Raw genomic sequence first — 72,089 nt, forward strand, 5'->3', positions numbered from 1 at the left:
AGACAGAAAAGAGGAATGCATGGATCAGAGAACAAACACAAATTAGACAATATTGACTCTTTAGGGAAGTAAAGTGAGAATGGACAGGACACTAAAAGGGATGCTGTCCGAAGGACGAGACTGCAGACAGAATGGCAGCAAAAGGAATAAACATTGCAGACAGAACGACCACTGCAGAGATCAATTCACGATATCAGCTTCAGGAGTGCGTTAGATTGGTGCATCAAAGCACCGTGTGGGGATGGCAAGTTTGGAGAGGCCTGCATTCAGCATTGGACTGACAACGATTAATGGCACTTACGATGATGAGGGTGGTCAATACCAAAAACACGTTTATTATTGAGCAATTTAACTACGATGGTAAAAATTATGGTTTCCTGTGCTGCAGTCTTAGGATGGTGTCGAATGCATAATAAATATACCATATATTCCTCCACAAGGGCTGTCGGATAACCCTATAAAACAATGTCATCTGCTCTTAGGTTTTTTCGGTAAAGTCACGTAGATAAAAAAAAATAATAAAAGTAAAATAAAATAAAATTCACGACGTTTCGGAAGCAACACAAGCCTCCGTCTTCAGGTGGAACCGTCACAGCCACGACAGCTGTATCAAGTAAATGAGAGATCACAAGAAATACTACCCCGTATATATAATGGTTGAGGGGGGAAGGGCCAGGAACGGCACACTTTTTTTTTATTTGTTTTATTTTACTTTTATTAATTAAATTTTTTTACCTACGTGACTTTACCGAAAAAACCTAAGCGTATGAATCCTTGCAGTCACGAAAGCTTCAAATCTAGAATTAATGTCATCTGCTGCCTGCCTGGCTGCCCTGGCAATCAGTAGTGTAGTAAAACAAGCACATTGACTGCCCAGGTCAGCGACAGCATCCTGTGCAAGACAAAGATGTTCAGCTCTTCGTTTGAGTTGAAGGCCCATGGAAGTAATTGCTCTCGTTATCTCACGTGCGTGAAATGTTTTTTTTTTAACGGTGGGATTGGGAATCCTCCAGTGTTGAGTGGCTGCAAGTCCCCACGATAGAGTGACAAGATCTACACATTGCTCAAACATTCCACTTTACACAAAGAAATTGACATTTCAAAATGCAAGAGCATCGGGCAGAATTATTGCCAATGTCATTGAAATGCTAGTGCAGCAATTGCAATTACTTTGGAAAAGACAAATAATTTACTACCATTTGTGACATCCCTAATGCATAAACTACAATAACTGAAATGTTTAGAAAATATTTGAAGTGGACTTATATTTTCTTAAACATCCCTCCGTTAATTCTGAAACGTAATATAAAGCTATTATAACGACAACTGCATTTACCCCACGATTGTTCATGTGCGAACATTGATATTAAAACGCGTTAATTCCCTTTGTCATAGTCTTCCATTATTTGTCTGAGGATACTCTCGTTATTGGCAATATTTGTAATACTGTACCACTGAATTACACATCCCCTGCAACATGGAGTGCAGATACGTGGACATGTTGAATATTTTTACGGACTTTTTTTTTGCCTGATGAGAGTGACTTTCTCCTGTGGAAGAATAATATGTAAGACGTGAAAACTCGATGAATTTACCGAACAGTGCCACACAAATGGAAGGGGCGGTGGTACCGCAGGTAGCATACTATGCCATGAACAAACCTGCGTTGGATTCCTGGCCACGGTCAACATCATTAGCGAGTGATATTTGAACCACTCCGACCCCCTCTCCCCACCCCTCCCAATTCACCAACCCGCACTGACCGGAATGGTGATGGATGGTCAAACAACTCCCGTGACTGCCACATTGTGGAGAGGCCCTCAAATGGCAGTCGGGTAACAAATGACTGGAAATTATTATCATCATTATTACCATGAAAATAGAAGGCTAAATATGTGCAGTGGGTAATTCAGCATACAAAAAAAGTTTAAACATATTAGCTTAGACGATAACACCACCACTCCCCTTTAGCCTTAGTTTAGAAATTAAGACATGCTTTCATGGTTTCATGGCCCATTACCATGTGTTGTGAAAAAAGGACAAATATACATGGGACTTAACCTTTGACTCCTGCAAAATGTTCCTCTTCAATTACCTCCAGAGTGGCCTGTCTGCATTATTAAAGCCACATACGTGCAGCACGCACAAGCAATGGAATCTTTCTGCCTCGAACCAAAAGTCTTCCCAATTAACATAACTCGAGAGGTCTGTGATATTGAACCCCGGCAGAAGCAATATCGTACAAAACTCCACGCATTAATTATTCCCCCATCTGTTCCGAAGCAACAAAACTCACTCACAATCCGAATCAGTTCCCTCCGCCTCGTGCAACTCCCAAAAAATGCCTTGTCGCTCCACATTACACGCTTTGTGAATTCCTGATTTCATTAACCTTTTCCCCACACAAATGCAGACGTCACAAACCCCTCTTGGCGACACAGTCTCGTGTAAGGGTTCCTTTTCCCTCGTTTCTAAGCGCTTATTTTCCCTCCAAGCGTCCCCAAGCACAGACCCATTTTGCACACCCGGTGGCCTAGGTAAATGCAATTGAACTAACTTTGTAAAAAAAATAAAGAACCGATGTTAGTATGTCAGTTAGATATTAAAGAAGATTGCCCAATAAAAATGTATATTTCTATCCATGCAGGGATTTAAGCACGTGTCCGTAAAGCTGTAATTTCACACCCCTATTTGTGCACCCATGCTCCACATAAAATAAAATACGGCTTGGAAATTAACGCAAACCCTAACATATATATATAGTAACATAACAGTGCAATACTCAAATTATAAAATATCCATTTAAAATACATTATGACTAAGATCGCAGGTCAAATTCAATGTCTGCTCCCATTGGAGCAAGATTCGAGCAGAAGGCCAGGCTGCTGCTAACCGAGGGCTCGCTCCACGCACTCATGCACCCCACTCTCCACCAAGCTGAATGTGCATATGTGTGTGCGTGCGTGGCATTGCCTCCAAACTAAACAAAGTGGCAATGAACGAGAGGCATGAGAGTTGGGTGGAAGCTGATTTGAGGAAAGGAGCATTCATCGAAACCAAAAAACACTTCCACCGCATAACTTCCACAAAAGGACAGTTGCAAAGAAAAACGGATTATCTCTCAAACACGTGCATTCGAGATGGAACTTTTCGCGCATTAAAATTCATAACTTTTGTTATAAGAGTCATTACGCAACCTGGGTACATCAATGCTTCACAATTGCCTCGCGTAGCAGTTAACCTAATTAGGAATGTTTGCTTACGACATACATGATGAGAGATGAAGTCTGGCCTGTAATCAATTTCCAGGTGATGCCGCAAATGTAACGTCGAAAGAAATGAGTAAAAAATATGTATAATGAGTAAGATGAATACACAACTACTGCAATATAGAAAAACCATAAAAATGCCAGTATTTTTCGCTTATATATTATTTTTTATTTATTTAAATTAAACTATGGAAAATGGATAACAATGTCGGTATGTTCGTTCTTCGTGTGTGGCTGAGCTCGCTTTGTTTGTCATAATTGTAAAAAAAAAAACCTGATATATTAGCAACACGCCGTTATAAAAAGTGAAGCCATTAGTCTGGTTTTCAAAGCAGAGTCTGTGATCATCAGTAAGTGCCACTGGTTCACCTTTAAGTGTAATTTTTCGCAGCTTTGATCATATCATTTAGGGTGTAGTATTTTTTTGGGGGGGGGGGGTTTCCAATGAATCCTGTGCTGGTGCTGATAAATATTGCTTCTTTCGTTTTGTAAACCACCAGCAAAAAAAACTGCGGCAGAGGTGCGGTGGTTATTTGGGTGTCTCCGTGACCGGCGAAATTGGCACAAACTCCTCAAAGATGAAATACAGTGCACAAATTTACGTGGAAATGGCGGGGCTTTTCGACACATCACTCCGATGCGTTTTAACATCCGTCAGAGAACGGGAAGTAAATTATTCCAGCAGCAATTTAATCAGTTTGCTCCTTCCCCCCCCCACCCATGAATCTTACATTTGCCACCCCAACCCCAACCCCCGCCTCACAAGCCCCCACCTCACAAGCCCCCACCCTTAAAGCTCCCACTACAAATCCTTTAAATCAAAGGCCAGGCTGCTTGTCCTCTTGCGAAGGGGTGATTTATCGCTAAGCAATTTTGGATGCAGAGACGCAGAGTGTCAGCATTCTGAAACGACAGATTTTCCAGAAAACAAGGTCCAGTGGTGACACTCTTTAGAAGAGGTAGAACAACAACAACAACAAGGCATCTGCTGTGCCAAACTAAACATATTAAAGGAGAATTTCACGATTAAAACATGCGCGCAGACACATGTCTAATTGTCGACATCACATTTTTGGAAGGTAATCTGATATCGAACTATTTTTATTTACAAAAAACTCGACACGTCCATCAATAGCACTACCCTTAAGAGGAATACACATATAATAGGTGATGATTTGGGGGAATGGACTACCCTAACGGCAGAGGGATGCTGTGATCCTTTCTCCAGAGCGGAAAGACCGTATCTTTGGCATGAAGAATGGTCAATTGCGCAAAATGTCACCTATTGTATATATTTTGTCCTTTGTTGGGGAGCGTTGTTGACCGATGTCTTTTACATTGGTTAATCTGTCATGAATTGTGCTTGTGCATCACTGCCACTGCAGGTATCGCAACAATGTCATTTAATTAAAAACGTAAATATCTAGGTATCGCTATCTCACATTTTGTTCTGCGCAACCTAAAAAATAACCGCAGATGCAGCAACAACCTCCTCCTGAGGCACGCTCGTGCCTTCCTTCTCCGCTGCTTATTTTTCTCCAGCGGCAGTCTTGCTGTTGCGTGGCGGCGCAGCAGCGCGAGCATCATCATCACAGCCGCGGTGCGATTCTTATTGAATTATTCACGTGGGCACTGCGGGACGAGAGAGATCATTAGAAAATGAAACCCCCATTGATTTGACAATGAAATTTTTAAAAACTCATTTTTCACATCGCAGCCTCAACTCCCTAACAAAAGCAAATTTCCAGTTGATCGTCACCCCCCCCTCTCTCTCGCCCCCCCCCCCCACCCCCCCCCCCCTTTTGAAATTTATTTTTTGTTTGTTTTTATGTTCACCAGCTGCTGTCTATTTACACACATATATATAGGAATATAAATAAATGAATGGCTGTAAATGAACCAAGGTCCACCTATATTTCATCTCACCGAAATCCTCAGCACGGCATCCACGATTCTGTCAACTTCGTTATTTTCTGATCCATTGTTGTACTCTACTCATACGCTCCCGCATTTGTGCTCACTGCCTTCGCCAAATTTGCAGTAGAAACGTGTTCAACAACCCCCATGAGCTGCGCGGTGTTGATGGGAGGCCCTAATATAACAGTGGATTGAAAACACGGCTAAATATGTACAATGATGACATATATATGATAATAGGTTTTTACCATTTTATCTGGCAACAAAACAGGTGTTAAGATGTTAAAACACCAAACTGAAACATTTTTACGAGGAATCATGTCTGCATTAACCACAATGCTTGTTGTCAGAATGCAAACAACACCGTTTGAGACGAGGCTCAAAAGAAAGCTGTCTCTGGTGTAGACCCAATCAGTTTCAAGGACAATGCATATATTCTCAGAGTATGTTTTTGTTTGCATTCTGACCACAAGTATTGTGTTGAATGCACACATGATTCCTTGCTAAAGATTTCAGTTTGGTGTTTTAACATCTTAACACCTGTTTTGTTGCCAGATAAAAGGGAAAACACCTATTATCATATTTTGGTACTGGCAAAGGAGGTCCCAGTTTCTTGAAGACCTTGCCATGTCATCTCAGCGATGAGGTGTTGTTTGACCATACTTCACCACACCGGTCGGTTGCAGTGGGATAGAGTTGGCAAGTGTGGGAGTGCCAGACGAATGGTACAGATATCATCTTCTGGCCATCCGACAGCCGAAGCAGCTGGCTATGACAATGTGTGTGCTTGTCATCGGCTTTCTAAGTGCTTCTCAGACTCAACCCTGCCAAATCAGTGAAATCATATTTTTAAAAAATGAAATATATAAATATATGTGTGTATTATTAATATGCTTGTTTACCCAGGAAAGCCTCACTCAGTCTCATTACTTTTTTGGAAGGCTCCTGCCAAGTTTCCGAAGTAGAGGAGGCACCACGCTAAGGTGTGTAATGGCAATTGAATAATTCGCAGGAATTTTCTTTTTAGCACGGAGATATTGGGCCAATGCAGTACCATAAATAGGATGAGTTCTTCAAAATTCTGCCAATAGGCCGATGATGCTGGTGGTAATCAACAGCGAAAGGTCGCACTAAAAATTGAAAATGTTGCGAGTTTTCTCTCTAATAAAGACAAAGATCCCCCTCATAGCCTCAGCAGACTGTTGGGGCAAGTGCCGTTAGCGAGCACCTATGAAGGCCAGCACGGCACTACGAGGGGGTGGGTGGCCAACACCACGCCCGGCCGCCTTTGTCTCCCGAGTGGCGATGTTTGCACATCGCACCAGGTACTCATTTGAGGATGAGTCGACCTAGGGGAGGCCCGGGACCGGTTAAAATAATCGTTACTGGTGGTGGCCGTGAGCGGGAATAGTAGCGCAGCGTGCTAACCACCGCCCCACCGCTCTCTAACACACACACAGTGGGCTGAAGTCGTAACAAATTGTCACATTCTGTTCACGTGACAAACCTTACTCAGAGGGTGGAGGTGAGTTCAAAACACGTTGACATTTACGCGATCTAACAAAAAAGGTTATCATAACAATACAGTAGCATTTGCATTGCTTATTTTCTACTTTCCAGGTGATTTGGTATGTGCTGTGTGTGTGTGTGTCACCATTCAATGTTACAGTTTCCCGCGTATGCTGCTCATCCCAACTGCCTTTCATCTACCTGCAGAAAGAGTAACATTGGACTTTTTATTTTTTACAATCCATGGTTCAACTTTACACGTTATTATTACAATAACGACACGTTGGGTTCCCATTTCACGCAACAACATCGTCAATGTAGGCTGTCTAATTAAGCAATTTAAAAAAAGGCCCGCCTTCGGTGCTGGGACAAGACCGCTGACTATTCAGAATAATCCATACACGTTAACAAAACCCACCCTGTTGTGTTGAATTGGAGGCTGTGAAAGATTAGAACATTATTTTGGGACGTCTCGAAAATTGCGCCATGACTCTACAAAGGAAGTGCACGTACGTTGGACACGTCCAACGGCGAACCTTCAAACAGAGCCGCTCGCAAACAGACACACACACACAGCACGCACATATTTGCGAGCGCGTGTGTGTGTCTCAATGGCAGCTGATTACGCTTTGAGGTAGTCACAATCAGGAGGTCTGATCGGCACGGTGGAATAGGATCGATTCCAAACTAATGAGGTGGCTATGGCGAGCTGTCAGGCCACGCACAATCAGATGTGTTTGTTATTGGGCACTAAGGTGGGAAGGCTCTTCAGGTGAATCATACGTGTTGTCACGGTGGTGAGAACACAAGGGGTGTGGAATTTTGTGGAAAGGGGGCAGTTGTTTATTTATTTTTTGACACCTGAGGGCAGTTTCATACTTGGACGCATTTTTGACCAATCATATTGGAAGACCTTTTATTTTTACCCGCAAGATTTAAAAAAAAAATGACACGTTTTTTTCTTTTTAACTGGAGTTTCAATACCCACAGAGGACCTACTTGGGCAATTCATTTTAAGTGTCGTTGATTGCGACCGAAAACAGTGAAGCCCTCGAGAGTACGTAATCTAAATGGGGGAAGACGCTCAAAGCTTTGTGAGAAATGTAATTGCAATTATGATCTTCTGTTAACATCAATCCTCCCTTGTTTGGATATACAGTGCACACACACACATCATACAACATACATGTATATAACAAATAGTTAGGCTTTACACACGCAGCATGCATATGTGCCGCATCTAAAATATGAAGAAAAACACAGCACAGAGACAGGGATACGAGCAGCGTGATTTATACACAATCGCGGGAGAGCATTTTGTTTTATGTCCGTGATGTCTAGTAACTGCCGTGCAATAACTATTGGCAATGCAGCAATGAGGGTAAGGATTTTTTGAATGACAAATAATAGAGCTAGTGGGAGGTCAAAGTGTAAAAAAACGTAAAATGCCAGAGCGTAATTGCTTCGTTTTATATTATTGATAATTTAAGCATGGGCGACAGCGATAGGCTGAGACAAGCAACATGTAAGACATGAACTCCTGTGACCTAAAAGCATGCTGGACATGCATGTGTGGACACATGTACATTTTCCGTGGCTGTGAGTTCGTTATTACATGTGCTAACTTACACATAAGTGCTTGTATATAGCATGCGTGTGCGTGAATGTGTGTAAAGTGGTACCAAAGGTGCTCGCTAACAGCACTTGCCTCAGCTATATGTTAAAGCAATGGGGGGGGTGGGAGGTCATTGCCTTTGTGTGTGGAGTGGTAGCATCGTGCTTAGCGTAATGCACAATAAACGTGGCATCCCGAGTTAGATTCCCGGCCATGGTTGAAATCAGTGGTGATTAATTGAAGCTGTCCTGTTCCCCGTTGGTCGACTGATCGTCAAATGAGTATGCCTGGCATTGGCGTGTTAACATCAGCACTGGGAAGACAAAGGCGTCTGGGTGTGATGCTGGTGACAGCGACCCCTCATGGATAGTGCCAGACTTTACGGGTGCTGCTGGACATCTGTAAAAAATTAACCGGTAAAAACAAAGTTTTTCACTATAAATCCTTTATATGCGTGGCATCGGTTTTATTTTATTATTCATTTCTGTTTTTCTTGAGTAAGAGTTTCATTTTTATCACATTGGTATTTTAAATTAAATATGAAAAAAAATCCTAAAAAGTGGAAAATTTTGGGGAAAAAAATTTCACGAGTCTGTGTGCAAAATGTCAGCTCGATTGGATCACGGGAAGTGGGTTAAAAAAACGACCGAAATATTTGCACGGTCGTAAGCGCGCAAGCAAGTGAACTTAATATAAAGGATTTTAAAAGAGCTTTATAGCTCATTGGATTAAATACATATTGTGATTCTGAGGCGCTCACTAACGGGGCTATATGGGGGTGGTCGTTGTCCTTGCATATGTGCATACTTTAACCTTGTTTTTCTCTCTCTGGATGCCGCATGTAGATAGAGGACAGTGCACCTAGATCTTACAATAAAAATTTCAACATTTACGGGGGGAAAATTCCACACAAAAATCTATCTCTACAAATGAAATAGGAGAAAAAATACAGATTGTGTGTGGGCTCCTTTAAATGTCTCGTCTTGTTTGAAATTCCACAAGCGGTTGAACCTTTCTAATAGGGTACGACTTCTTTCTCCCATGGGCTCGTGGTAAGGTTAACGCAGAGATACCCAGTGGTAAAAATAAATCTTCTTCTTGCCGTTCCAAGGTAGTCATTTAAAATAAAATGAAAGTGTTGCAATATTCACAGTTTCGTGATAAATTATCCCTGTGACCCAAGATGTAGGTTTTTTTTCTCTCTCTCTTCTCTCTTCTCAAGTGTCCCACGATAGGCTGGTTAATTCAGATGAGATGCAGCTGAGCGGAGACAACGTTGGGATTTGCTGCACCTTTCCTGATAATACGATTCGCGTGGCTTTTGAGTTGTACTTGGTGCGTCAGCGTGGTTGTAGATTATCTTGCATTTGTTTGAGTTGAGGGCCTTGAGGGATGATGGCAAAGGAAGCAATAATTTTCCACCGTCAAATTAAATTTGTTAAAGCAAGGATACATTTTTAACAGCTGCTTAAGGTGGCATTAACCTCTGGATGAACCATTATGAACATCGTTTTCAATTTGTCTCGTGCCTTTATTAATTATTCCAATATCTTGAATTGTTTCTGTTACTTTGTGTTCTTGTATTGCTTTTTAAGTAATATGAAAAAAGTTCCACATTTAATGTGCTACTGTGTAGGTTTTCACGCCTGTGCTGTACAATTCTCAGATGTGTATTTGGGTTGTACCGCGTGTTGTTCAGGAATGATGTCTGATAATAATAATAACATCAAATGCCTCTGTGTCGATGCCTTGAATAGAGAGAGAGAGGGGGGGCATGAGCGAGAGGTGGGTCTGCTGGGGCAGCTGCCTCGACACAGAGGCATTGGGTCTCTTGTGTGACTATGTTGTGTGTCTCTCTCTGTGTGTGTCTGTGTTGTCTCTTTCTGCTTGTGTGTCTGTCTGTGTGTCTCCGTGTCTGTGTTTTGTCTCTCTCTCAAATTTAGTTCTACCTGATGACGGTTGCTTGTGTTGCAATCGAAACGTCGTACTCTTTATAAATGTTTAAGGGCGTAAAAAGTAAAATGCACACGCATTGACGATGAAGATAATGCATCCGACTCATACCTTCTTCTTCTTGAGTGCTGCCTAACGGCGTGTGCGACTTCACGATGATATTGGTCCCGGTCTAGCACGGCGTGTAGAGTTTGTGCTGTTGTTAATTGTAGCCATGTTTTGATGTTACTGAGCCATGTCGTTTTTGGCCGTCCTGGTCGTTTTTTCCCTTCGATTTTTCCTTCCAGGATTTGCTTTAATAGCTGGTATTTGTGGTCGTTTCGGGCAATGTGGCCTAGGTAGTTAACACTTCGTGCTAATGATGGTCTTCAGCAGTTGCCTGTCAGTGCCCATATCTTGCAGATCTTGTGTATTGGTGGTTTTGGCTGTCCATGGGATTTTCAGCATTCTTCGATACAGCCACATCTCGAAAGCTTCGAGCCTTTTTGTTGCTGTTGTTGTCAGTGTCCACGTCTCTACTCCGTACAGCATACCACGTTCATGATATTCTTTAAGGTTATACTACAGAGTTCAGAAACTCAACTCAAAAGTAGCCCAGCCATAGTACTCTGTTACATTTGTTAATTTCAGTTCATAATATGCATACATTAAACACCGAACAATAAATGAAATGCATGTACTATAGAAGGTCATTGTACATGTTTTAAATGCATCCCATGAAACATATACATTTTCATTCATGGGCTATGAACAAGGGCCATTGGTCAAAATGTCGCCACTAATATATATATGTTTTCTTTTAAGGCAGTGTTATTGCTTCGTGTGTTGAGTTTTTTGTTGATTGCGTTCGTGCGCCACTGCCAGTGCAGTTTAATCTTGCGCCAAACGAACATGCTGCGATTAACATCTGTGGATAATACATTCGCGCCAATATTCAAACATACGGTCAAAGATTAGGCCTGACTCGACGGTACAATATGGAATTCAAACTGTGCAAAAGTTACATTTCGATTGCAGGGATTCATCTTCTTGCAGGGATTCATCTTCTTGGTTCTTTCAGTAAAGTCACGTAGAAGGGAAATAATAAAATAATAAAAATAAAACATAATAAAATAATTCTCACGACGTTTCAGCCACAACGCAAGCAGCCATCCTCAGGTGAAGAACAGGTCTGTCGGAAAGACAGTGTCTGACACTGTTCTTCACCTGAGGACGGCTGCTTGCGTTGTGGCCGAAACGTCGTGAGAATTATTTTATTATGTTTTATGTGTATTATTTTATTATTTCCCTTCTACGTGACTTTACCGAAAGAACCAAGAAGATGTGCAAAAGTTGGCTTTGGTAGGAAGCGGCCACCAGAAGGGATGATGGATAGAGGTCAAGAATAATAAGGTTCACAGTGGCAGCCACGGAACTGGAACGCAAAGGATTCTGGGTGAATCGTTGCACTGCAGGACGATGAGAGGTAGTGGCGGTCATCCAGCAGTGGATTGACCATGTCTGATAATAACGATGGCCAAAATACCAAACACATATTTCAAATATTCGAGGTACTATTCTTCTTTGGTACGCAGATAGACATGGTTATTTTGTTTTCACTTTGGAAAGCAGGTTGTGAAACTACAGTAAAAAGATGAACATTCATTCGGTTTGGCAAAGGGAACATTGCGTTCTCATTAACAAGATCATTAATGGGTTTTTGATCCAATAGAGACTTTTGTACACATACAGTAGAGTCTTATTAGATGAGTGTTAGAAAGCATTTCGCTGTATTCCTTGACAAGTCAACCTACAGGGCTGTGTGCTTTTTTACGGGGACACGGAGATGCCCACGTGAAGAATTAGTTGGCAATCAGTTTAAGCATGCAACGGTAACATGAACATTTTAAGTCACAGAATGGACCCGTTTTGACAGACAACCTCAAGTGCACAGTATGAATCCATTAGCACGTCATAGGGTTTACACTTAGCACTTTCCCTGTCTGCTTAACTGGAGATTTGAGAAAATCATTCTTCAGGCTTCAGCCAAGCGCACATGTGCAGGGAGAAGCCAAGCCCTGCTGATTATGCATTGAGCTGAGAAATTATAGCGATGTGCTTCACGAACCAGCTGCATCCCTGCGCTGCTGCCTGTTGGAAAGAACAAAAACCTCGTGGTTATTTAATGTAACTTATTTAACATCCATACACCGATTGTTTGCCTTTTGTTTCAGTATTATATATCTACACGTGTGTGCAGGTGTGTCTGCGTGTGCACAGTGGGGAGCGCAGGTGGTGCATCGGCCAGTCATCTCAGTCAGCCAGCTCATAACACCTTTGTCTGTCCCGTGATCTCCGGCCAGCGAGCCTTCCACACTTCACTTGATAGCCTCAAAGTGCACCTAGCATGGTACAAGTGCTGTGGTGATAACACCACCGCTTTTTGGCGAATTGCAGCTGTTGTTGTTGTTATTTTTTGTTATATTTTAAGTGTGCGTACATCATCATTATTACCAGCCACGGTCTATCCACTCTTAGATCAAGGCCTGCACTTTCCATCAACATAATTTTTATCGCAGTCTGCCGAGCGCTAATTTCCCACGATATAAATATTCTGTTGTGCTTTCCAATTGTGTCCCTCCAGCAATTGTAGTGTGTCGTTCAGCGAGCTTGTTGCATATCCCCTTGTGTATGCGTTGTACCTGCGCACGCTGCGTTAAAGTAACAAACCTCACGTACACCGTAGAAGAAAAACCCGCGGCGAGCGTATATTGCGCTTTCGACACCTTCCATTCCCTGCTTCCCCAATGAACCCAAGGTTCCTGAAAGAGCCGAGCCCTGGGCAGCCGCCAAGATGACTTTTGGGGCCATTCTGTGGCGCTCACTTGCCGCCCGTGGCAGAGGCTCACAAACTCCAACCACAGCAGCCACCCCGGTTAATACTGTGTCCGTACGAACGTGCCATCCCCCTTCACGGTGCGTGTAAATGAAACATTTTTTAAAAAACGCCATAACGTGACTTGAAAGAGTGTTGCCATCGCGCTCCAAATATGGCACGTTTAAAAAAGAAAAAAAGTACCCACGAGTGAATTCGTCGGGAAAAACTACGGAGCAATATTGCCGCCCACCACTGCCAGACAATACTTCGTGATAGCCTTGCACTATAGAAAGGGCGCAAATAGCAAATGTGCTAAATTATATGATTATTATCTCCTCTTCATGACGCTGTAAAGATAAACGCACGGTGATCAGCCTTTACGAGCTCGGAGTGAAATATGTAAGGTTAATGGACAATGTAAATCAACTCCAGATTCTCACAGAAAGTGGTTACTAGGCATCCGCATCAGTAGAATTTATAAATTGTAAAACACTTATGCAAGTGTAATTATTACATCGAAAAGGCATTCGTAGTTTTTATTCCAGGCAAACCCACAAGTTGCGTTTTTTATTTTATTTTCCCAGCACTCGCCAATTTTAATATTTCAGCTCCAGCGATTTTATCAAAATCCAATACAATTTTTTAACAAATTAAAAATAAAATATCAGGGACCAGTGAACGTACAAGACAGCCCACAAAACAAAAAAGAAATTAAATTACTCGCTCCAGAAACCATGGTATGAATTCAGCAATGTCCTGTTAGAGAGTCACGCATTGTTGTACATCCACAAGGAAAATAAATAAATAATCAACACGATCCGTCATATTCATGGCACTGCTTTGTTCTGTTTAACCCTCCGAGATTTCCACTCTGAGAAAAGAAAATAATAATTTAAAAAATCGCAATCGCTTATACTGAAAAAACAATTGCCAAACTTCACGTTGGGATGAAGCTACAGCGGGCCTTCTGATCAGACCTCCTTGAGTGTACAGTAAAAAAGTGGGGTTTGAGAAACTCTAATTCAGTTAGTTTAATACGTAGGCCTTTTAACACGGAGGCTTTCGCGACCAATATCATCCGTAAGAGTTTTTTTTGGGTTAGATCACAGTAAATGAATAAATGTGTCGTAAAAACCCGCCACCACCCGACACAGCGTAAACAGTTACACGCCCCGTCTGACTTTTTAACACGTGACCTTCTTTGTGCACATGGTGAACCCCTGCCTGGTTCGACTAGAGCACCTACCTCGAGGAGAAACGCCCGTAATATCTGCACTCCAGCGAGAGAGATATTAATTGTACATCACTAGCAGCATTGATAATGCGACAGTGTAATTGTTGGGCTTGCAATCCAGAGGTCACTGGTTCAAATCTCCTACTTGGCAGTTGGAACAATAGCCAAGTTTCTTGACCCCAACCCCGCCACAAGCCTCTGTATACCCAGCAGGGCACAGAATCAAAATATTGATACTGGAGGAATCCGATGAGCTATTAAGCTCTTCTTCCCTTGACGGGTCAGAATGTTACAACAAACAATACAAAAACACGACGACAGGAGTGCAAAGTGTAGGACATGTAAGCAAATCATATAACAACAAAAAACGATAAAACTAAAAATATATATGTTAGCATGGGAACACCACAGTTATATGATCAGCAGGTTGTGCGTGATCAAAAATCTGGCCAGCATCGAAGAGTAGGCCAAAAACACCCTCTAGAGGGACTCTCTGGAGCTCCTCCTAATGGCGTGAGCAAGCAATTGCAGGACTGCACCTTGAACTGTATTTACATCAATATCAGATATATTATAAGTAGAGAAATTATTGCAATGTCCATAGTGTAACGATCTGAAGCCAATATTAAAACCATGCATTTCTTCAATACGTTGTATGAGCAATCGCAGTCACTTAAAAAGTATATATTTTCACATCCATCTTAACAAGGTTTACCTACCATACTGCACGCCCATGAAATTTCATATTTTCTTATCAACCTCAATTGCTGACTAATGTGACCTTGGCAATATTGTTAACAAGATATTTTGGGGCCATGACGAACCCAACAAAGTAGCTCTTTCTGAATTGTTGAAGCAAGTGATTTCTGCTCTGATCTATTATGAGCCCCATCATGTGATTCATGGTTCTGCCATTTGACTTCAAGAATCCAATGAATACACAGCACCACATTTAATATTTTATTCATGCAAAAAAAAGAAAGACACTTTCCCCCAAGATGCAAATACTCTTTTGAAGAACTACTACGTCTATAAACAAATGTATTGTGGTATTAAAATACGGTATACTTGCCATATCCTTTGACGTAAATGGGAAAAAAGGAATTCACCCCATAAAAAATATGCGCGCAATCACCTCCAGAATGTCAGTTATTTGCCATATGCTTCTGAAAAAATAAAGTTTCTTTTGAAAATGTGGATGGCATAGCAGGAAGTCCAACGCGCTTCATACCATCATTTTGTTGTACCGACTACAATCCATCCACACCACACATATTCGCAGTCGTCACCCCGCTTGTCAAGGCACAATCCTTCCTCCCGACAGAGCAATCAGCATGCACTGGAGATAATGAGCTGTGAGTCCTCGTTAATTGTGTCGATCGTGGGTTCCGGCTGTCTCGTCAATCCGCCTAACGAGCAATCTAAATGATCCCGCCCCCCATTCCATTATTATTTCAGATTTGTCTGCAGGACAACACAGCACCCACCCCCTCCCAACGAAATGCGACGCAAACCACAAAAAAAATTTTGCTTTAAGTGGGAAACTTGTACCTCAGATTGTTTCATGACTGTCATAAAAAATAAAACACCACCACTGGAGTGCACCACTAATGAGATAGCTAGGGCTCCAGCTCACTTCAATTAGGAGAAAACTTTTTAAACTTCTGTATTTTATTTTTGTATATATATATAAATACCAGATGCCATCCATTACCGCGCTGTGATATGACAGCATGAAGCTTTACCTCCGAAATCAAGCGTAAACAAGAACAAACATAGCTCAGAAGAAACATCGACAGAGGGATCCGTGTAATGGTATCAGTGTTTCAATGTGAGCAGCAATCCCTACGCATCATCATGTTAACTCTGTGAAGCTGTGTTATAAGTATCTTCATATTCACGACGGGATGAAGGCCGCTCCATGCCGTTCCAATCTTTCACGCGTTTGCAATGTCACAGTCCATCTCCGGCATATGAGCCGATCTCATCACTCCATCTCCGCAGTGGTCATCCTCACGAGCATGAGGATGACCACTGTCATTCCATCACCAGTCTTTCTATTGGCCAATCACTATCCTTAACAGTCGATGACACGCCTCTAATGTAGTGGTTCTTCACCTTTTACTGCAGTCTTGCACCCCCTTTGGTTTCTAAATGGTTAAACATATATATTGTTGATAAATAGATAGGTTTGATGAAACAAAATAGTTGTACTTATGTACCCGTGCCTAGTTTGTGTTTCGATGATTTACCTTCTCAAAAAAATCTGGCCGTGTCTCGCACCCCAAAAAGGGCATCTGGCATCCCCAGGGGGTGCGTGCACCCCAGGTGAAGTGTGGTGCCACGACCACAAAGCAACTCCACAAGCGCCGCGATTGTCCACTACCCCCCACCCTGAGCACACACACACACGCAGCACTTGCACCCACGTAGTGTCCTGGCGGGGGATTGCCTGGCACATCGGGTTTTGATCCGAAGGGTCCCTAGAGGGAGAGTCCCACGGTTTCCCGGTGCCAGGAGATTGGCCGACCCTCGCAGGACAGATTACATTGCGATGCCCCTAAAATTGGTTTGAAATTGTATGGGCGCAGAAAGAAAAAGGTTCCCTAGGCCAACCGCAATGAGTTACTCACAGCACTTGGGGGGAGGACGGAGGGCGGAACACTGAGCAAGCAAAAGCGCAAGAGCCCTTCCAGACAATGGGTAACCGCAGGTAAGCGTACGATTGACCGCACGGTACAATGGCACCCCGGGCCTTTGAAGTTAAGGGAATAAAAAGAGTGGCCCGGGACGATTTTGGCTTTCTTGTCTTCAACCTCTGGGCTGTCAAGACCCACTCCCTGCCGTTCTGCCTCCTTGAGCCGCTCGCCGCATTCTTGTGATGCCAGCGAGTGCTACTACGAGGCAATGATAGCTAAAGTTTTCTCTCGTCCTTCTTCCCTCCGACCCTCACAGCATCCGTGCGATGCCGTGGGTACAGCTTCGAGGTAGGTGGTAGGACGTTTGAGTGACTGGGTTCGTAGGCAGAGTCTGGCTAAGCTCTTCTAGGCAAAATATTGCACCCCCAGGTAGTGTGTATTTGCGCCGTTAATAAACTTTAGTACAGAGTATCGGTGCGGTGTGATTTCTGTCTGCTGGTAGAACATCGGCGTGGTGTCCGCGATTTGTGCGTGGCGCAACTGCGCGGGTCGGGACGGTGTGCGCGGGAGAGCGAGCGCAGGGCTGCAGCATCGGTGCGGTGTTGCTAATTCGAGGGTGTATGTGAGTGTGTGAGATGTGTGTGTGTATTGAAACATAAATGGCCGCCGACACTCGCGCGTCCATGCCGCGCGAGTATTTGAGGGCGGTGATGGGGTGCGTTAAACCCGCTTGCCGAAATTGATCGTGCTCGCCGCCGCCGTAGCATTAGCGCATGTGTGCGTGTGTGGAATAACCCCGTGCGGCGGTGAGCCAGCGATTTAGCGATGTCCCTCAGAGGGGGTGCTAATACGGGGAGGGGGCGATCGACGCGGTGAAAGAGGGAGTGAAAGAGGGAGTGGAGGGGGCAAACGTTGCGCCCCACCTGCCCGGCGAGTAGCGGTGGGGTGCGGCCGTCGGCCCCCCAGAAAAGAACAACCACTGCTCCCAATGTTTGTTTGTTCCCGGCTGCACGTGTTTCCGTTCCTCTCCATGTCATTCCAAGCACGCGTCTCTCGACTCCTTCTTTCTCGCGCTTTTCAGCTTTTGTTCCTTTTTTTTCTTCATCAACGCCTACGTTACTGATCCACGTGTCCTTTTGGGGATAATATACCCGTATTAAACACTTTCTTAAAAGGGATTTTTTTGTTTACATTGTTGGGTTGGCGGTGGCACACAAGCAAATACAACAAACAACTCACACTCGTTATTTAGGCACTTTTGGTTTGTTGACTTTCCTTATCAAATTACGTTTTCCAAAGGTACACCATCCTGCTTTTGTTTATCTCGTGAATTTTATCATTTTTACTGTACACGCGAGAATAAAATGCATTAACAACTGTACATATATACATCTAATTTAGCAATGCTTTATTGTTCCATTAATCATTGCCACAGTGCTGGTGCTAAATTTACTGCATTTATTGAACTACTATTGGACCAAGTCCGATATTCTGCCTGGCGCCTTTCATCAATTCATGGTATTATGCTCGAGTTTGGCTCCCTTAATAATAATGCGGTAAGATAATGCGCAATGTCAGTCATATCAACAGCGTGGCCCAAAAGTCAGGACACATAGGGTTCATTTCAACAAATCACATAGGGTTGGTTAATTTATTTTAACAAATGTTCAAACTGACTTGTTTTGACATAAATGCATTCATGAATTTTCTTTTGAAATTATTTATTTAAAGATTACAAGTGTATCTTTAAACATTCATTAATTACGTTTAGTCTCAATTCGAGTCTTGTAAATTACGGGTTTAAAGTATTCTTCTTCCTCCTCCTCCTCGTTGTGTCCAACCTATAAGGTCTTTTCTCAATATTCTGCACAGGCCACCGCTTCGAATGTTGGCATTGCCAAATCTTGAGGAGTGCATTGTGGTGCTGCAGGGGACCTCAGGAGATGATTCATGCTTTGCTTCTCCTGACAAGCACATGGTTCGGTTGCACAGAAGCCCCCCCCCCCATGATTTCATGAGAGTTGCATCTGCCGAAGCCCACTCTCAGTCTATTGAGGCTCCGCCATGTGAGCCATTTGGAATTTGAGCCAGATGTGAGCTCCTCACTGGGGATGATTCCTCGCCGGCTCCATTCAGCAGTTTTGTCACTCGATTTTTCCCATTCGTATTGCCAGAGCGAAGTCCTCGCAGATACCGGTGATGTGGTGGGAGCACAATAAGCTGTTTCTCGATGACAGACGACGGTGTGCTGGCTGATGGCCATGTGACGACGGGATTAAAGCGACCTCGCAGGGAAAACAAAATCGGTGTTAACAATGGTAATAAATACAATGTTAACTTCCAGAATAAACAATGAAACAGTGTATACGCCAGTGTTAAATGAAATAACCCTGTGTCCTGACTTTTGGTCCACCCTATATACATTTATGTGGAAAATGCTTTCATTTGCATTGCATTAATTAGAATGACACTTATTTATCAACCTTGCACACCAATTACACTGGTCAACAACAACAAAAACATGTTTTTCTGGCCTGGACTTTGGCAGCTGTTTAGACTAATTTCAGGGTGCTGATTCCAAATCTGATCTCAGATTTGCTCTATCACATCTAATTTTTATGGTATCGGCATACCCCATTTTCATTGATTTTACCCGAAATTAACTCTGTCACTTATGATTGCAAGTTGTTGCGAGTCAGTGACTGCTTTAGTGTTAAAATATGGTGCTGTATTTTTAGGATAGTGTGTTTATAATATCATTTTATGTAGATATCCACATTTATTTAATATTAAGTTTTTATTGAAACTGCAATATTTGATATCTCAAAAACATGATGTGATAGACAAAAACTGATGCCAGATTTGGAATCAGCACCCCAAAATTACCTTAAAACCGTTGGAATACCTTATGCCAGAAAGAGTGTGTTGACCAGTGTTATTTACGATATAATAGTTATATTTGCATAACCGGACCGCCCGGATGAGGCTTGCACTCTTTAATCCTCTTGCTGTGGTTTTCACACCTGATGATGATTGCTTGTGTTGCAATCGAAACGTCGTGAGAATTTTATTGTTTTATTTTTATTATTTCCCTTCTACATGACTTTGCCGAAAGAACCAAGAATATTGTACAGTACTGCTTGCTGTCCCTCGCGATGTCCGCCGTTTCGTGGTGCATGCTGGGAGCTTCTTCCGGAACTTGATTTGTTCCTGGATTTTGTGGAGCGAAACGTCAGACATTACGCCAAACACATTGGAGGGCTGTACAGGTCAACCATGGAAACCGACACAGTAGGCTTGTGCCTATGAATAAAGCAGTGGATATGATTATAATTACAATGATCTCTCTTTGGTTGCTGCAAAATGCCATTGTGTTTAGAATCCAAATTTAGTGGGTTAAATGTAGAGGTGCATACCCATAAGCCGCATGTAGACCAAAGCACGTGTTATAATTGCGTCAAATTTCACAACCAACACGAAAACAGACATTTAGAGAAAAAATATTACACCAGCTATGGACATGAAAGAGCCTTGTTGATGCATTCTTGAACCGTGTTGTGTTGGTATTTTGTCAAATACAAGTTCTCTTACCTTGAAGGTAAAACATTAAAATCACAAATTCATTAACTTATTTAATAGCAGTCGTGCACTGAAAGTATTTCATATGTATAAATATATATAATATATATAAATGTAAAGGAAAAATAATCACGACTGTGAAACGGTTACATGGGCAGCAAACGTGTCAAGTTTTAAGTGTGAATGTTTACTTAAGAACCTTTTTTCGAAGTATTTCAGAGATAGGAAACTTTTAACTTTCAATCTCATGGCTCAGTGGGTCGTATGACTTCCACGGAACTTCAAGCCAAAGGAAGAAGGACCCCACACAGATGAAGTGCCACTTGGCTTCGTAGCCTACTGAAAGGCACAGCGACAGGCAAAGATATCCCTCCGGTGTTCCACACAGGGACCAGAGAGAGAGAGAGAGATGATTGTACAACTAAGCAGCAATCCTCCCACAACACACCCACAGGGTCATTAGCAATTCCTATTCCGCTGCGCCAATTGCCCGTCGGTGAGGTTAATTGAAGGGTAAAACAAATATGTATATGTGAAAAAGCGGCAGAATAATTTCTGATTACCCATGGGCCCGGCTCATTTTACGATGCTGCGTTTCGGTTGTAAATGCATGAGCTCATGAGGCACAATTTAAGCAATGAAAGCGACCTAATTAGGCACAGCAGGGCACTCCCCACCCCCATCCGAAGGGACCTCCCACTTATGCTCCCATATGCACATATGTGTACACAAAGACAAAGTTCCCCCACATAGCCTTAACAGACTGTTGGGGCAAGTGCCGTTAGCGAGTAGCACCTACGAAGGCGTGCACGGCACACGAGGGGGTCGGTGGCCAACACCACGCGCGGCCACCCTGTTCATACATCGCACCAGGTGCTCATTTGAGGCTGAGTCGACCTAGGGGAGGCCCATGACCGGTTCAGATAATGGTCACCGATGTCTGCCGGGAGCGGGAATCAAACTCGGGTCTCCGGGTTCGTAGCGCAGCGCGCTCACCGCTACGCCACCGCGTGTGTGTACGCAGACGCACACGCACATGAAATCCATCTCTTAAGTTAGGAGACCACAATTTGTCCTCGCACAAATGAATCGCAACGCTTCACGATGGCGCATTGCAGAGGTGTGGACTCGAGTCATGTGACTTGGACTCGAGTCAGACTCGAGTCATGAATTTGATGACTTCAGACTCGACTTGGACTTGCATAACAATGACTTTGTCCCACCTCTGGCGCATTGTATCATTTGCCACAGTGCAACGCCTCAAATAATGAAAACTGCTCTGCCCCTATAACGGCGCTGTTGGATTTGATGACTGCTTTTGTCGCCTTCGGCTCGCACACCCACACTATCTGCCCCGCTACTCTTGCCTCTGAGTTGCCATGAGGTTCACGTGTCTTGGAGACTCGGCAGTACCTCGCCAGTTAAATCATAACCTGAGGGGTGGGGGGGGAGGAAGCCCTGGGCGCTAACTACGGTAAGTAGAGAACTCAAATATGCTTGGCCAGTGAATCATCTATTCTGAGACGCAGCCCTGGACAATGGGTGACTGGCAAGGGATGTGGACCGCGGGTATAACCGAGGAGAGCGAGAGACAGGAGGATGGGGAGAGATCTGGATTGCGGAGTGCTGAAGCGTGGCGTGTAACACTGCTGTATGGCCGGGGGACGTTACCTGTGGGTCGTCTAATAAAGACACAACTTGCTGAACACGCCGGGAGTCTGAATCCTTTCACGTGTAAAGTGCAGAAACAACGCGACAGAGACGCATAGAGGTCACAAAGTGGAAAATTGTCTCGTTGCAACACATCCGTTTAATGTGGACCAGTACAAACATGTTAAAGCTGCTGGGGGATAAACAATTAAAGCTCTGGAGCTGTTTGTTTTTCACGACTATTTAGTTTTTTTGTCTGTGTTCAATAACCACTGCATATTTTAAATAAAGCCCAGTGGAGGTGGGCCCCAGGTCGCAAACGAGTTTTGATTCCCTACCCGTACCCCAAATGAGTGACAAACGGCTACTCACCAGTGACTCACGGCCTACCCGTACCCGGCCGCACCAGGGTCGCAAACGGCTATCCGTATCCGGCCGGGTACGGGTAGCCGGGTATCGGGAAGGGTACGGGTATCGGGTACCCGGTTGCTACCTCTGAGGTGGGGTCATTACAAACAGCACAAGGTGTAGTCGAAAACATGCAGCCCTCCCTGTGTTATGCTTGGAAATGAACATCAATAGGTCAAGATATTATCATGGCCAGAGCCGTTGATGCCACTACACCTTGAATGTAAGTTGAACTTTGTTCGCACCGTACATTGCCAACCGTACTAATCACAGGTGCGGGGGGGTGGAAGGACAACAAACTAAACACAAAAATCCGTTCTAAAGAAATGAGTTTTCAACGATTATAAGAGATGAGTTTTCGACGATTATAAAAGTGCATAGCTCCAGCGGTTTCCTAATATTGGAAGTAATAGCGTCTGAAAGCGTGCGATGGATGCGGTGACCGTCTTTGCTCGACGGTTTGCGCTCCTTGACGAGAAGCTATCCCACCACCATCTCGTCTTCCTCTTATCCGCCGATTTCGCGGAGACCATTCCAGGTGCCTGTCTTGATAACCGACCTCCACCTTCGTGTCCGCGTGTCCTAACCAGTGTCTCATCACATCAACAACACCAACGTGCCGTGCTCCCTTCCAGACTTCGACATTGCTTGATCCCATCTTGCCACGAAGTTTCCTAACATTCATTTCGGAAACGAATGCTCAAATTCTAACGACTTATATTATATTTTGATTTAAAGCTTTCGTGATTGCAAGGATTCATATTATTGGTTCTTTCGGTAAAGTCACGTAGAAGGTAAATAATAAAATAATATTAATATAAAAACAATGAAAATTCTCACGACGTTTCGACTGCAACACAAGCAATCATCATCAGGTGTGAAATCCACAGCAAAAAAATGTGAACACAGACAAACCGCCACTTTTTTCAAATTTTCTTGCTGTGGATTTCACACCTGATCATGATTGCTTGTGTTGCAGTCGAAACGTCGTGATAATTTTTATTGTTTTTATATTTCTATTATTTTATTATTTCCCTTCTACGTGACTCTACCGAAAGAACCAAGAATATGACTTATATTATCATAATTGTAAGTTATCTCAAATCTGCAAATGATGAGAATACCCATCAGAACGGAATAGAGAGCGCAGGGTGAAAAACCACACGTTTAAAAAAAAAGAAAACACGTGTACAAAAGCACTCGGCTTTTTTCACATTGCACTAAAACAACAGTTCCTGAACAACTGCACCGTGGTCATTTTAATGGTCACCTAAGACAATGGGAGCACAATGCAGTTATATTTTGACTTACAACTTTCAAGAATTCACATTCTACAGTTCTTTCGGTAAAGTACACGTAGATCGAAAAAATTACAATAAAATAATGTTCGCTTTATTTTAATTATTTTATTGTAATTTTTTCTATCTACGTGACTTTACCGAAATAACCATAGAACACAATGCAGTTCTTTCGGAATATGTTGATATGTTTGGCATGTTTCTCTGTGCCTGTTTAGAGTCAGCCCTCCGATCCATACAGCAATCCAGATAGCAATCCTGCCTCAAAAAAACTCCTTTCCTTTAGACACAAACGTTCCTCTTGTATCTTATAAAGTGGTTTCCATAGCTCGTCAAAAAAAACCCTGGCCCCGCGAAAAGCACCTTCTTCACCTCCCTATGAAGAGGTGAAGAGTGAGGCACGTTTTGGCGAGGCAACGCTGTCCGTTTTAATTGTAGCCAATGATGGGTGTTGGCCAGTGAGTCACGGTGAAAGAGTCTCGACAATTAGCCCAATTATTCACACCGGATGTAAGGTTCCGAGTAACGGGCACACGCATACGAGCATCGCCTCAGTTTAACACGTAGGCTCTCGCGACCAATGCCATCCATAATATAGAGAGGGGCTTTGTTTGGGGTTAGATCGCATAAATATAAATGTGTCGTTAAACCCGACACATTATTAATTGGCTGCGATGGCTGTGTCGGGTAGTGGCGGGTTTAACGACACATTTATATGATAATGGGTTTTCCACTATTTTCTGGCAAAGAAACAGGTGTTAAGATGTTAAAACACCAAACTGAAACCTTTTACAAGGAATCGTGTCTGCATTAACCACAATGCTTGTGGTCAGAATGCAAACAAGACATACTCTGATCATATCTACTGATTGCCTTTGAAACTGATTGGTCCACACCAGAGACAGCTTTCTTTGTCTCAAACGGTGTTAGACCAGAGGACACCAAAAGGCGTACAGCACAAAGACAATGCACTATTAGAGTAATGAGAGCTCGGGGTGAGCATCTACATCATGGGACCTCCTTTGCCAATACCAAAATATGATAATAGGTTTTTCCCCCTTTTACGCGCTCTAACTCCAAAAAAGCTTTTTTTTCTAGATTTGAAGCTTTCGTGACTGCAATGATTCATATTCTTAGGTTTTTTCGGTAAAGTCACGTAGGTAAAAAATTATAATTAATGAAAGTAAAATAAAAATAAAATAAAAATCACGACGTTTCGGAGGCAACACAAGCCTCCGTCTTCAGGTAGAACCGTCACAGCACGATAGCTGTATCAAGTGAGAGAAATTAAGCATCGCCGCCACTGAACAAATTCATGATTTATATCCATTGCCTCAAAATGGTCCATGGTAATGGCCCCTGTGGCACCTGTTGGAATGACCACTGTGAAGAGGCGAGCAGATGGACGAAACGTTCGATTCGCCGAAGATTCCCCGAGAAGCGAGATCTCGACTTGAGTGATGCACTTTGGCGCAAGGCTATAATCAGTAACGTAGCCGATAATTTTATTCGAGCAGAACCGCTCTCGAGGGGGTAAGAAGTACCGCCGTTTGATGTACAAAGATCCCCCGCATAGTCCTAACAGGCTTTTGGAGCAAGTGCTGTTAACGAGCACCTATGGAGGGTGGCCAGCCCCATGCCTGGTGATGTTAACAGACCACACCAGGTACTCTGTCAAGGCTGAATTGACCTAGGGGAGGCCCTGCGCCGGTTCAGATCACCGTCATTGACACTGGTTGTGAGCGGGAATCAAATTGGGATCACCGGTCCGTGACATCAGAAAAACCCCCAGAAGTGGCAAACTGGGGGAGTTATGGATCGGAGAACAGTGGGCATTTAAAACATGAAGTGTCCTAACAATATGCCATAATGCATTTGGTCTGCAATAATGTATTATGACATTGTAAGCATGCTTATTAACGGCAGTGAGCACCTGCTTTCAATAACACCACAGGTGTGCAGGCTGTGCATGCACTTTGTTTTTTTTTTTGCAGTGTACAAAACTTTTCGTGTGGAATTTTATTGCATTTTGGAGGAATCAAACCCTCATATAGCGGGCACGACGTTTCCCTGCCTGGCCATGCAGGAGCTTATTGCAACGTTTTGAAAAACCGTACAAACAATTTCTTCGAAATTTTCGAGGCTACACATTTGTTAACTTGCTCGAGCTTGTTAAATTACATTTAGTAACATGTCAGTTACGAATTAGGGTAGAGAACAACCCTTGCTATTTTACATTTGCACAAACACATTATGCAGGTTGCTATTACAAGAAAATACCAGGGACAATTTTCTTTATTGGACTTATAATGTGAATTTATAATGTGAATTTATTTACAACAGCCTCGGGCAGTAGCCATTTTAATTACTATTTTAAATATAAAGATGGCATATTTATGACAATGCGTGCAAAACATAATCACCTTTGGCACCTCGTGAGCATATTGATTACACTTTTACTGCCAATGTTAAGAAAAGAAGTCTCCAAGATAATTTCTTCGAATCTCAAGATTTTTCTGCTTTGGGTTGCATCATCCTGGCACTGCTGACAGTCAACATAATCGCCTCCACACTCTGAAGGGTAATATTACACCTACTCAATATTATTCACAAAGTTCACCGTCCCTGGGATATTGGACCCAAGCAGAACACAGTGTTGCTCAAGCAATTAAATTACCCGTAATATAAAGTGCTCTTGTGACGAAGAGTATGGTCTGAATTAACAAAGGCATCCTATGCATTATCTGTGCCATCTGTGATGAGCTTTTCTTTTCATAACACACCCTCAGTGAAACAAATTTTAATTCCCAGGATGTTTATTTTGTTGAAAAGTTGTACCTACCAGCGTCCCTCTGCGCGCACCAGAAAATAACACATTATTACGGAATGCACACACAAAATAATTCAAATGCTTTCCTTAGAAGTCCAACATTGACGAAAACCTTGTTTTCAATCAACCGTTTTAGTTCGTAATTTTTTTTCACGAAAGAAAGCAACGCCCATCACCACTGAAAATGTGTTCAGTGCCATCGTTATAATATTTAATAGGCTCCAAAAGCTTTGTTTTTATATATTTCTCGTTGCTCAAAACAACAAATACGTGAATATCATATTTTGTATGACTTTGCATCCCCCGCCACTGATTAAAATGAAAGTTTTTGTTTGACATTATATCACTTAAATTTTTATTTAAAGCGTTCGTGACTGCAGGGATTCATATTATTGGTTCTTTCGGTAAAGTCACGTAGAAGGGAAATAATAAATCCACAGCAAAAAAATTTGCTGTGGATTTCACACCTGATGATGATTGCTTGTGTTGCAGTCGAAATGTCGTGATAATTTTTATTCTTTTATATTTGTACTATTTTATTATTTCCCTTCTACGTGACTTTACCGAAATAACCAAGAATATTATATCACTTGTTAAATAATTAAAATATTTATTTCAGGTGCATTCAGGCTAACATATTGCATGTTTGAAAACAAATGCTAATGCTATTATTTCAAAGGTTAGTTTCACAAATGATCTTGAATCAGCAGAGATTTTAATTCGCTATTTCATCAAAGAAAAAAACATTTATTCACGAAGAGAGATACAAGTGAAACACACAAACATTTTAAAGTTCTCTTTTTTTTTGAACGATCGTGTGAAAAGTCAAGGTGTTGAAAATTTCATTATACATGTAGAGTACACACACATATAAAATGTGGATTTTCACACATCGATTGTTTTTTCCCCCACTATGTGCGGCAGAACAATATTCCCTCAGCACTTGTACACATTCCAATACAATATAAGATCACGTTTTCACAAATAGTTTTCCTTTGTAAGTGATAGTTGGCCTGGGGCAAAGCAGTAGAGGAGTTTTGTCTGGTGCCAGTATAGGCTGGCCTGAGTGATCTTGTTTGAGGCATTTTTTTAATTACCCTCTGAAGATAATTATGAAGGCATGCTAGGCGAACAATACGTAATTGACAATAGAATACTCACAATATGAATCCAAAATAAATTCTGCACGTGTGGAGTAACTTGCAGACATAAAATAAAACCATTGTGAATATTAGAGGAGAGGTCATATACATATTCTTGGTTCTTTCGGTAAAGTCACGTAGAAGGGAAATCATAAAATAATATTAATATAAACAATAATGCATTTTTATATTTATTGTTTTATATTTATATTATTTTATTATTTCCCTTCTACGTGACTTTACCGAAATAACCAAGAATATGAATCCCTGCAGTCACGAAAGCTTTAAATCAAAATTTACGTCATATACAGTTCAACCATTTTAAAATAATAAAGACACAGATCCCCCGTATAGCCTTAACAGACGGTTGGGGCAAGTGCTGTTACCGAGCACCTATGAAAGCCGGCACGACACATGAGGAGGCGGGTGGCCAGCACCACGCCCGGCCGCCTTTGTCTCCCCAGTGGCGATGTTTACACATCACACCAGGTACTCATTTGAGTTTGAATCAACCTTGGGGAGGCCCAGGACCGCTCCCCACACACATATGAGCTTCTACGAAACTACACGCAGCGATTTTGGGGAGGCATGACAAAATTGGTCAAACGGAATAATTGATTTGCTGTAGCTTTGTCCAAACCCCCAAGGGCATGCCATTTGACATCGACTTGTACGCATAAAGAAACATACAAAAGTGTGGATTTAAAATCCACATATTCTGAAAAGCCATTAATGATTATTATTTTTTACAAGTAACAGATAAAACATTTTATATTTTTGTTTCTGTTTACTGCCATTCTTCTACTCTGCTAAATGTTATGGCAGAAGACAGTGAACTTGCCAACGCAAACACGTAATGACACACCAGCCCTGCTTCACATTACTAAACATTAATATTGTACCGTTTATTAGGATAAACAAACAGAAATGTTAATTTAAGAAAGTATGCGTAAAAAAAACGGGATTCCAGTGTCTGTCTTTGTCATTAGCAATGTCAGTGTAATTAACATTGACGGGATGTCTGATGTAAACAAATTGAATGTGTTGTAAAATGTGCATGCGAATTAATACAGTCATTAGTATGTCAATCAATGAATTACTTAAAAACAAGTAAAAAATGTCGGAAAATACAATATTGGTTTTTTTTGCAGTGGAAGTGAGGCAATGCCTTTACAATGCCAGGAACAGTATTTTACTTCAAATGTGTTGCGTAATGTTAAGAATTGTGATTTTACCCAAAGTAATTGACAGCCCGCCCCTTCTGAATGCCATCGCACGTGCACTTTTACGCCCCGTTTTGGGCCAATTATCTGCTACAAACAGCGACCATCACACGCCTTGCGGGGTCGTGTGAGTTATTTTGGCCATACTGCACCACCACCTACGAGAGGGGCTTCAGAACCTAACGGACATTTTTGCTGCAACGCCCTTGACCGTCCCATTCCACCCACTGCTCAATGGTGGCCACCCATCCAGGCGCTGATTCGGGCTCAAGCCTGCTTAGCATTTCGAGATACAAAGAGAATGGGCTGCGCATGAGGTGGCCATGGGCAGGGCAGCCATCGCCGATTGCTCAAGATCAACTTTGCAACAACAAAAAGATGCGTTACTAGTGTTGCTGAAAAAAAGCCTCCCACGAGGTCGCCGACAGTGAATTTGAATACAACACCGGGGAGACGAGGTTGGGGTCTCTCAAAGGTGAAATAATTCTGGCGAGAGTCGCGTTTCAATAAACGTTGCGGCACACCCGCGTGCGAGAATGCGGGACATGACGTGTCAGAGAAATCAACGTTGGTCGTTCTCTCAAATTCGAAACAATAACGGATAGCAAACAAAACTGTCGAGTTTGAGTCAGCTGAACAAAAAACAATGTTTACAGCTGTGACTTTTTAAGGGGACCGTAAGGCAAAAAAAAATATTGTTGAATTTTAAATAAGACACGCAAATTTAGTCATCAAGCTGAGCTGAAGGCCAAAAAAAAGGTCAAACTTGAATATTTTTAACGTTGCATATGCAATTGCAACCACCGTACCATCGTGCGCTAGTTAAAGGTGCAAATGTGATGTGGAAAAAATGAAGCATATGCATGCAGAGAGAGAGCCACACACACACACAAAACACAAAGATACCCCCAAGTAGCCTATTAAGGTGTCAGGTCAAATGCTGTTATCAAACACTTATAAAGGGCAACAAAGTGCACTAGGAGGGTGGTGTAGTCAGCACTGTGCGCGGACGTCTTTGTTTCCCCAGTGGTGATGTGCACACACCACACCAGGTGCTCATATAAGGCCGCATCGACAAATGGGGGGGCCCAAGGTGTATTCAGATATCTCTCGCCACTGATGTTGGCCATGACCAGGACTTCAAACCCAGGTCACTTGTGTTCATAGCGTGGCGCACCAACCGTTACGCCATCGCTCCCCACGTGTGAACGCACACACACGCACGCGTGTGCACGTTTGTACATGTCCACCCCTCATGGTGGCAGGAGTCAGAGCCGGTCTGAGGGGTGGACAGATCCAGTCCACCAGACCGGCTCTGACTCCTGTCCACCATGAGGGGTGGACAGTCCTCTACTCGGGGCAGGAGACTACCAAACAACAGGGAGTGGCTCTTCTTCTGAACAAAAGAATGAAGGGGATGTGGGAGCATGGCGGTGAGGTGTGGGAAGCTGTAAGCCCCAGGCTACTTTGGGCTTGCCTTCCCATCAACCACAGGCGAGGAGTGGTGGTCGTGGTTACTTATGCCCCCACTGAAAACGAACATCCGTGGAGGGATGCAGGCAAGGCCAATGAGTCAGATGCCTTCTATAACCTGTCACAGGTGCTAGCTAAAGTGGCCCCACGGGATAGAGTAATCTTGTTGGGTGACTTCAATGCCCGAGTTGGTCATGATGCTAGCACCTGGTCTGGAGTGATTGGAAGGCATGGGCCAGATAAACTCAATAACAACGGTAGGAGGTTGCTAGATTTGTGTACAGCCCATGGGCTTGTAATTACCAACATGCTGTTCCGGCATCGGCACATCCACACAACATCATGGATGCATGCCGGGTTCAATCAAGAACATCTGCTGGACTACATAGTGATGGAAAAGCAGATGCGGGCCCATGTCCTTGACACCAGTACCTACCGTGGAGCTGATCTGCCCACTGACCATTTACTTGTCATCTGTAAGATGCACCTGCCATTCTTACATTCCGGTGGTGAGTGTACACCCAGGACCCCATTCATACCTATAGTGGCATGGTCTCAGCTAGTTGATGAAAGTTGCAGGTGAGAATTTCATCATCGCTTGCGGCTGGGGTTGGCATCGTCCCCCACTCCTGATGTCGAGGGGAAATGGGCGAGATTTAGGACTGTGGCCCATGCAGCTGCAATGGCTGCCTTGGGTACACGGTCCAGACCTCCCCAGAGACCCTGGCTGACAGAGGAGGTGTTCAGGCTGGCTGAGAAAAAGCGACAGGCCCACTCTCATCGGCTACAACATCTCACGTCGGAGAATGAGGAGGCTTACCGCAGCTGTCCCTCGGAGGTTCGGAGAGCTGTGAGGTGCTGCAAGGATGGTTGGTGGTCGCGGGTTGCTGAGGAGATGGAGTCTGCCTCAATGGCCCGCGATCACAGATCGCTCTTTAACTCCATAAAAAAGTAACCTGAAGCGCCATACCTATTACCATCATTAGGGGAAGAATGGTGATCAAATCTCCGACCCCCAGGAACAGGTCAGCAGATTTGCTGAGTATTTCTGTGAGGTCCTGAGGGAGGGGAAATCCCTCATCCTGGAAAACATCGTGGGGCAAAGTGGGGATGACACTGCTGAGGTTGCGGTGCCTCAAATATAGGAAGAAGAAGTCACCCCTTGTGAGTGGCTGGCTGAAGTGCTATCTGTTGAGGAAGTACTGAAGGCGATCCGGAGTCTGAGACCAGGAAAGGCACCGGGCAGAGATGATTTCCCAAGCAAAATGCTGAGGCAGGGTGGCGTTTGTGCACAGGCTGCCCTACATGACATCATAACAACAGTCTGGACCACTGGATGGGTTCCGCAGGATTGGAAGGATGCCTTGGTGGCACCCCTCTTTAAGAAGGGGGACCGCACAGACTATAACAACTACAGGGGCATCTCTACCTGGGCAGTGTGCTCATGACCGGCTCCAGTTTGACAGCAGAGGTCTCACTCCGAATCAGTCGAGCGGCATTATCGTTTCATCAGTTGCATAACGCTATGTGGGAGCTCCCTGGTCTGTCGAAGCTTCAGGTCTTCTCGACCACAATCATTCCCTCCCTTCTCTACGCTTGCAAAAACGTGGACCCCCTTAATGCAACATCTTTGCGGGTTAGAAACATTTAGGCTGACCTGCCTACGATCCATCCTGGGTTTAACCAGGCTGGATTTTGTGAGCTCACATATCCTTGAAAGATCTGGACAAAGCCCCATCGGTGAGCTCCTCCGGCAGGCAAGGCTGCGCTGGCTGGGTCATGTAGCCCGGATCCCCACTCACCGCATGCTTTAAACAGCTTTTGTTCGGCCGGATCGAGGGGGCTAAATGGGCACGGTACGGGCTAGAGAGAGATGGAGTGATGTGGTACAGGAGGATGTGGAGCTGAGTGGACTTGCCGATGACTGGTACCAGCGGTGTGAAGATCGGCCTCTGTGGAGGAGGCTCATGAAGGACGCGACTGGGCAGTTGAAGGCAGTCGCCCTCCAACAACAACAGAGGGCGGAGGAGCGACGCTCACAACAACGAGCAGAGTGCTGGGTGGCTAAAGCACAGCAAGTTGGCACAGTAGAGGCACAGGTGGTGCATCAGCTAGTCATCTCGGTCTATTGACCCTTTGCATCTGGGTCTGCCTCGTGACCTCGTGCCAGCGGGCGTTCGACACTTCACGTGGCCTCAACGTGCACATAGCCTGGCACAAGCGTTGTGATGACGTCACCACCAATTAGTGGCGAATGGCGGTTGTTGTTGTGTACATTCATGGCCACATACGTCGATCGCAGTGGCACGAACATGCTTGTAGAGGGATACAGTGTAGTCACGCACCATTAGACTCCAGTGGGTACCCAGGGAATTGTTTAAGGGGCCGGAGGCCAGGCTGACTGCATGGCCATGCCAGCGTAATTGTTTTGCCACTGGCTTCACAAGTCACACCAATCGTGTCCCATGTAAACATTAACATTTCACTATACCCTCTTGGCTAGCATGGGTAGGGTAAGTCCAACAAACGCTCATGTGGGGCAGACGGGATTATATATTGAGGTAAAAACACAAGCAATACAAATTTTCTGCAAGGAAAAAAATACACTGTGTTCCAGCCAGCAGGCCTTTTCTTTTTTTTCATTATTCGCCAATGTTTTTATTAATCTATATGTTTTCTCAATGAAGCTCCAACAACTTGTTCCATACGCACTAAATGAAAGCATTCGTGAGAGAGATGGCAGGCATCGTTTTCATACGTTTCTTATGTTTTGAGTCTTTCAGTTGACATATGAAGTCTATATTGGGCTTGAAAGTTTGACTTTGTATTATTCATTTAAATACAGCACTTAATTTTGTTGTAACGTATGTGCCTGTCAACGCAGTACAAATACTGCAAACCTCCACTCTCTTCCCGCTACTCCCATGCCCTCTTTAAAATTTCATGCGCCTGCATTTTGGCAGCAGCAAATACAAATCAAAGGCACCACTCTCCGAGGGCTGCGTGAACATTCAGGTATATCAGTATATTTCCCCCGAGTCACTGGGCTAAAATTCCTCGATGTAACAGAGTAAATTTAAAAATCGTTGAGCGTGAACTCTGTTGCACGATATGAAAGTCAAACAACGTTGCTTGTATTTTTCCCAAGCTCTCCACAGCTGCCCACCCCTCATGGGTTTTTTTGGCCGGTCTGCGGTCACAACGATATCGTTGTGACCGCAGACCTCCCATCACCTAAAATGCAACTTCTCCTCTTCACTGCCCTCTCACTGCCCCCCCCCCCCTTCCTAACCTACCAAATATGCTCAGGATATGACCGCGGTGGTCTCGAGATAGCCTAATCCGTTGCTAATCCTCCTTCAAACCCTCTCCCGAAACGCGTGGAAATTACAGAGACCGAGCCCAGCTGCACAAATGGAGCCTCGGAAACCGGTGGGGCTCACTCACCCCGCTGTGCCTCGGCCACTCCTCTACAACCACTGGACTGTGTTCAAAAAAATGCCAGGGGCGAGGTGACTGACTACACCAGAGAGATTTCAATTTGCTCTCTGATTTATCATAGCTAATGGCTAATTGGCTAATGACAACATTTGTAATTTAATTTTCTCTTTATTAAATAACATTAACCCCGTCATCAGCAGTCGCTCTAACCTGAGGTCTATCTCTCACTTGTTTATTGCAGAACACAAGACGTGGCAGAACATACTATTTACGTTTTAAAATATAGCATTATACTGAAAAGATATACAATGTGCTTCAATTTTTAAGCAAATATTCGAATTAACCGCTTGAGAACGACGGTTTTACAAATATTAATTAATCACACATTTTGTTTATTGTATCAAGTAGTCTTTTGTTCGAGATAATGGCAGCTAAAAACAGCAATGTTATAAAACAAATACTGTATATAATTTGTGTGGAAGCAAATGTTTGTATACATTTTTGCGACACACAAACATTTACCATGCAACCAAACTGGACACGTTGGTCTGAAATGCAAAAACAAACCCCACTTACACAAAGATCCCCCATGTAGCCTTAACAGACTATTGGGTCAAGTGCTGTTAGCGAGCACCTATGAAGGCCGGAACGGTACAATGAGGGGTTGGGTGACCAGCACCACGCCCGGCCGCCTTTGTCTCCCCAGTGGCGATGTTTACACACCGCACAACGTACTCATTTGAGGCCGAGTTTACCTAGGGGAGACCAAAGACCAGATCAGATATTCGTCACCGATGTTGGCCGCGAGCGGGAATCGAACCCGGGTCCGACCTGGTTCGGAGCACAGCGCGCTAACTGCTGCACCACCGCTCCCCAACCCCCACTAACACACTCAGACAGAAAATCGCACGTCATTTGGACAAACGGGTGACCTCCTGTTGCCCATGCAACATTGCTTGCTATGCTTCCATTAATCTAAGCAGGACACAGATCGGTAGGCAGATGGTGGGTGTTCTTGACCGTGGGCAATTCTTGTGCCCGTGTGCAAATGCAAACCTCTGCACGTGCACGCAAGCTCCGGGCTACAAACGTGGCCACGGCCTTTTCCAGCACAGCGGAGAACCAAGCTACATTAAGCAGGAGTTGGGGGGGGGGGGCATACAAAGATTCTCCATTTGCTTGGAAAATGGAGCTACAGGGTTGGTGTGGGTGGAATGGTGCTAAATCAATTACGGTCCCAAATACCAGCCGTGCCTGCGCGATGAATACACTGGAGACCTGAAGGGGTACCCGAGTAAATGATGAAGGGTACATAACCCTATTCCCCTTTCAGATCCCCATGGACACCACCACTGTTCTAACAAACCAGCCTGTGCAGAATGCCTGCATGATGACCCATGGGTATAGAGCAGTGTGGTAAACATACAACCGCTTACATAATTGACTGCATCCGGTGGCTGTTTTACAGCGTTGCATTTGTTAACATTAATTAGTCATTGTCGTTACATTTTGCACAGGAAATCGTTAGGAAATTAAAGGTTTATGTGCTGAAGCAATGACTGTAAATTATTTTATAACAAGTTGTTAGGCGTTAACTATGCTCGTATGAGCAGCCATTTAAAATGTATCCACGACCATTGTGTACGTATATATATAATCAATCCGGATTATTGCTGTGATTAAAAGTCCACACGGCACCTTCAAATGAGTACACGTCCACCGGTAACAGATTGCATTCGTGCTCGGTTCGCGACGCCCGTAAACAGCACCACAAAAGCATGAATAACATTCGATGCACGTTGCACGAATTTCCCTTTTCGAATTTTGGAGGAGCCTCATGCCGCAACCAAAAACGATCACCTTTTTTTTTACAGACAATAGAGAAGGGACCCCCCCCCCCCCGCGCCGTCACCACCGTCTCATCGCAACTCGCAGCCACATTTGTTCTGCCACTTCGTCTGACATTTGTCAATAATCCGAGAGGACAGTCGACCGTAAAGAAAAAAAAACGAGAATGGAATGTTACGATCCACAATCATAACAGCACGCTCGCTCGCCCGCGTGCGACAGGGTTTTGTCTTTTGGTGCACGTGTTTGTCAATGCGCTAGCGTACGGTTGAATTGAGAAATTACACATATTCATCCAACTCCACACCCCCCCCCCCCCCCCTGCACAACGATTTACAGTGATTGTGGCACCTCACGGCAGGGGGTCCGACAAGCCACGGTCAGGGTGCCACAATGACAACTCAATTTCGGTCACAGCATCTTTTGCCCGCAGCGTCTAAGTGACAATGGGACCAGGAGGGTGGCGGGCGAATTACAAGAAACACAGCATCTAATTACGTTCCACCACAGGACCACGCATTGCCCTTTTGCCCTCCATCATCGGTTAGCAATAATAGACACATTTTTTGCGAGGCGGGAAGAGATAAAAGTGTGCGTACTGATGCCACTCCAGCCCATCATCCATGCAGAGTCTTTTCAATCTGGCAAGGACCGCTGACTGATTATCATCAACCGCAATTTAATTTTATATTCGCAATGCTGGTGCAATACAGCTTCATTCATTTTTTTTATGTTACACAAAAAGGGCTCCATCTGCTGCTGTTATACACTGAATTAAATCTGCACTGGAAACAAACGGTGCTAATTTTTTTTCTCTCTCTCTCTCTCTCCCTCTCCGGCCTCCCTTTTCCCGGCTAAAGAGACAAATTGATCCGTTGGTTTCAATTGCACAGCAAAAAAGGTCAGCCCTGCAAAGCTAAACAGGTCGCGTTGTCGCGAGATGAATTGCATTCAGAAAACAGCATTTGCACCGCAAGCCGGCACGGTAATGATCTCGACGCTTTCGCGAGCGCAAGGCCCCTGATTCACTTCGGGCAGGGGAGACAATGACATAACGCCCTTCCATTGCCATCCTTCACCGGAATGTTCTTTGCAACTTCGCCGCCGCCGCTCGCTAAAGCCAATGTGGCTCCTGACAAGCCCAATCCTTCCAATGGCTCGTGACGACGGTAGCCCGTAATGATGTGAAAGTGATAGAATATGAAACGATTTGCTGTGTCGTGGTACCGTGTTCATCAAAAACGGAAGCCATGTTTTGCTTTTAATAATGTGATGTTACATGCCCTGCCGTGTTACACGTGCTACTTAATCAAAGCCAAAAACATTGCTAGTTTAACAGTGGCCTCTTTTTTGTGAAATGACCTCGTCATCCAACCCATTTTTCACGGTAAACTTTGATTTTCCTTTCACGAAAAAAACAAAGCAATCTACAACTCATTGTCAATCCACTGCTGAACGAAGGCTTCTCCACACTGTAACAATCATGGGAGTTGTTTGACCATACTTCTCCACAACCCTGTAGCGTGACCATGTTTAGGGCTCCATGGTGGCACGATGTTTAATAACTCGTCTGATACACATGAGGTCGTGGGTTTGATTCCGAGTCTGATGCCTGCTGTATAATTGGAGTTTGCATGTTCTCCCCGTGATGATGTGGATTTTTCTCGGGGTCCTCCAGTTTTCCCCTCCACACTTAGAAACATGCGTTTAGAGTATTTGTCTGCTCGGAATTTCCACGTGAAAAGCCGCTTCGTTGAGCTATCATTTGTGGCCAGGTGGCTTCTGAAAAAGAGCTATACAGCTCAGTAGGCCTTACCTGGTAAAATAAAAAATTAACCCGTAAAAACAAAGTTTTTCAGTATAAATCCTTTATATGCATGGCATCGGTTTGATGTTATTATTCATTTCAGTTTTTCTTGAGTAAGAGTTTCATTTTTATCACATTGGTATTTTAAATTAAATATGAAAAAAAAATCCATAAAAAGTGGAAAATTTTCGAAAAAAATTTTCACGCAAATTAATTGTCACGCACAACGAGTCTGTGTGCAAAATGTCAGCTCGATTGGATCACGGGAAGTGGGTTAAAAAACGACCAAAAGATTTGCACGGTCGTAAGCGCGCAAGCAAGCAAGCAAGTGAACTTAATATAAAGGATTTAAAAAATACAATAGTGTCGTTTTCAGTAGTTTAGTTTAAACGGGGAGAGGGGGGGGGGTAAACTCATGGGGAATTTAGATTGGAACGCGAGGAATAATAGTACAGTACTCTCATTTGCGGAGCGGGTGGGAAAATGTCGCCATCTACTGTGCAGGACAGTGATCACTGCAAGGGATCTCCGAGGTAGTTCTGTGATATCTGCTTCTGTGGGCCGTTCTCTAACACGAAGGGTTGTACTGCTCTGCAAGAGATCCGAACCGAAAATTTCTACTTTGTTGGAGGCCATGATGCCAATAGCGCAATCGGGATAACATTGGAATAAATGAAAAAAAACGTCAAATAAAAATAAATGAAGGAGGGGGCTGAGTCTGTGGCAGTGGGCCCGATGCATTTTCAACCCCCCACGATGTTAGCTGTGGCTAGTAATCACACAGAGGTCACCGGGTCCACAGCGCAGTGCTTACACCACTGCGTCACCGTTCCGACACCCCACCTCTCGAATGCACACTTGTATTTGTTTGACATATTGTGCATTGCTCCATATCAACGACCAGTGGGACCCAATCTCGGCCAGCCCAGAACTAGCCCAGAACTGGCTGCATATTACGTAGAACGCATATGAATAAAAATGCGACGTATTCCCACATCCACAGATTAGATGCATGAATCGTGGGAATAAAATTAGTTTTTTTTCAGAAATGCATTAATTGACGGTTGCCTACACGCCTATTAAATATCTATCGCGCAGACCACCCAACACATTACCACTGCTTTCTGTCAGTCATTCCTGTCCGTCAATTAAAGAGGTTTTAAAATGTGAAAGCGATAGAGCATTGTCTGAGAGGACATCCAGTGGGCAAATGGAATATGATATCAGCTTACAAACAGGTGCTCGCTCGGTCGATTGTTACATCGACGATCGATGCAAAATGACGATGACTTGAGGAGACCTTCATCTAGCAGTGGATAGAGTGTGGTTGACTATGATGCTGAATAACTGCTTGTCTAAATTTTCACTTAATTTCAGTTGATTTTGTTTTACTGTAACCCATGCGCTTGTAGAAATGGGAAAAAAACGGGTACATTTCCACATCCACTTCATATGACTGAGCAAGAGCGGTGATATTTTGCCAACAGATTCAAGCCTTGGTATCGACTCCCTTTGTTCGTTGACCGGCTGTTATGAGTGAGATTGTACTTGGTGAGTCAGCCTAAGAGGATGAAAGGGGGATGAGTGCAGAAGGTTTTTTTTTGGTGGGGGGAAGTTTGGTTCAGTTGAACTTTCCTCTATCGGAGCAGTCGCTGTGGTTGGTTGCTTTACATTTTTTTTTCATTTCAGGTGATGCCTGGAGTTCACATTCGTGACCTTTTCCCAAGATCTCTCACACAAAAAAACCGCAACAACAAATGTGGATTACATTTGGCCTCCAAAGTTGGCTTAGGATCGCTACACTCAGTTCTGCGTGTACCTGGCCTCACTGCTGGCAACCCAGTCTCTTTGAAAAAAGCAAGAAAATCATATGGGGCGTGACAGCAGATATGATGTTGGGTCAGGCGTCTCATCCTCTTAAAGAAGATACCCGCTACTTGCTTGGCCGAAGCTGGCCTGCATAGGGAAGAGGAGGGTCGGTCGGGGGTTAGCTGAGCCTGCTTCGTCGATATAATAATAATACGGATTGCACATTTCAAGCACAGCAAGCAGGTTGACACCCTGTATGAACAGATGTTTGACCGTATCCCCTGCATGTGTGTGTGGGTTTTCTCTAGGTGCTATAGTTTCCTTGCACGTGGGAAAAAAAACTGGGGAATGAACTTGGCTAAACATGCTCGAGTGGAGCCTAGAGACTGGGAAAGGCATGCCTGCGTAAACAAATACGTTATCAGTAATGCTTTGCCAGTTCCAGATTGGCGCATTGCACTTGGGCACTCAAGTAAACAAAAATCAAGCTCGATGGGTAGGGATTAACACCTTCATAATAGCATTGCCTATATGCTTGACTGTATTTTATTTCCGTTCTTTAATTACAGACCTTTGTGAATCCACTGGCGGATGAAGCCCCCCCCCTCCCCCTCCTACTATGCTGATTGAACATACTTCACCACGCTGCTCAATGCCAGATGGGGAGGCCCACGGCCAGTTCGGCACCACTCACTACTGAGTTCCGGTCACAAGGTTCATCGCGGAGTGTGCCAACCACCATGCCACCACTCCAAAATGAGATCGTCATAGCTCATCGGATTTCTCCAGGATAAATAAAGATTCTGACATATGCACACGTGCGCACTGCAGATTACGCAATAAAATAGCGGGGGAAATAAATATAATTCACCTAGCATTTTTGGCCACTTGTTTTTAAACTCGAGATCTGTCAATTTAGCCCTTAAGTATTATAATTGGTACTTCAACTTAAGTGGATTTTTTTTCCCACCAAGATGCACTTAAATTAACTGCATTAAATACAAACGCTTTCACGAATCCTCTAATTATGATTCTCTAAAAGCCCTGCGATGTGTTTTCCCGTCGCACCGAGCGGTTGTGTGGCGTCGTGTCCAACGTTGTCGCTCCACGCACCGAGAGCCCTTTCCGGATGTGACTCTTTGAACACTCGCGGCACGTTGGGAGCAAATTGTCGAGCATTTCTGCTGCGCAACGAGCGACGCGGCGCAAATGGCAACACACCGGAGGGCCATACAGCACGGCTGCAATAACTTTGAAAAATAATAATTCTCGAACGCTCCATTAAAATGTTCTCTTATTATTGCATCTGCCTACACCCGAGAGACAAATGGGGGCACAGATCAAAAGAACATTTCAAATTAGATGGGTTTTAGCCAGCTGGCCACGAAGTGAAATGGTGTCAGCAAATTAAGAAGGAGGTCGTCATCCAGCAGTGGACTAACCATGGCTTATGATGATGATGATGGACTGTAATAGCTGCAGGTAACTGCAGAGTTAATAGACAGCACATTCTGTGGTCGCAAGACAGGAATGTTTTATGTTTTTTTCCATCTCTCAGTGGGCATATCAAGCTATCTTCTTCATGCAGTGGTTGCTCATGGCCCCTTCCTTCCAAAGTGGACCGTAGATGTGACGACCTCCAACGCTGCATTGTAACGCGAGGTCGTCTCTTGCAAAGGCACGAGGCAAAGTGCCTGTGGGGTTTGCCCTTGGCCCGAATGATACCTCATTTATTTTTGACACAATGTGAACTCATGCCGTGGAGGGCGCACGGTGCAGTATACCTTATAGAATACTTCGAACGCATGATCGTTATGTACAGTGTCAATTATTTTAATAAGAGGTGTCAATGCGTATGGCGTGTGAAGAGTTTGACGTAAAATCAAGCGCCTTTTACGACATCAAGAAAGGCCGGGAGAAGATTAGGAAGCGCGCCTTGACCTTGGAGGGCTCCTAGCAGCTCCAAAAAGGTACAGGAGAGGATCAATGCCGCAAAGTTTGTTGACCTGGGTAGTTCTAGATTTGAAGCTTTCGTGACTGCAAGGATTCATATTCTTAGGTTTTTTCGGTAAAGTCGCGTAGGTAAAAAATTTAATTAATAAAAGTAAAATAAAAATCACGACGTTTCGGAGGCAACACAAGCTTCCGTCTTCAGGTGGAACCGTCACAGCCCGACATCTGTATTAAGTAAGTTGATACAAGTAAGTTGATACAAGTAAGTTGATACAGCTGTCGGGCTGTGACGGTTCCACCTGAAGACGGAAGCTTGTGTTGTCTCCGAAACGTCGTGATTTTTATTTTATTTTACTTTTATTAATTAATTTTTTTACCTACGTGACTTTACCGAAAAAACCTAAGAATATGGACCTGGATAGTGCAGTGAAAAAGTGGCACAAACAGGAGGGTGCAGCTGGCGTCGACGTTCACGGTGTGGAAATTCAACATGCTGCAGTACGCCTGGCGCAACACCTGCATGTTTTTATATATATATATAAATTGGGGCAGGAAGCACTGGGGAGTTCCATTGTACATAATTCTCAATATTGGATAAATCGGCAAGGCCAGAGCCCCATATGTGTCGAATTAACAAGGGTTTACTGTACACTGGTAAGTCCTAGTACTATACATGTCCACGCTTTGACACCTCACGATGAAATGAAAGCAATAATAAGAGCAGTCAACCCTCTTGAAGTGGGCTACTTAGAGAGTGTGATGAAAAAAAATCCAGAAACATTTAGTAGACTGGATCAATAATATTACACATAATTAAGACATGGGAGTTAGCAACAGCTTTTTAGAATGAGGTGTTGACACAAAAACACCCTATTAGAGTGTGAAAACCCATAATCAGAACAAATATAAAAACACAGTGTGGAGAAACAGCTATCTTTGTTAGGGGCCCCATATCAAATGGCCACGGTGCAGTGTTTATTAAATTCCACATTGCCAGTTGCTACACGATGGCATGCACATGCTCTTGCTCTCTCTCTCTCTTTCTCTCATGTCAGTCTTTCTTCCACACTCCCCCGCTTCGTTCTCTCAGCTGCAGTTTTAATGGGGCTTTCAACCAACCAAGACACAGATTAAGGGGACAACCCGCTATTGTAATCCCTACTCCCCCCCCCCCCCCAACGTGTCATTTTTCTGAGCCCGCCCATTTTTCCATTTCCCTCATTATCCCACCCGCCTTTACCCTGAGAACCAAATCCATGGCCAGTGACCCACCGATGGCCCCACCATCCACAGGGCTAATTAAAGGAATTTTTTTTCGCTGCCCCTGTGGTTCACATGAGGAGCCGACCGTAGATCTTCAGTTTGTCGTCGGCACCATGCCCTGTGACCCCAACCTCCCCCGCCCCCCATCACAGCACATTTTAACACCAAAGTGGCTGTACGTCAGAATATTTATGAAATAAAGAAAAAAAAAGCCCTAATGTATCGTCAGAACGCAGCATCAGTATTCCACATTAAATGCACAGCGTGAGACAAAACGTCGCGCAGTGCCGCCCAAACTATCACACGGTGCCACACAGGGCCCACTGCCAAACAAATGACGGTGGCACATTCCCAAAAACCTGCTCGAGTCATTTGCACGCCAGAACAAAACTGTCATCCTTTACCAATGGATGTTATATTTGATGATAATTCCGGTGAGAGATTGTGTATCGTCACATATGGGTGGCTTTTTTTTCGTTTGTTTTCAATCTTAAAAATATAGAAACATCTCATCATTTAGAGTTTTACAGATGGATATTATACAAGTCAGTGGGCTTAGGCAAGATATGTCGTGGCCAGCAGAGGTCATGGACAAAGCTCAATAATAAGAACACTGTGTAACACATTTTTTTTTGTTCCTGAGTAGTAAGTGTTATTTCCTCATTGTTTATGCCTCAAAAGTACAGAAAACGGATAGTATTGCCCACTAACTTTGCTTTTGTGACCAGGACAGTGATATTTTGAAATGTACCTATTTTCAATGAGAAAACGGGCGAATTTGTGTCTTTTCGTTCACATAAAGTCAGAAAAAAACAACATGAATCAAAATCAACATGTATTTATACTAAAGTAATAAAAAATTTACTACAAAAGATTTAGACACCAAGGCGCACTACCACAGGCGGGACTGGCCACAGTGGACCGAGTTCTCTGTGGGGAGGAACAATGTCAAGTGGGAGCCACTGGTAGACCCCCGGAAGGTGCTGATGCCACCACTGCACATCAAACTGGGCCTTATGAAACAATTTGCTAGAGCTGTAGATAAGGAGTCGGCAGCCTTCAAGTACCTTCAAGACTTCTTCCCTAAGCTGTCTGAGGCAAAGGTCAAAACCGGTGTCTTCGTCGGACCACAGATAAAGAAGATCCTGGAGTGCAATGAATTCCCCAAGAAGCTCACGAGTAAGGAGAAAGCGGCTTGGAACAGCTTTGTTGCAGTGGTTCGTGGCTTCCTGGACAATCACACGGTCGAAAACTACGTGAAGCTAATTGAGACTGGTGAAGAACTACGGCACAATGGGCTGTAGCATGTCCCTCAAAGTCCATACCCTTGATGCTCATCTTGATAAATTCAAAGAAAACGTGGGAGCGTACTCGGAGGAGCAAGGCGAGCACTTCCACCAGGATATACTGGACTTTGAACGCCGCTACCAAGGACACTATAACGAGAACATGATGGGAGACTACATTTGGGGGCTGATTCGTGAAAGTGATTTCCAGTACAATCGTAAATCTCGAAAAACTACTCACTTCTAACTCTTTTGTAGTCATTTTTGTATTACTTTAGAATAAATACATGTTCATTTTGATTCATATGTTGTTGTTTTCTGACTGTTTGTGAACGAAAAGACACAAATTCGCCAGTTTTCTCATTGCAAAATAGGTACATTTCTAAATATCACTGTCCTGGTCACAAAAGCTAAGTGTGTGGGAAATAATAGCCATTTTATATACTTTTTAGGCATAATTACGAAATAACACTTACTACCCAGGAACAAAAATTGTGTTACATCGTGTAATAATAATGGAACGTCTGAGAGCACGTTAAAAACCAAGGAGATGGAGTGATGAAATCAGCTCGTGTGAAGGTGCCACATGGATTGTTGCATCGCAGGATGAGAGATGACAAATTACTTAGGGAAGCATTCATCCAGAAATAGATTGATCATGGATGAGTGGGGAGGGTGGGGCTGGGTAGGGAGGGAAGGGAGGGGCTGGGTGAGGATAGTGGGGAGGGGGCTGGGTGGGGAGGGTGGGGAGGGGCTGGGTGGGGAGGGTGGGGCTGGGTGGGGGGTGGGAGGGGTGGGGCTGGGTGGGGAGGCGCTGGTCACCCCGTGGTGCCCTTATACAACTCAACGTTTAACCTACTCACGCCGGCTTGTGCCCGCCCTCACAGTCGGGCATATTTGCGGAATACACCACGCTGCCGTTGACCCTGGCCATTGACCGAGCAACCCAAAGTTCCTACCAGCTCCCTCTGCAGGAATGTGTTATATTACTCGCCGATGGTTAGTCATGGCTGGAAATGAAACTCGGTTTCACCAGGTTCATAGCATAGTGTGATAGCTACTGACAAAAGCTATCAGTAAAATAGTGTTGGTGCAATTAAACTTCTGATTTCAGAATCCAGAATACAATCGCAAGTATACAAAAACATGTACATGTTTAAAGATCTGAGAGCACTTTCCAGGGGACAGATGGAGCAATGAAATCAGCTCGTATCCGAGTGATATGTGCTAGATTACATCGCAGTATCATGAGAGATGGTGGTAGTTCAGGGTGACCTTCATCAGGCACATGGACTAACCGTGGCTGATGATGATGATGATGAAGATGAGTTATTTACACGAATATATATGTTGTACTGTAGGAGGAACAAAGAACAGAAGGAATAGTTAACATATAAAAAATGACATTCTCTTTCATTGTAGAGATCATAAAACAAGAGTGGAGCTGGATTTATATTCTCTAATACATATATACAGGGATATGTGATTTAAGGCAGCATTTTCCTTGGCAATCATGAAGATCTCAACATTGTCCCGGCCAATCATATATTTCAACGTTGCTATGAGCTAAAAAAAAATCAAGTGCATGCGCCAACACCAGGCCACAGCGGAAGAGAGTGTGGATGAATTATATCAAAAGGTCAACCAACTTCTAAATGGGAAAAATCACACACCACACTAGACACAAGACGGTCAGTGTTGCGATCAAAAGAAGAGACATTGGGATGAGAGGGCAATGGTTAAATATGGTGCTGCAGAGAAAATGGGAGAGAATATGGACTGCTGGTGGAGGTCACGGTGAGTGGAAACATAAAAACTCACGAACACTTACTGTCAAAAGAAAGTAGCCGGATAACTGAAATGGGAAACTTTCGTGAGTGGATTTAAAAAGAAAGTACCTACCAAACTCCCGGATTAACCAACAACTTTACAATACAGCCATATTTAACACAGTGACCACAGAGTGGTGTGATGCTAGGCATATTTCCGCAATGAGAAAGAGAGATTTTTTTAAAGCTATTTGGTGATAAAAACATAGGGAAATGGAGCCGAGGAAAGAAATGCTTTCAGATAAGTGCAGCACAGTTGTTTACTTTCATAATGAATGGTCGTGTCGTTGAATGAACACTGAAAACTAAATGGAAAAATGTACGATATTTGGAATTCAAAAGCATTTATTGGAGAAGCTATGTTAAAAACAAAAGCATTAAAGAAGACGTGCATTATTATTTGATCATCACAAATGGCTGTGGTGAAATAGCAAAACGCATATTGACTAAATATTTTAGTTTAAAGATAACCACACATAATTTCATGCCAAATACACAGTCGCTGTTGGGCCTACACACATAATTAAGCACATGCGTGCAAATACTATAATATGTATATACAAAATGTCACAAACACGGAATGGATAGCGTTTGAAAATGCAATGGTGCCATGCAACATATCTTGTTGCTATGCAGCAGCAGTGATGTCATTCCATGTCTGCATCCATTTATAGTATTTTTGTTTGCTTCAAACACACAAGGGCTTTTCGAGACGACCATACAACATGTTTTGCATGGGTAAATATTTGTCTGAACAGATGCATTCCAAAAATTTTTTTACAACCTTTGCACAATACCCTGATTTGTTAATTAGATGAAGAGCTCACGTCTCAGGCTTCGAAATTGGTTTTAATAATTACGGTATGTAAAGGTAAACAAAAAAACCCACCTCATTTGACACTAAGTTCCATTCATTATTATTTTATATTTTTGCTGGGTAGAGCTGTAGGGCCTATTTCCTGAAGAAGCTCCCAACACGTGACATGAAACGCCGGATATCATGCCGAACAACACAAATTACCAGCCGAAGTAATATTTGTTGAAATAAAATGACAAAAAAGACATATTTGACAATAATTCCGAAACAATATTTTTGGGGTATTGGCAATTAATGTATATATTCCAGAACTCTGGATGCAGATTTTTGGAGCATAAGCTGAGATCGTGTGCCGAAACACCCAGCTGCACGGGAAAATCGGTGCCTGCAGAGGTACGTGAAGCAAGTCGCTGAGCTGATTAACTCTCAACAATGCGGGGTTAGAGAGTGATTCACGTTCATGAGGTACCTCCAGCTCCCCCTGGTTTCCTTCCACGTCCATCAACCACTCAACGAAGGCAATGACCACACAAACACACCCTGAGCCGAATCCTGAAAGCCCTGATACTAAGTTGAGTGGCGGTAGAGCGGTGGTGCAGTGGTTAGCAAATGTCGCTGAGAACGTGGCAGCAGCCCTGCATTTGATTCCCAGCCACGGCTAACATCGGTGGTGACTGAGATCTGAATTGATGACGGGACATCCCTCCCACTTTACCAATCCGTATTGTGCAGTGTGGTAAATTATGGTCAAACAACGGCGATGATTGACAAGAAATGGGGAAGCCTTCATCACAGTTGGCCATGAAGCTTTCATTTTTTTTAAAACGCCACATTGTTAAGCACTACGCTTTTCTTTAAAGATCATATTCTTATATTTTTTTAAACATTATTTTTCGTCCATAACATACACAATAAATGTTACAAACACTGGTAGGCCAGCCATTGCAAAAAAATTCTGAAATATAATGATTTCTGTTTGGTTTTGACAAATTCAAAATATTCTGATACTTTAGCCTAAAGCAGGATACATTTTCATGATGATCACGGTAACGTGTGCTTTTCTTTAATCCTAACATTTTTTTTTTGCAAATAAACAAAAAAAGGAGACCGTGCACCGATATTCTCGAACCAAAATACTTTTTTTTGTACCCTAGCCAAGTCACTATTTTTCTTGGCCACCAAGAGACATTAATTGAAGATGTGATGTGGATTCATACTAAGGGCCCATTTCGGACACAATCCAGTTAGCTTATCGTATTATGGAACTGCCTTACCTCTGTTGAAACCTCCCGATGCAGAAAAATTGGACACATGTTAAAATTTGTATTTTAAAAAGACATAGCAATGAATACTCCCAGTGATCCACAATTACTTGTGAGCGCTGTTCGTGCAAGCTGCAACTCATTATTTTTGGGTTTAGGTGTACGAGAGAAGCTCAGCCATTAAGCTATAATGTATCCATCAATTTCCTCTTCCCACGCCTTAAAAAGTATAAACTGTTAGTTTTTTTTTGCAGTTTCATCAGTTATACGCCAAAAATGTGCAGATTTTTTTTTGTATCTTTAGAGTATTCACTAGCATGCACAATCACAGCTCGAAAGAAACATTAAAGTGAAAAGCATTAGGTACACCAGCAACGATCATCATTTGACAAAGCATGCCTGAAATAAATATGTACTTTTATTTCGATTTAAAACTTTCGTGACTGCAGGGATTCATCTTCTTGGTTCTTTCGGTAAAGTCACGTAGAAGGGCAATAATAAAATAATAAAAATAAAACATAATAAAATAATATAATAAAACAAAATAATATAATAATTATTTTGTTATGTTTTATTTTTATTATTTTATTATTTCCCTTCTACGTGACTTTACCGAAAGAACCGAGAAAATATGTACTTATGTATCCTTTTTATTTGTCTCACAAACCTCCATTATTGCACGTGCTTCAGCAATTGCAAACTGACCGCAGTGAAGATTTCCCAAAAATTGCATTGTGACGCCAGGTTAGCTACCTAGCAATCCTGGTCCAGACATTGTGTCTACTTGCTCTTTGGAAGGGATAAAACTCCCCAAAGCGGGCTTCTTAAATGGAAAACTAATCATACAAAATCGTTGCAAGTGAGGATTGGAACATTGACTCAGGTCAAGCAGACCTTCTTAGCTGTAGCTGGCCAGCTTATTAGCACTTCACTCTTGACAATTTGCTAAATGGCAGCCTTCATCGCCAGTGTCAATAAGCCAGGTATCACTTGGCCACGTCAAGTGGCCACCAAATAAAATTCACCAACATGCCAACTGGTAGACAAGGAAGGATGGATCATGGTGGGTTTTGAAGAATAATAAGCTAGATGATACGTATTAATGGCAGTACTGCTGGGCGATACGATCATTCAAGTGATCGAATGCACCAATGATTATTTGCTTGATTGCTCCACTAATCGAATAATGGGGACATAGTTGGAAAATAAAGTGTCACCCGTGTTTCCACGTGTGACACTGGACAGAAGGTGATAGGCAGGCTTGATGACATCTTTAATTGGTGAGGTGCCTCCCGCTGGACGTAGCTTGGAGGAGGAGGCTGACATTTATAAAAGGGCTTCAGGGCATCAGTGATCGACCATAACTAATCGTATTCAATTATAATTGCGTTTTAATTAATTGACTAATTGTCACAGCTATACAGAATTGTTAAGGTGGCCTTAACAAAAAAAATTGAAGGCAAAACACCAAGTCATAATTTGCACCTCTCATCAGCTCCTGTTCTCTAACTTACATTGTTTAAGATGTTTTTTTGTATGCTTGAAATTTACTTTGAGCAGTGTATGATTTTATGTAGCACTAGCCTTTTGCCCATCCAAGGACGTGTGTATTGCAATAAATCTGAAACTTGCAAGCGAAAATCAGACCGCGACGTGATATTCATTGCATCCATTCGTGTGCAATTTGTAAGGGCGCGGTGACACAGACCTATTTGATTTAAAGGTTATAATCCCTTGTTCATCATGACGTCCTTTTTACTTCGATGTCTCAACAGCGTTACAGAGATCGCGTGACGTGAGGGTTCTGCCTTTGTAGTGAGGGTTGTCAGTTGACGCTGAGGAGGGGGGAGGAGGTCCCTCGCCCCCCCCCCCTATGGAGTGACGTCACCTGATAATTATTATGAATGGGGGGGGTGTCCATTTGGAGGACGTCACATGTTCATGATTATTAATGAGTTTGGCTGTTCAATGTGGAGTGACGTCACCCGCTCATGATTATTAATGAAGGGGGGTTCTCCATGCGGAGTGACGTCACCCGCTCATGATTATTAATGAGGGAGGGTCCATGTGGAGGACGTCACCTGTTCATGATATAAATGAGGGGGGTTGGTCGACGTGGAGTGACGTCACGCGTGGGACACACAGACATTCTTGGCTCATTATAGTAGTAAATATAGTACTTTGTTGAAATGTCAGGTTCTGTTCGCAAGTCCATATTGGCTTAATATTTTTCTTCTGTTTTACATTTTTTTTTGTAGAAATGAAACAAGTTTTATAAATAAAACAAAATCCCAAATTGGACCGTATTTGCTGGTTTGTACAGTCATTAATTTTATTTGTTAGAATAGTTTCAATGGTGAGAGTACAGATATGAGGTTAAAAAGCGTCATCAAGCTAAGTAGAACAGTTGTAAAATTATTCTCAGAATTTAAATTTCCGTGCATACAAAAGGAAATAGCGAGTGCAACAAAAAAATAGGACGGATTTTTTTTTTGCGTGCATTAAAACATTTATCTTTTTACAGTGTACAATTTAAGAGAGTGCTCTTTACGGGCAGAGAACTTTCAATAAATGCTGTTAATGGGAAAAAATATGAAAAGAATTTCGAGACGAAGCTTTCATGTAAATCACCGCACACTTTGCTGACGGCCACATGTTTGGTCTCAGCTTCCAGATGCTTCGCAAAAAGAAATGTACAATCCGCTCTCTCTCACTGCTCTGGAGGCCCCACATTTTCGGATTGCGAATTTCTGAGTGAAATTTGCCACGTTTTTTTATTCTGCAAAAACAAAAATACAAAAATAAGAGTAGCCTCATTAGAACTGTCGCGAGAATGAAACTAATTTGCGTATCATTTTTCTGCCTAAACTGTCAGATACAATCTGAAAGGTTATTTTTGCTCGACTTAATGGGTTTAAAAATCCATGTGAATACAGTGCATAATCTCCGAATGTCCCTTCTACTTAACATTCTGGGTTAATTGACTATATGAAACAGCCTCTGTCCGTGTGCAACTGTGCATCATGCTTGGATCCAATTATGCATTTATCTGCTTGTGCAGTGCATTATTAATGCTTATATAAGAGGTAATGGTACAGCCACGAAATGTCTTTCTCACACCACTACTTGGCAGAACGGCCTCCAATGGACAGAGGATATTTTGGCATTTTGGACGACTCTTCAACGCTCAGCCAACACGTATTGGAAGAAGTTGCTGTTACCCAAACCTTAACCCACCACAATTGACCTGCCGATGGACAAACCACGAGGCTGATCGAGGAATGGGGATTTAGGAAACTTTCCCCATTTCGACTGCTCCGCTCGGAGATAGAAGCAGAGGTCTCTGGATTGCAAGTCCAGCGTGCTCTCTCTCAGAGCACACCACGGCATCAACCTTTGGTGGGAGCCAGTGGTTCAAATTACTCAGTCAACGAAAAAATAGGTCAAGTGTTCAAATCGTTATTCCATGGCTGCCACCTGTAACAGATAAGATGCATATATCTAGTTCATAGATATGATACACACAGCCCTAAAAGATGAACTATATTCGCACAAAGTTACCTAATCTACCCTCGTATACAATTTTCAAACGAGTGACGAATTCCACGTGTGACACCCGCGCACCGCAGCTTCTCTTTAAACACGTCATCGTGTGCTTTGTGTTCATTTACACGGATACATAATGGACTATTTGTGCGAAGAGATATAATTGGACCTCCAGCAACTCATTGCAAATGCATGATCAATGCCAACATGATACCTAAAGGGTTATATAAACATGAAAAACCTTTAACAAGGAGATAGGGAGTCTATGACTAAACCACCCAAATTCCCCCACTCCGAAAGAAGAAAAAAAAGACGTTTGTCACTTACAGACATATGAGCAGTTCTGTTTACGCCATCCGAGTTTCGTCCGGGTAATTTTCTTGTGTTTTACGCTCTCGCTCATTCATGCCGGAAATTTTTCAGGTGACGTTATCACATCTTACCTCCTGCGGCATTCATGGCTGGCATTGTGGAGGACAAAGTGATCTGTCCAGCAAGACAAGAATGTGTGTGACTGTTTAAAACAAGCGAATGAATAGAGGGGAGGGTGGCTATGTTAATATAAATCATATATTTACATGACAACTAAAATAATATTTTGCAATTAGGAGTGTGAGTGTTATATGTCAGCTTGCAGAAAGTAGGTTGTGAGTGTGTAAGTTTATATACAGTCTGGTTATTGTATAATATTTGTCGTGATATTTACGAATTCTTGACGCATGAAGCATACCAACTTCAAAATTAAAATATTAATTTGTAAAAAAAAAATCCACACGTGCACATAAATGACTCAGGAATTCATCATTATAAGCTGTAGATCATGCTAACATTGTGTTTTGAAGATCAACAATCTAAATATATTGCACAGCAGTGGCAAGCGTGCATGTGTGTATGTATGCATGCAGATATGATACACATGAATAACTAACAATGAGAAATGCACAACCTGACGATTGCATGAATCGCTGCATAACAATGATCAAACTTGCATTATTTAAAGCTGCCCCTTCCTTATGAAAAACACTCGGGAACTGAGTTTAGTTTATTCTCTCCATTTAACATTTGTTTGTAGTGATGGATGAATTTAATGCTGTGATCATCCTAAGCCCTGTGAGCCTCTTCACCCTCGTGACCAATGTGTTACAGACACATTTGGTTTTTTTGTTACCTCGGGAAACTCTGAGACTGATTTAAAATTTCGTAGTCTCACTAGCAATGTATGGGCTGTTAAAATGGTCCCGTTCGTCTGTTGCTACAAATGCTGATGGAACAGTATGTCATTATGGGGCCGTCCATAAATGACGTCACGAGATTTTGGACGATGTTTGACACCCCCCCCCCCCCTTCGTCACACGGCGTCACAAAATTCAGACCCCCCCCTCACATATGACGTCACAAAGCTGTGTCCCCCCCCCCCCCGAAATAAAACATGCTTCAAATCGCTTTAAACTATTGCCATTGTAGTGCGTATTTAATGTGGCGCTGCACTCTGATTTTGTAGGAGAAGTCATTTATTAACAAGTCTATTTAAATAAATAGAACGTGTTGTCTATTTTTATTTAAAGTGATGTGACGTCACATTTCTCACCCCCCCCCCCCATCGTCACACATCGTCACTCCCCCTAGGTGCGTGACGTCATTTATGGACGGCCCCTATTATATTCATCATTTTTTTGTGGTGAAACATGCCCTTGTTCGATTAGTATTCCTGCTGCGTACAAAACGTTTTTTTTTTAAGAGGCGAACCCTCTGGGTAGGTAAAATTCATATAGGTGCGTCCCACCAAATGTACAGGGGGCTTCAAAAAATGTGAACACTTCTGAGAATTTACAACGATACCATAAGCAGTGTGCCTCCAGGCCCTGGAGACCACCTGGAGAAGATTCCAGGCCTACGCGTTGACAACGATGGCGAACAAGTTGGAGACTTCTTCTTGGTTCTTTTGGTAAAATCACGTAGAATGGAAATAATAAAATAATAAATGAAAACATAATAAAATAATTCTCACGACGTTTCGGCCACAACGCAAGCAGCCGTTGTGGCCCGACTTTACCGAAAGAACCAAGAAGATGAATCCCTACAGTCACGAAAGCTTTAAATCGAAATTTAAGTTGGAGACTCTTTGACTTTTTGAAGCTATCAACATTACATCTGTTATCATGTTACAGTGTATTATCCGTGTTTCCCATTATTTACGATAGTCCCATGCAAGTGTTAACGTTTTTTTGAAACACCCTCTATTTCTGCTTACGCCATGAGGTGCCTCCACTGCCGGGAAGTCCGGAGAACGTCTCTGTCGAGGGCATTTATCCCTCGCTTCCACGCGGGCCTGGTGTCTCGCAAGAGGTGACAGGGACCACAAATCTCACCGCTACGTGCGACCTGCCGATCGGCTCGCTGTGGCGGATCTATGTCTACCGCTGAGTCGACAGGGGGGGTGGGGGGGTGAAGGGATTAAATATCGTCGAGTGAATCCGTGAAAACGTTTACACACAATTTTTCATTATGATTCAGATGCATGGGAAACCACAGGTGAGTCAACCAGACGGTGAGCCGGCGCCAACGATTGTCCATGCTCTGCAGCCCTCTATACATCAAGATGTTTTCCGCCAATTAAATCAGTGTTTACACATGTGGGTACCCGGAAATCAGAGTACCCGAGGAAACCCAACGCATGCGAGGAGGCAAACACTCCATCCCAGCCTTGATGGAAACAGATGGAGATTAATCCACCTGAACACCCACGGGACGGTAGTTTCACCACATCTCTGCCAACCCTCGGCCTCCGCAGTGTTGAATTACAGGCCACGGGCATTGCCACCACAGCACCTCTATGTGCAGGAAACATGCCTACTGTTCAAGTATGTATGTATTGTTGAACTTCTTTCGCACCGCACGTAGCCAGCCGTGCTAATCGGCGGTGCGAGATAAGGAAACAAACTAAACACAAAAAGCAGCTCTAAAGAAATGAATTTTCAATCTTGTTTTTTAAAATGCATAGCTCCAGTGCCTTCCTAATATCGGAAGGAAGAGCGTTCCAGATGGCCGCAGAAGCGCATCTGATCCGGTGACCGTCTTCATTTGCAAGCTAGCCCAAAGGCTCCGCTGCTGCTGCTGCTGCTGCGACGATGACCTGAGTTCGCGTGATGGTTTGTGCTCCTTGACGAGATCAGCGAGGTATTGAGGTTCATTTGTGGCAAACACTTTGTGTGTAATGAGTGCACTGGACGGACGTGCCACGCTGGTAGAATGAACAGGCAGCCCCCATGGATTGGAAATGTAATGAGCTGTCCATTGCAACCCAGCACCATCCCTGGGTATGAGGTAGTGCTTCAATGATTCAGTCATCGTAAAAAACATAAAACAATGTTTGCACGCACTATGCTCTTCATTCCAGTTCAGTTTTAAACCGGTACGATCATTTTAATACAAGTAGAGGTTCGTATGCCTCAGCTAAAACGCGCGTATCAACATATGAATAAACATTTATGCGACCGATAAAGTTGTCCACTCAATCCTCAGAAGGCCGACACGTGTTTAACAAGCACATTTTTACGCGAAACTCTGACAGCCAGGAAACACTGCCCCGCTCCCACCACGTGCCCAACGCACCAGAAGCTTTGATCCAAATATCCATATATTCCACACCAATTCATTACTAATAACATACTTATTGTATATTCAGCTACTTATAATAATAATAATAATAAAACTGTCTTTCAGATGTTTTAAGTCTCCAATTGAATCGGGGTTTTTGTTGTTGTTGTAATTTTGACATTCATGTCATTTTGGAATGAGCAAAAATAATACATATCTCAAAAATATACACATTTATACGTTCATCAACAGTGTGAAAATGAAAACTGAATTTACTCCATGAAATGAGGCAACCTACTTTTTGGGCAAATGCATTCTATTCAAGTCAAGACATGATATGACATTGTTTAATATTTTATTAACTTATGCAGAGTTGCTGAAGTTAGCAGCATTACAAAATTCGTTTGAAACTATCTCAAGGAGTTATATTTTTTCGCAATTTTTCTTAAGGGATGAGCACATAACCTTGGGAAGGCCTTCATCCAGCAGTGTAATGATCATTGCTAATAGTGATGATGATGATGATGATCACGGATCGTTAGAATTGGCCAATGCTGATGCTTGGTTTAAAAAAAAAACTAAACACAAAACGCAGTTCTTAACACATTAGTTTTCAATCTAGATTTAAAAGTGCATAGCTCCAGTGGCTTCCTAATATTGGAAGAGCGTTCCAGACGGCCGCAGAAGCGCATCTGATAGCGCGCGATGCGGTGACCATCTTTGTTCAGTGGCTAGCCAAAAGCCACTGTGAGGATGACCGCAGTCCGCGTGATGATTTACGCTTCTTGACGAGATCAGCAAGGTGTTGTTGTTCGTTTGTAGCCAGGAGGCCGGTATGGGGGCTGGGCATGTGAATATTCACCTTTTCATGATTTGCTAATTTTCATAAATGAGGGGGATGCGATTCGATTCAAGAGCACGTCCTTTGTTGTGCTATTTCGGTGAATGTGGTGAGTGTGGAGCGTCTAGTTTCTAGTGCCTGCAGGGTTGACATGAACCAATTGCATACAATTGACATAGCCGATGACACAACGCGTCATCGGCTATGTCAATTTAAAAATCAAGAGGTGAAGGTCCAGCCCTCCAATTGCTTTGCTTACGCCACTGTTGGCAGAAGGGCCTCCACGAAAGGATGCTTTGAAGAGCTCCTCTATGGAATTTTGTCTACTTTCAACGCTGGCCAGGTCTTCGCAATGGTGGAAGGGCCCCACATTTGACCTCACCGCACGCAACCTGCCTATAATTTGCACTGCTGGGTAAACAGTTTTGGGGGGGATTTAAGAAATATCAATCAATACCCAAATTGTTTAAGTGCCGTTTTCTACTATTATTATAGAGACGCGAGAAATCACAGACACAACGGGAAGTCACAGACACAGCCAAGGGGTGAGTCGGCACCAACACTTATCCAAGCTCAGTGATCAAAACTATATTATGATGTTTACAACGAATTGAATGATTCTCTATACATGCGGGAGGAGCCAAAATACCCGGAAGAAACCAATGCGTGTGAAGGGGGAGAGGGCATTGCTCCATCCCAGCATAAATGGAACAGATTGAGATTAGTTCACTGGCTCTCCTGCCATCTCCTGGTAAGCTAGGGTATGGCATCTCAATTCCAGTTTCACGAGATTTGTGCGGTTATCCACCAAACCCTCACCTCCACGGTACTAGATTACAGGCATACGCCACCACCGTAGCATCTCCAGGCAAGAAACTCGCCCGCTCTTTCAACTATCGTGCGGGGAGAATGAAGCAGCCACACCAGGATTGCGAGTCCTATGTACGCACTGTTACGCCATGGCAACATCCCATTAAATATCACAAGTATGAAAAAAATCTATAATTTTAGCTTTTAGGCATTTAAAAAAAATCTAATACTATGCTAAAAACCCAACTGAGGGATCAACATTTTTAATATTGCGTTTATCATACATATAATCATCACGTAGAAAATATAAAATTGTGTTTTTGTCTTTTTACATCATTCGCTCTATATATCAGTGACGTTGTAAGAATGTTTGTAGAGGATACACTATCTTGATTTGAAGCTGATATACTCTATTTAAAATGAGTCTGATTATTTTGCGTAAACCAGCTCAAAAGATTCCGAACATGTTTACCCACGTACATGGTATGCATTTTTTTATTTTTAGGTTTTTTCGGTAAAGTCACGTAGGTAAAACATTAAAAGAGTAAAATAAAATAAAAATCACGACGTTTCGGAGGCAACACAAGCTTCCGTCTTCAGGTGGTACCGTCACAGCCACGACAGCTGTATCAAGTAAATGAGAGATTGCAGGAGCTACCACTCCGTTTATATCATGGTTGGAGAAGGTGGTGTTTTACCTACGTGACTTTACCGAAAAAACCTAAAAAATATTAATCCTTGCAGTCACGAAAGCTTCAAATCTAGAATGGTATGCATTGCCAGTCGTTTATTAACACGGCACACTGCGTTTAAAAATAATCAATGCCTCAAGTTTCGTGGCTGGCTGCTGGCTGGGCTCCTCACCACCCCAATAATAGCGCTGTTGTTAGTGGCTGCGGACCATTGTCACTGAAACTAGCCGGGTAACTGGCTACACGGGATTTTCTGTGCAACAAATAAACGTTCAATTGAAACGGCGGGGGAGGGTGGAGGGAAATGAACCTGGTTAATTTAAAATCGCTCTCACGTTATTTAATGTTGTGCTCTTATTCACGTAATAATTTCACCAGAAAATTCCATAAATCCTCGCGAATATGTAAAAAAAACCTCCCGTACATATTACCTTGCCATGTTATTGTGTAATGCAGCAGATTACTGTTCGTGCTCCAAGTACAGGGGGCTTGTGAGAAGTGACAGCTGTTTTTTAGTTTCCGTCGCAGGGAAATGGATTCTCTACTAGCGCAGTCTACTTATTATCGGTACTCTATAATGTACAGCTCTTTGCCAATCCACTGCTTAATTAAAGCCTGCACATGCCATATCAGCCATGGGGGTTGTTTGACCATACTTCACCAGGCTGGTCAGTGCAGACAGGTGAAGGGAGAACTCATCACCGGTTCTAGCCGTGGCCAGGTGTCGAACTTAAGAAGATTTGATGCCCTTCCTCCACACCTCCGATTAGCACGGTTGGCTACGTACGGTGCTAAAGAAGTTCAACATACGGCGCATACACGTATATAGCGCGCCTAGAACACAAAACAATTCCCAATGCATAATAACTACAAACTCTACGGCAGTTTACGGGTTACAAACATGCGGGTAACCCAAAGATGTGTGGTGAACGCCAGGCGCTTTGTGTGCGCTGTTTGCCGCTTGCCATCGAAGTGTTGCTCTGGAAGTTTGCCCTGGCCTCAAAGGCGGAGGGTATCATAGCAAACATTTGACTGTTACTGTAACAAACCTGTGTGTGTGTGCATACGTGCAAATTGCATGCTATAAATAATGCATTTTGTGCTCAGGCGCAGGGCAGCGATGGGGTCATCTTGCTTTTGCGCACACAGGAACACGCAAATGCCTTTGGTAATCTCTCTGCTGAAGAATGTGATTACAATAATCTAAGATCAAAGTTCGAGATGTCATCGTGGCCAAAGCCACTGATGCCCCCCCCCCCCCCCCCCACCTGGGTCTTCTCCAGGATGAATAAAGATTCCGAGTCTGAAACGATCTCTGCCCTCTGCCAAGTCCCACAGCTGCTGCTCATTCCGGTCATCTGAGCAGGGGCAGCTTTTGGTCACTGCATCGCACGCATTCAGATGCGCTTTTGCGGCCGTCTGGAACGCTCTTCCTTCCGATATTAGGAAGCCGCTGGAGCTACGCACGTTTAAATCTCGATTGAAAACTCATTTCTTTAGAACTGCTCTTAGTTTGCTGTTCTTCCCCCGCACCTCCGATTAGCGCGGTTGGCTACGTACGGTGCGAAAGAAGTTCAACGTACAGCAGCCTCCGCGATCTGCCCGTGCAGTCACCCTCCATCTGCTCTTCGGTCGTCCGCTTCGTCTCCAGCCTCGTGGAGTCAATTCCACGTAAAACATATTTTTTAAACATTTAATATATTAATAAGGAGAGTGTGTGCATGGTCACATTTTAAGCGAGGCCTATTTTATCACAACAAAACTAAAATTTCACAATTTTAATCAATGAAGATGGTACTCCGTTTACCACGTAGGTTTTCACGACCAAGATCATCCATGATACAGGTTTGTTGGATTAGATCGCGTAAATATAAATGTGTCGTTAAAAGCCGCCACCACCCGACACAGCCAATTAGTAAGGTTTGTCACGAAAACACAACATTTACAATCCGAGTACGACGTTTGGTAAATGTTGTGGATTTGCTGTCCAACACACCGGTGTGCTGTATGAGTAACGAATTGGCTACGTTCTGTTTATGTGACAAACCTCACGAGTTGGCTCTGTCGGGTGGAGGCAGGTTTAACGATACATTTATATATTTACGCGATCTAATCCAAAAAACCTGGATCATGGAAGATGGTACTCAATTTACTTTGCTACTCTTTGAACGGCTCCACGACTAACATTTCAAGTTAACGATAGTGAGTGCAACTGGATGACGAACATTTCCGACACTGTAAAGATGTGGGTAAGAATCAGTATCATCATCGAGCAGCTTAATTCCTTGAGCATAGAATGTCAAACTTGATTTGAAGCTTTCGTGACTGCAGGAATTACTCTTTGGTTCTTTCGGTAAAGTCACGTCGAAATAAAATAAATAATAGAATACGACGCTTCGATTGCAACACAAGCAATCGTCATCAGGTAGAACTACATTTGAGGGAGAAACAAAACACAGACACGGAGACACACAGACAGACTTACAAGCAGAGAGAGACAACACAGAGACAGAGAGAGACAACCATTTTAAACTAAATATAATAAATAAATCATTTGCCAATAACATGCCATGTTGTTGGACACTCTCATATGAACAAACTTCTCATCTATGCTGGGACGGTGTGGGTACATACATTTTTCTGTGTATGAATAAAAAAACTTTTGAATTATTCCCCAAATAAAGTACATTTTGTAAAATGATGAAAAATTAGCTTCAAAATTATACCCACTGTGTATTATTAAGATACTTTTGAAAGTTTCAATGAATGCGAGATCCACTGATCATTTGTATAACTTATTTTAAACCTGCTCATTGCAGGATAATTTGCCCTAGAGCTTTTATGTGTTTCCTTTGTTATTCGGGAACTGAATATTCAGGAACCGAAACCAAATGTTACCAAGCTCCCAGCACGTGGAGCGAAACATCAGAAGTCATGTCAAAGAGCACGCGGCACAACCAAAACAACGCGGCGGAGAGCTGTCGGGCACAAACCGTGAGAGACCACACGATACAGGAGTGTCCTTGCCCCAAATTTGGCCAATGTATTTTGCCCGCATCGTCCGTTATTTTCGCTCCCAGCGACCCGAACAGATCACCGAGGTTGATGATTGACTACGTGCCCGCGCGAATGCAGAAGTGGTTACACCTACCGCGGTCAGATAGGAGGGTTGCGTGAGTGGGTAACTTTTGGGGGGGAAATTATGAAGAGATTTCCTACTCTACATATCTGGCAACAAAGGACACGGGAACTCATGCTGTTACCCTGCATCTGCAGTGGAATATATCTTCGAGTACAATAAATACTTTCGAACCAGATGGCCATGATCACATCCCGTTGTTGAGCTCGTAAGCTCCGAGAGATATTAACTTAGGTGGCGTATATCTTAATTCACTTGTGAAAATTAAGCACGATGTTTTTGTCACGGCTTTGTGTCTTATACCTCATAATTCCGAGGCATTTAAGTTATATTATTCTTATTCGAACTTTATATTCCAGCATTATGCAGTCCAAGTCCAGACTTTTAGGAGATGCCCTCTAAAACCTACACATATTTTTTTACGTATCAGCCGTCCATTATGAGTTTCTCAGAGAGTGATTTTTAAAATAATATTAAAAATACAACAATTCAACTTCTGATCGAAAACAAAAATCTAATTCTAATATTTTAAATCAATAGAACTGCAATACAGTCTCGGAACACTCATGCAAAACCAGGCAACGACCACCTTCAATGAGAAATCAGGTCCCAAACATGGCAGTGTAAGATTCATATTGATTCCTCCCCCCCCCCCCCCCCGAATATTTGTCCCAAAAGGAAACCGTAGACTTATTCCATGAATTTGAAATTTGAATATTCCTTCACCGAGGAAGAAATATTCAAACAAATATTTGTACCCCCCAGGGGGAATGAATATATATATCCGCCGGGGGATGTTTGGTCGACCGCTGGCTGGGTTTTTGGGCGCAGTTGCTGGACAGCTGCTCTCAAATGTGTTTGCAGAGTTGCAGTTATGGCCCGATGTTTCACTTCACGTACCGGGAGAATTCAATTTCTGAAGACGCTCCCAACATGTTGGATGCCACAGCAGACATCGTTGCAAAAAAAAAACATGCAAGTACAACCCAAAAACACATCAGAACATTTGTCCCTGGTTAGAGTGACGGTTTTTGGTTGGGGTTGCTTTGTTGCCACCAAAATGGGGCAGTGGAAACATTTGAAATGAGAAGCAATATTCCTGAATATTGGTCCTTCGTGGGAACCAATCTTTGTTCTTGAGAGAACACATATTCCTGAACACCAGCTTATTTCCTATAAGAGGCTGGCACGGCTTGTTCCTCATTCCAACACGAGGCTCTGTGGGCTCCAGGCCCCCCACCCCCCAGCTCCCCCATTCACTTCTCTCCGTAACCATAGGAAAGTTATCGTATATGTGTAGAGGAGTAGAGGAGAGTAGTGGCGTCGTGTGCGCTGTCCGGTGCGATGGCGTCACGGGACGTGGGGTCACGCGCGCTGGACAGCGCACGTGACGACACAGCTCCTCGAGGTTAAAAGATGGACCCCGTGACGTAAGCGGGGTCGTAGCTGGAGGCAAGGGTCGAGAGAGGGTGAAACGGGGAGCCAGGGTCAAGAGGGTAGGGAAAGTGGAGATAGCACAGCGCCAGGGCTGGACGTGGCTGTGCTCCTCGGTCGGCCATGTTGGATGATCCCACGGCCGGCGCAGAGGAGGCAGCACGGGGCAGCCGGCTGTGTTGGGACCCAGTGGCACCTAGCCCGGGACCCCTAACCCCTGGGAAGTGGTTCACCCCCCCCCCCCCCCGTGTCTTCTGTAGCCCTTTAATAAACGGCGGAAGCCCTTAACCTCACCTCCGTCTCTGAGTGAGTCGTCGCCAGCTCAACATATGTATTAAACTATTTATTTTACCAAGTAACGCCCACTGAGCTATGTAGCTCTTTTTCAAAAGCGACCTGGCTTTCACAAATGATAGCTCAACGAAGCGGCTTATCCGTGTGAACATTTATAGCATAAATGTTGATTCTAAATGTGGAGGGGGAAATCGGAGGACCTGGAGAAAAATCCACGCGTTAACACATACACTTGCTGTGAGCTTCCGCTATCCCAAGCTGTATTCCATCATATTTGCAATTGTCTGCCTTCATTACAGGAATAATTTTGCCCGTGGTGTTGACCTAAGCACGGAACGAGTCACATCCTTTTTCCATGGCCCAGTTGACATCTAGGGTTACCAGCCGTCTTGGTTTGCTTTTCTTTCTCAGAGTCGATCTCTTTTTGCGATGGATTCCATTGGGAATCTGAAAGCCTTCCCCTGGGGACATTAAAAGTGCCTCTTTGTTGACAGTTGTTTAATGACACACGGCTCAAGGCAACGCGTTTGGATGTAGTTCTCCCTTCTTCCGGTTTCTGATACGTTCTTCTGTGACACGTCCTGTTGTTTGTTTATTTGTACCCTCGGTGGTGGCAACCCAAGACTTGGGTGCTGGCTCTGTGATGCTTCCGTTGTTAAATTGAGCAAGAGATTGCAATGAATTGGCGAGGCCTTCATGAAGCAATGAATTGATCGTGGATGATGATGATGATGATGGTTTTTAAGACATATCTTTTCACTCTAACATTAATTACTACGGAACTTATTCTAGGCCTCGTTGATATCGACCCAGGAAGTCCGAAAGGGAGCCTGATAATACGTAATGTCGTTGCAATTTGGCTCAAAGGACATTTTCCTAAATGCTCTTCGGCATAAAAAAAGAATGTACGTATGTAAATTATATATTCCAGTACATGTCATGAATGACTGTTCTTACATTAACTTTTATAATTAAGCTTAGATGCTATGAATATTTTTTCTTATAAGTATAACCTGCAGTTTGTGGGTTGCATTTGACACGTTTTCATGGTACTTGGCAAACTTTTTTTAAAACAGCAAGATTTGTAATACTAGACACAATTACTGTACAAAGACAAAGCCTTAGCAAACTTTTGGGGCATGTAGTGTTAGCAAGCACCTATGAAAGCCGACACGGTACACTAGGGGGTAGGTGGCCAGCACCAAGCCCAACCACCTTTGTCTCCCCAATGGCGGTGTTTACAAACCACACCAGATACTTGTTTGAGCTGAATCGACCTAAGAGAGGCCCAAGACCAGTTCAGATAATCATCATTGGTGTTGGCCGTGAGCAGGAATCGAAATTGGGTTCCCGGATTCGTCGTGCAGCGTGCTAACCACTGCACCACCGCGACACTAAGACGAGACACAGCAACCGTACATCTACATACATACACACAAAATCATTGCGTTTAGTTGTACATTTTTAGGAAATGAAATGAAAAACTGAAAGGAACACTGCAGGCATGCATGTGTTAAAATCACGAGGTTTCTCTCAAATTGGCTATTAAATTATTATTAAAAGACCACTCGAGGCTTGTTTAAATAACTAACTCAGTCTTGCACATTTCATACAAATGCACACTGTATGTATTCCGTGTATCAATTTTGACGCTTACCTTTTCATTTACTTTGAAATTTCCGTATTTATGAGTTGGCTTGGTGTAAAGACAGTTAATGCTAAATTTATTTCATGTATAAATGTGTCAGTGCTTTTTATTGCATGTTGTGTCACGTGTAAATAGAACTTGATCCAGCTGCAAAGACGAATGTAAGTTATCGTGACAAAGGGCAAACATAATTTTCTTTTTGAGAGGCAAAATGTCCCTTTAAAAAGTCACGGTTTCAAATTTCAAACGCAAGTCCTCTGTCAATTAGTATTCTTTAAACCAGGAGTTGCACAAAAGCATGAATTCACAGCAAAAAATATGATTAAAGCGAAACATACCCTGGGTCCTACATCCTCATTAGATAATTGAGCATGAAATTCCTAGTTCCATGGTTATGTATTTACTTGCTTATTTAAGAGAGCAGCCAAAAAAAAATCACCTCCTGTACTAAATTCAATTTGGTATCAATTTAGTCTGGTAATGGGAATATGATTGACTGAGCCGGTCGATGAAGTGACTTGAGGGCCCCTACATATTCTAAGACCACAACGGTGGTGGCAAAGGTCAGTGTGGTTGACCCCCCTCTGGGTGGACCGCGTGGCCTGGTTCCTCAGGGACGATGCAAACTCGCAGGTGACCTCACCGATGTGCTTTCGGGTTCTTCAGTCCACACCAGAGGCTTTCTGGCGCATGAAGAGAGAAATGTCGAACATCGCGGCGCAGCCCGAAAACACGCGGGAGGTCCATGCCACGCAACCGCGAATACATACGCGGTCGTAGTAAAGTGCTGATTTACTCTACGGCAGGGACAATGTGAAGGTGAGCAGAGGTGAAATGTTGTCACCGTCATATGTTTGTGCCCACTACCGAGACTGCATTGTGCACGTGGTTAAGAGTTGACTGTCAAATGGCAACGGTTACAAAATACACTGCTGTTACAATGAATTACTGAACAGTGGGTCAAGGGTCTGTCGAGAAAAGATAACTTGCAACGCCATTAATAACTCTGCTCTGTTTCGAAGCATCTACACGGAGAAGGGAAATAAAACTCTTAAATTTGTACTGTAAGCGAGAGAAGATAAACCTCCATCGATTTTTATGAATTTTCCTCCAAAAAATAAAACAAAGCAGCCCACCCAGACCCACGACAGTTTTAACTCAGGTTTCCTTTTGAATTTCAATTCATTGATAGTTTAATAATAAATATGAAATGCAGGATTTACAAATATATAACAATAATTATTGACACAAACAATTCTCACCTCAATAGTAAACTCTTTGTATTGTGGTTTTTAATCAAAATTATTTACAACTTTTTTTCCCACAAAGCTAACAAAAAATGTTTCTTTCTTCACATGAAACTAAATTCTCTGCAGACATTTCATCAATACCTTGCACAATTCTCGTATGTCATCGTGCTGAAATTACGTACGTACTCCAACACTGGGGGCATTGTCTAAATTCTTTTTAAATAGCCCGTGACACTTTCATGAAATTCCACAGAGAAATATTCACTGCAAACTCATGCTTGTCAAAACACACATCGTCGTCGTCATCGCCGTCCTCGGCAGAGACCAAATCCACCCGCACACACACACACACACTGCCCCCCTCCCGTGTAAAGCAATGGTAATAGAAGGTACTTTATCAAAAGAACCCATTAATGCAGAAGCCAGGCAGCACTACGAGCTGATGATAACAATCACTGCTTGTCAATTTCAATGGCTTTTATCCAAATTAATAATGGGATGAAATTTCGTCTTTCTCTTCCAGCAGATAAACGGAAATATTCGACCGATGTAGCAGGGTAATTACCAGTAATGCAAACAGGGTCAGGTCACCGGCGTAATGGACAGCAATTATTGTTTCCCAGTCGGTCTGTCTCCACTGTCTAAGGAGAAACAATGCAATTAAATGTGTTGACATATGATAGATGGGAAGTGACGGACACATTGACCAGACGACGGTGAGGTACGCATGTGTTGCAGCCCGTGCCTACATGCGCGTTGCAAGCGAAGCTCGGCGAATTACTATCCTTTGTGAACGTTCACAAAATAAAATAAAACATTCTTGATTGCATTGTGGGAAAACACGGAACCTAACATAAAAAGGCTAAATGTTCCAAACAGCCAAAACACCACATCACAAAAAAATATTAAATTATACATAAACGTATGATTGGCACAACTGCTGATGCAACAGCCAATTGGGGTTTGGTGGGTAAGGTTTATTACCCAATAAAAATGAGGTGTATTTCACTGAGAACCCGAGATTGATAAAGGAGTTACTGACAGTTCGATAGGGCTGAACTCCAACCATCTCTAGAGGATTGCTTTCGCTTGCAGTGCCATTTATCCTCATTCGCGTTTCCTTACCACATATTTTTTTTAAATTAATCACCTTCATCATCCATCATCACTATCATCATCTGTCATCGACAATGGCAGCAATGATTGGTGACACAGGTGGTGGCTGCAAAAATGGCAACTACCATCTTCATCAATCATCATCATCATCACAATCATCATCCAAAGAAACTAGAATGGTACACGTACCTAATGACAGCTTTTTTTCTGTAGAGTGGCATTCATGGCTGAAGGACCACTCCACACTCAGGACCTTATCCACGGGTAACTGTGAATAAAGCTAAAGGCAAAGGTACAGCTCCGCAATTGCTTGCTCACACCACTGCTGTCAGATGGGTGGGCCTCCACTAGAAGGAAATCCGAGAGAACGTCTACTTGGTGGTGTTTGGTCTACTCTTCCACCACGCTGGTAATGTGTTTTGGAAGAGGTGGAAGTATCCACACAATACCGCGCACCGACCTGCCCGGCTGTGCTGTACCCATTTATAAGACAAGAGGCGATTCATAAGACCTGACAAACAACAACAACAACAACAACCGCCATTCACCACTAAGTGGCAGTGACATTATCACGGCGCTTGTGCCAGGTTAAGTGCACTTTAAGGCCATGTGAAGTGTCGAACGTCCACTGGCAAGAGGTCACAGGGCAGACCCAGTTGCCATGCGTTGGCTGACTGAGATGACTGACCGATGCACCACCTGTGCCCCCTACTGTGCCAACTTGTTCTGTTTTAGCCCCGCGGTGCTCCTCTCGTTGGTGTAAGCGTTGCTCCTCTGTCCTTCTTTGTTACTGGAGGGCGATTGCCACCAACTGCCCAGTAGCAACGTCCTTAACGAGCCTCCTCCACAGAGGTCGATCTTGACACCGCTGGTACCAGTCAACGGCACGTCCACTCAGCTCCACATCCTCTTGTACCGCATTACTCCATCTCTTCTCGAACCCGTGTTGCCCCCATTAATCCCCCTCTATCCGGCCGAACAAAATCTTTTTAGGCATGCAGTGGCTGGGCATGCGGGCTATGTGACCCAGCCGATGCAGCCTTGCCTGCCGGAGAAACTCACCGATGGGACTTTGTCCAGATCTTTCAAGGATTTGTGAGCTCCTCACACAATCCAGCCTGATTAAAACCGGGATGGCTCTTCGGCAGGCCAGTCTAAATGTTGAAACCGGCAAAGATGTTCCATTAGATGGGTCCACGCTTCGCAAGCATAGAGAAGAGAGGGTATGACCATGGCCGAAAAGACCCGAAGTTTCGTGTGGAGCGACAGACCAGGTATCTTCCACAAAGCGGCACACAGCCGATGAAAGATAATGCCACTCGACTGAATCCAAGTGAGTCCTCTAGTGTAAAACTGGCCATAAGCACACTGCCCACGTGTGTAAAACTCTCCACTCTCTCCACAACTGCTCCATCTCCAATGGCGAGTTGAGGGGGTGGAGAGTTTGATGGCACAAAATACCCAGGCAGGTGCTTATTTTTGATGGGGCTGATGGTAAGGCCCCACCTTTAAGTGGCACAATCGAGGTTCAGCAGCAGCACCTCCAACTCCTCCTTTGAGTGAGCAGCAATCACCAGATCATCAGCATACATACCATGGTTGACCAATAGGGAGCCATCCCTTGACTGCACCCGGGCGTCGATCAGCATCCCATTGTATCTGTACCAGATGGAAATTCCTCCTGTACAGCCATAGAATAAAAATATGTGAAAAGGGAATGGCTCCGACTCCCGGCCACGTAGTTTTACCCGGGCCTGATCACCATCATGAATGTCCTTCATGATTGTGAGCAGAGAGTCAGAGACTCCGAAAGCATGCATAACAACACAGAACCCAGGCCTATTGATTGTATCACAGGCCTTGACCAGGTCAATAAAGCAGAGATGTAGGTCCTGTTGGAATTCGCTACACCTCTGCTGTAGTAGACGAACAAAAATATGGCACCTGTGTAGGACCGCCCTGGCCTGAAACCACATTGGGGCTCCACAAGCTTCTCCTCAGCGTGCCTGACAAGACGATTTTTTATAATCCTCGCCAGAACCTTTCTCGGCACACTGAGGAGGGAAATGCCCCTGAAGTTGCTCAAGTTGGTGCGGTCCCTCTTCTTAATGAAAGGGGCCACCTAGTGCATCCTTCTAATCCTGCAGAACTCGTCCAGTGGTCCAGACTGTTGTTATGATATCATATAGGGCAGTCTGCACACAAACGCCACCCTCCCTCAGCATTTCACTTGTGAGATCATCTCTGCCCGGCGCTTTACTTGGTCTCAAATTCTGGATCGTCTTCCGTACTTCCTCAACAGATGGCACTTCAGCCAGCCACTCACAAGGGGTGACTACTTCTTCCAATATTTGAGGCTTGGCAGCCTCAGCAGGGTCATCCCCACTTTGCACCATTATGCTTTCCAGGCTGAGGGGATTTACCTTCCCCCAAGACCTCACAGAAATGTTCAGCAAATCTACAAACCCGTTCCTGGTGGTCAGAGATCAGATCACCTCTCTTTCCCCTAATGATGGTGATAGGTGTGGTGCTGCAAGTTACTTTATTGATGGAGTTAAAGAGTGATTTGTGATCGCAGGTTAATGAGGCAGACTCGATCTTCTCAGAAACCCGCGACCAACACCCATCCTTGCAGTGCTGCACAGCTCTCCAAACCTCCAAGCGAAAGCTGCGGCAAGCCTCCTCGTTCTCCGACCTGGGATGCTACAGATGGTGGGAGTGGGACTGTCGCTTTTTTCTCAGCCAGTCGGAACACCCCCTCCAATAGCCAGGGTCTCTGGGGAGGTCTGGACTGGGTACCCAAAACAGACATTGCAGATACATGAGCCACGGCTGCTAAACCTCGCCCATTTTCCCTTGGCATCGGGACGAGGAGGGGGACGATGTCAACCTCAGCTGCAAGCGATTTCCACTTTCAACTTTCATTAGCTAGCTGAGACCAGGCCACTGTGGGTTTGAATGAGGTCCTAGATGTTCACCCACCAACGGAGTGGAAGAATGGCATGGCGCATCTTACATATGATAAGCCGATGGTCAGTGGGCAGATCAGCTCCACGGTAGGTCCTGGTGTCAAGGACATGGGTCTGCATCCGCTGTTTTGTTACAATATAGTCCAGCAGATGTTCTTGCTTGGATCCGACATGCATCCATGATGTTGTGTGAATGTGCTGATGTCGGAACAGCGTGTTAGTAATTACAAACCCATGGGCTGCAGAGAAGTCTAGCAGCCCCCTACCATTGTTATTGAGCTGATCTGGCCCATGCCTTCCAATCACTCCAGCCCAGGTGCCAGTAGCATGACCCACTCGGGCATTAAAGTCACCTAACAGGATGACTCTATCCCTAGAGACCACTTTAGCTAGCACCTGTGACAGGAGGTCACGAAAGGCATCTGACTCATTGGCCTTGCCTGCATCCCTCCATTGATGTTAATTTTCGGTGGGGGCATAAGTAACCGCCACCACTCCTCGCCTCTGGTTGATGGGAAGGCGAGGCCACAGTAGCATGAGGCTTACAGCTTCCCACACCTCACCACCACGCTCCCGTGCCCCCTCATTCTTTTGTTCAGAAGAAGAGCCACTCCCTGTTGTTTGGCGGTCTCCTACCCTGAGTCGAGGACTATCCACCCCTCCATGGTGACTAGAGCCAGAGCCAGTCCACCAAACCTTCTGAATACTGCCGAGATCCAGGCGAATACCAGTCCAGCTCCCGACAGAGGAGTGTCAGCCTCTCCTCTGCAGTGAGCATTTGAACATTCCACGTGGCCACTCGCTGCGGCTTTTTGATGTTTCTGGAGGAATCCCGAGGGTAAGGATTCAGTATCCTGGCTCCACCAAATGGGGTTTGTCCAGGAAACGCCATAGACGCCTGTTTCCCTGGAGCCTCCGGCACAAGCTTCATTCTATATTTTGCACATAGTTCAGTGGTAGTTGAAATGGTGGAGGGGTTACCAGCCCCTGGCACCCCTCCAGAGTCCCCATTTGGCCACTGTGGTGGCGACAAGCACTATTAGGGGAATAGCCGATTTTGGAATTGTCCTTACCTCCATGGCATTGCTCACATCCACCACAGCGTTACCGTACGGCACCACCGAGGAGGTAGGGGGGTTGTTTTTTTTCCAGACAAACACATACACATACACCAGTACATTACCCCTTCAAACATAGGTCATTATATTTTCAGTAACAATGAAGCATAAGTATGGGACATTTGGCAATTGATCACATGTAATATTCCCTTGTATTTCAATTCACTGTGTTCTTCTGATGACAGTACAATCATGAGGACCAATATCCTAACCCTGACATTCAGACGGGGGTCTGGTTATGGTAATAACACCCATCGTTTGGTTTCCCAAAATAGCTCGACGGAATATCAAGTGTCCTAGGATTCTGTTCCTTTTTGTCCAAAAAAAATTAAGTGGTGGCCCTTGTTTGATAATCCTCGGATTACTGCGAGTTCACACACACACACAGTAATGACACCTGAGATGCCTTGCTCTCCGCCCTCCAAAGTGATTGCAATGGCACTTCAAACAAGCATTGGGAACCAAACCAATTTTGATTTGGTTACAGTGCTTCTAGGGATGGTGAAATTGTGAGTGCACTGCACTTGGAATCCAGAGGTCGCCCGTTCAATTCGATCTCCTGGCGTGGCAATTGAAGCAATGAAGGTGTCTCTGGTGTGGACCAATCAGTTTCAAGGACAATGCATATATTATAATCAGTGAGGTTTTTTTTGCATTTTGACTACAAGTATTGTGGTTAATGCCGACATGATCCTTGCAAAAAGGTTTCAGTTTCGTTGCCAGAAAAAAGGGGAAAACCCCTATTATTGTATCACACGTCGTAGGCTTTCGCGACCAAAACTATCCATAATAGATATTTTGGGTTAGATCGCGTAAATATATAAATGCGTCGTTAAACCCGCCACCATCCGACACAGCCAAATAGTAAAGTTTGTCACGTAAACAAAACATGCCAATCCGTTACTAGTTCAGCACACCGGTGTGTGTGTGTCGGAGAGTAAACCCGCAACCTTTACAATTGGAGTACGAAGCAATGAACACGTTTGAAGTAATGAACACGTGTTTTTATTTTTAACGCCCCCCCCCTCCTCGCCGCCTCTGTCCACCCAGCAGTATGGACAGGCACAACTCATAGTCAGTCAACTGGGGCAGCTCCATGTGTGGCGGGGTAAAGTGAGGGCCCTCCCACATTTTCCAAGACGTCTGGCGAAATATCATTCAAAAAGACCATCGAGAGCTCATTCTAGCGGTGGAGGTTGGAGGCCCTTCTGCCAGCAGTGTCTTGAGCAATCAATCGCAGGGCAGCACCTTTACATTTTACAATGCTTTCAGGACTGAAAACGCAGAATTCAAACAAATACATACTCACTTAAATATGTTGTGATATCATCAGAGTGATAAGTATGCACATCAAGGTGAGTCTGACATAACCATTTTAGCATTTAAATATATGTTTTGTTTACCTTATCATCGTTATTATTTGTTCTGATGCTTGTTTGCCCAGGAAAATGTCACTGGAGGGCCTGGCAAATTTCAGCGGTAGGGAGAGATTTTGCTGCGGTGCGTATTCCCAATTGAGTAAATTTCTGGTATTTTTTTGCAAAATTCGAATTTTTGGCCAATATGACTTACGTTGTATGTTTTTTTTTGTTTTAGCTATGGGAGGAAAGAGGACAACCCCGAGGGAACCCATGCAGATCCAGGGGAGATAATGCAAAATCCACAAAGAATGTCACCCTGGTCGGGATTAGAACCCAGGCCCTTCTTGCTGTGAGGCACGAGTG

At 43.7% G+C, this 72,089-nt stretch overlaps 1 long non-coding RNA gene across 1 annotated transcript; it reads left to right on the forward strand.

The window, feature by feature from the left end:
* Positions 1 to 22,685: 22,685 nt before the first annotated feature.
* LOC133342818 (uncharacterized) lies at positions 22,686 to 34,446 on the forward strand. Its single transcript, XR_009755185.1, has 3 exons — positions 22,686 to 22,853; positions 33,990 to 34,108; positions 34,279 to 34,446. It is a non-coding gene; the product is annotated as an uncharacterized LOC133342818 (long non-coding RNA).
* The last annotated feature ends 37,643 nt before the right edge of the window (positions 34,447 to 72,089 follow it).

This window comes from Lethenteron reissneri, chromosome 16 (assembly GCF_015708825.2).
Source record: "Lethenteron reissneri isolate LAM-NWPU_2019-01 chromosome 16, ASM1570882v1, whole genome shotgun sequence".
NCBI classification, from domain to species: domain Eukaryota; kingdom Metazoa; phylum Chordata; class Hyperoartia; order Petromyzontiformes; family Petromyzontidae; genus Lethenteron; species Lethenteron reissneri.